Here is a 55,299-nt window from a genome sequence, read left to right on the forward strand (position 1 = left end):
TCTGACATCCCAGCGACAGCTACAGGGTGAGTGGGTCAGGCGAGGGTCTGAGGGCATCCAGAGCCTGTGGTATCGGTAGGGGGAGGTGTTGGGAAGGCTCTGGGGAGGTACGGGAGGCTGGAAGCAGAGGAACCCCAGGGACCCCAGGGAGGAGAAGGTGGGTCAGCATTCCTGCCACACTGGGGTCAGATGGCAGGGGACACCTGGGACAATGGAGCCTGAGAGAGTTTTGGAAGTGGGTTTAACTTTGTGTACGTGCCCCGATTCTGAGAGGCGCTGACTGCAGAGCAAGGGACGGGAGAAACGGTGGGCGGAGAAGGAAGGAGGTGGGCCCTGCACTGGCCGGGGCTTCGCCGAGCCTGGGGTACCAAACCGCTCTTGCCAGGGAAAGCGTCCTTGAGCACTTGGGGGCGCTGCCGGGTTTCTGCTTCTACAGATGCAGCCAGGGGCTGGGGGCGCTGACCTCCAAGGTCCGATGGGCTTATGGGTGTCTGACTAGAGACCCGGGGTGGAGCGTCTCCCCAGCCCCCATCGGTTCCAAGCCGAGTATCAACTAACCCCTCGCCCCCAGCCCCTTTGCTAAGTCCTTTGTTCGCACAAAGTCCCTTCTAAACCCCGGCTCTGGCTCACCTCGAAGTTAGAGGAGATCTAACCGACCCCACTTGGACAGGCACAGAGGGCTGGGGACCCTGATCCTTCTGGCCTCTGACTACCCGCCCCGTGTCTGTCCCCAGCGCCATGGGGGAGTGGGCGTTCCTCGGCTCGCTGCTGGACGCCGTGCAGCTGCAGTCGCCGCTCGTGGGCCGCCTGTGGCTGGTGGTCATGCTGATTTTCCGCATCCTGGTGCTGGCCACGGTGGGCGGCGCCGTGTTCGAGGACGAGCAGGAGGAGTTCGTGTGCAACACGCTGCAGCCAGGCTGTCGCCAGACCTGCTACGACCGCGCCTTCCCCATCTCCCACTACCGCTTCTGGCTCTTCCACATCCTGCTGCTCTCGGCGCCCCCGGTGCTCTTCGTCATCTACTCCATGCACCGGGCCAGCAAGGAGCAGGGAGGCGCGGACAGTGAGCCGGGAACCCCGGGGCGCCCCGGGGGCCGCCGCGCGCGCCGCTGCTACCTGCTGAGCGTGGCGCTGCGCCTCCTGGCCGAGCTGGCCTTCCTGGCGGGCCAGGCGCTGCTCTACGGCTTCCGCGTGGCCCCGCACTTCGCGTGCACCGGCCCCCCGTGCCCGCACACGGTGGATTGCTTCGTGAGCCGGCCCACCGAGAAGACTGTCTTCGTGGTCTTCTACTTCGCGGTGGGGCTGCTCTCGGCGCTGCTCAGCGTGGTCGAGCTCGGGCACCTGCTCTGGAAGGGTCACCCGCGCGCCGGCCGCTTTCGCCAGGCGGCAGAGCGCGACAATCTCTGCAACCGCGCGCATGAGAAGGCTCAGCAGCTGCTCCCGCCGCCGTCGCCCGCCCTGCCCGCCCTGCCGGCCCGGCGCTCGGGCCGGGATCCAGACCCATACCCGCCGCCTGCCTATGCGCACCAGTCGCCGGCCAGCGACAGCGAGAGGGGCAGCGTCCGCAGCGTGGTGTCGCTGGCCACTGTCCGCCAGGACCTAGCCATCTAGAACTGCCTCTGGCAGGGAGTGAGGTCAGAAGCTGGACCCCACCACCCCAGAGCGAGAGGTGACTCTGCATCAACTGTTCGCAGGGCACCCCACTCAAGGCAGATGCCACGTAGGGGGCACACCTGCCAGGCAGCATTCACACTTGCCAGCTGAGGCGGGTGGCACCAAATGAACTAAGGCTGGTCCAGGTAGACAGGAAAGCGGCCAGGGGGCCTGAGAGAAAGAGGACAGGAGGAGGACAGAGCTAGTGGAAGGTGGAGTTTGCCCTGGGGACCCAGTTGTTTACTGGGAATGAAAACACGTGCCATACCAGCTCCCCGAGGCCTCTCCTGGTTCAGACTGAGGCACCGCCTCAGTGCGACCTCTCTGCCTCTGCGCACACACACACACGCACATGTTGACACATGTATCCGTGGTGTAAGCTGTCTGTTCCCCAGGCAGACGTAAAACCTGCGTGAGCTCTGGGTGTGCAAGCATGTGCGTGAGCATGTGTCCATCCCGTGCGTGCTCTCTGTGCATGTGTATGTGCCTACCCTGTGTGAGTGCTATGTGTGTGTATGTGTGCACACATCTGTGTGAGCCCTGTGTGTCTCTGACATGCACTCTGTGGATGGCCAGGGTCCAGGGCCAGCAGCAGCCCCTGTGGCCCCCGCACCTGCAGGGGCCTCATGAGAAGATCTCCGCTCCTGATGGCGCCCTCACAGGAAGTGTGGGGAGGCCACCCTTCAGCCCGGGCAGGTGGGAGGGGGGGGGCTCGGTCTGGTGGGACCCGTGGGCACCATCTACACTCTTGACCTTGCGGTCTGGGCAAGGCTGGGTCAGAGGTCAGGATTTTCTCTTCCGGCTTCGCCCTCCTCACCCTGCTGCTTATCCCAGCCCCCCAAAATCCTCAAAAAAAAAACCCCTCCTCCCCACACGTGCTCCTGGCCCTGCATTTTCCTGCAGCCAGCACCCTCTTTCCCCCTGGGGAATTACAAGGAACTGTCTACACGGCTTGCCTCCCGTCTCTCCTCGGCCTCCATCTGCTTCCTCCTTCAGGGCCCCAGTGGGGCCACTTGCTGTAAGCAAGTGAAAAATCCACGGGCCATCACGTAGTCCCGTGGGCTTCACCAGACCCTTCTAAGCAGCTGCCAGGGCGCCCCTGGGCCAATTTTCTTTGGTGTCCTCGGCCAGTCCCTCTCTGTCCGTTGCTTTACTCCTCTTTCCTCAGCTTGCCTGCTTCCCCGCCTAGACGCCAGACGGCAGCTGGAAGGGTCTTTCCTTTTTCTTTCTTTGCTCTTGGCCACCCCGCGGCCTGTGGAGCTCCCAGGCCAGGGATCAGATCCAACTGCAGCCTCAAACTAAGCCGCAGCAACCCTGGATCCACTGTGCCAGGCCAGGGATCGAACCTGCATCCCAGCATTCCCAAGCCGCTGCCAATCTCATTGCGCCACAGCGGGAACTCCTGGAATCCCCCTACTTATGCCCTCAGGGGTCCCCTGTCCCATATGTAGTAATATATTTTCTTTCACCCAATATATCCAAAATATTATTTCAACACACCATCAGTATAACAAAGCATTGAGGAGTTTTCCTGTGGTGCAGCAGGTTAAGGATCCAGCCTTGTCACTGCCGCAGCTTCGGTCTGTGCTGTGGTGCGGGTTGGATTCCTGACCCAGGAACTTCCACTTGCCTTGGGCAAGGCAAAAAAAAAAAAAAAAAAAGATGGTTAAGCAGATGCTTTGCATTTTTTGGTTTTGTACGAAGTCTTTGAAGTCTGGAGCATGTTCTGTGCTTGGAGCACATCTCAGCTTGGACCAGCCTCCATCCGTGGTGAGTGGCTGCTGGTTTTTGGTTTTTTGTTTTCTTTGGCTGCACTCACGGCATGCGGAAGTTCCCAGGCCAGGGATCCAACCCAAGCCACAGCAGTGATAACGCTGGATCCTTAACCCGCTGAGCCACCAGGGAACTCCAGCATTTCCTACTCTCTCGTCTGCTCTTCTCTACGTCTTCGGCGGCTGCCCAGGGGCAGCTGTCACCGTTGTCCTGGAGTAGTCCTTTCCTCAGCCTCTGCTCCTGCCATTCTAATCTCAATATCTCACCCACAGGCTTAAAATCCTTCACTCCCACCACTCCCTCAGGATCAAGTCCACCTCCTGAATTGGCCTTGACCTGAGCCCATCCCAGCCTCTCCAACCATTTAAACCAACACCCAAAATAGTTAAAACACAGAGTGGGGGTTCCCCTTGTGGTGCAGTGGAAACGAATCCAACTAAGAACCATACGGTTGCGGGTTTGATCCCTGGCCTCGCTCAGTGGGTTAAGGATCTGATGTTGCCACGAGCTGTGGTATAGGTCCCAGTCACAGCTCAGATCCTGTGTTACTGTGGCTGTGGCCTAGGCTGGCAGCCGTAGCTCTGATTCAACCCCTAGCCTGGGAACCTCCATATGCCACAGGTGCAGCCCTAAAAAGCAAAGCAAAACAGAACCAAAAAAAAGAGCAAATGACAGTTTCTGATCACAAGATTTTATCACCTCTGTGTCCCACCTGGCTAACTCTTCCCCTTAGAGATTTAACTGGGAGGGGAGTCACTTCTTCCAGGAAGCCTTCCTAGCCCTGCTCCAGGCCTTGTTAAATGCCTCTGCCCTGTGCTCTCATAGGCAAAGCACAAGTCAGCCCTGGATGACCAGATGCCACAGCAGCGGTTCTCAACTGGGGGGCCATTCCCCCCTACCAGGGAACATTTAGCAATGTCTGCAGGCTGTCACAGCTTGCAGAAAGGTGCAACTAGTGGCTAGAAGCCAGGGATGCTGCTAAACATCCTATAGTGCATGGCATGGTCCCTCACAACAAACCATTCCCAGCCCTTGTCGCTTGTGCCTTGTATGAGAAACTCTACTGTGGAGGACTTCAAATCATCCAGGGCAACCTCAAGCTCCACCAGTCCCCGCAGCAAAGTTACCATCACAAAGGGGTGCTTTGTAAAATGTGAGGGTCACTGGGTGTTCCCATCGTGGCTCAGCGGAAATGAATCTGACTAGAAACCATGAGGTTGCAGGTTCGATCCCTGGCCTCGTTCAGTGGCTTAAAGATACAGTGTTGCTCTGAGCTATGGTGTAGATCTCGGACGCAGCTCCGATCTGGTGGTGTTGTGGCCGGCAGCTGTAGCTCTGATTGGACCCCTAGCCTGGCAACCTCCATATGCCTTGGGTGCAGCCCTAAAAAGAAAAAAACAAAAAAAGTCATCACAATGAAGGGGACTCTGTTGGCATTTGGCGGGCAGGGGCTAGGAATGCCAAGATGTTCCCCCCAAAATAAAGAATTGTCAGGGAGTTCCTGCTGCTGTGCAGCAGGTTATGGATCCAGCATTGTCTCTTCGGCAGCACAGGTTCAAGCCCCGGCTGGGGAAACGTCCATATGCAGGGGGTGTGGCCAAAAAAAAATTGTTGCACATGATTTTAGAATGTCCCACTGACATTTATGTAGTGAACAAGCTCTTTATAATTATCTGAGGCTAAAACCTGACTGTTTTACATATAAAACCTTAAGGGTTTAGTTTGGGGAATCTTCGTATGTGGTTTTATTATTCATGATCAGTTTTTTATTTCAGCACCACTAACACTCTTTAACTCTCCTGGGTTTCTTTTTCTTTTCTTTTCTTTTCTTTTTTTTTTTTTTTGGTCTTTTTGCCTTTTCTAGGGCTGTTCCTGCGGCACATGGAGATTCCCAGGCTAGGGGTCTAATCAGAGCTGTAGCTGCCAGCCTACACCACAGCCACAGCAACGTGGGATTCGAGCCGCATCTGCAACCTACACCACAGCTCACGGCAATGCCGGATCCTTAACCCACTGAGCAAGGCCAGGGATCGAACCCGCAACCTCCTGGTTCCTAGTCAGGTTCATTAACCACTGAGCCACGATGGGAACTCCATCTCCTGGGTTTCCTGGGTTTCTTGTACGGAATAGCTTCTGATCTTCTTCTTCTTTTTTTTTTTTTTTGTCTTTTTGCCATTTTTTGGGCCGCTCCTGGGGCATATGGAGGTTCCCAGGCTAGGGGTCTAATCCGAGCTGTAGCTGCCAGCCTACACCACAGCCACAGCAACGTAGGATTCGAGCCGCATCTGCAACCTACACCACAGCTCACGGCAATGCCGGATCCTTAACCCACAACCTCATGACTCCTAGTCGGATTCGTTAACCACTGCGCAACGACGGGAACTCCTTCTGATCTTCTTAAGTCCAAATATTCACTAAAAATAGAATCAGGAGTTCCCACCATGGTGCAACTGGATCGGTAGCGTCTTGGGAGTGCTGGGATGCAGGTTCGATCCTCGGCCCCCACACAGTGGGTTAAGGATCCAGCATTGCCACAGGTGTGGCTTAGGGTGCAGCTGTGGCTGGGATCTGATCCCTGGCCCAGGGACTCCATATGCTGCTGGGCGGCCAAAAAAAAAGAAGAAGAATCGGGCATAGAGAGGTTGTATCCGCCCAGTGATTTCGCCCAAGCATTGACATATTGAAATTCACAGTACCTTCTCTGCATTTCTCATGTATAATACACCTCCAGAGCATAGTGATTTTTTTTTTTTTTTGCCTTTTCTAGGGCCGCTCCTGCGGCATATGGAGGTTCCCAGGCTAGGGGTCGAATCGGAGCTGTAGCTGCCGGCCTACACCACAGCCACAGCAACTTGGCATCCGAGCCGCGTCTGCGACCTACACCACAGCTCAGGGCAACGCTGGATCCTCAACCCACTGAGCCAGGCCAGGGATCAAACCTGCGTCCTCATGGTTCCTAGTCGGATTTGTTAACCACTGCGCCACGACGGGAGCTCCGGAGAGCCTAGTGATTTTTTAAAGCATGTATGTAGGTATGTTATGAAGTTTCTTTCAGGTTCATAAAGAAAGTGTTAGAAAATATTTGCTAAAGGAAGAGCCAGTCCTCAGCACCCGCTCCAGCCTGGGCCAGACGTGACAGAATCAGGAAGCTGGCGCCACCTGATGGCTGAAGTAGAAATCGCAGGCGGGGACCCTTCCTGCCCAGGAATCTCTTCCTGCCTCGGCGCCCAGCTAACCTTCTCCAAACCTAGCCTCTGCAGCCGCCTCCCAGACCCCACCAGACTTCGGTGCCTGACACTACTCTGGGGGCTTCAGGGGTCCAGGTCTCCCCTGGCTGAGAGGTGGGAGCCCTCAGTATGGCTCCCTGATCTGCCGCTAACTTGCTGTGTGACCCTGAGCAAATGCACTGCTCTCTCTGGGACTTGAGCAGTGTAATGGGGGGTAAAACTGGCTCCTGAGGCACCTCAAGACCTGCCACAGTCCATCGTTTCAATCTGGAGCATCCAGGTTCCCTGTCACCTGTCTGTCCTCTGTGCCTCCTACCCACAGTGACCTTGCGGGTGGACAGGGGAGGGCAGGACAGTTCTTCGTGGAGGCAGAGGGATGACTGGCTGGCCTCCCTAGCGTCCGTCCCCACCCTGAGTTCTTGTTAGATTGCCCCGGACCCAGTGCCAACTGTCACTCCCACCAAGAAGGTCATCTGCAGCCACTCCAAAAACAGAACTCCTCTGCCACTAAGTGGCCCCCAAACCCAGCCTCTGGCTTCCCAAAAGCTGGGGACTCTCTTGAGGGCCAGGGCTGGCTTTCTCCCTCCAACTAGGGTCTCCCCACCCCCATAACTGAGGGTCTTTCACGGGGGCTTCGTAGGGCCCTAGACCAAAGGCTTCCCAAGGGCAGGCCCATCTCCTTCCATAGGGTCTCCAAGGACCCCACAGCCCAGGAGTTCTCCCTGTGGCGCAACAGGATTGGTAGTGTCTCTGGAGCGCTGGGACACAGGTTCAATCCCCGGCCCAGGTAGCTCAGATCTGATGTCTGGGCCCAGGAACTCCATATGCCACAGGGGCATTAAAAGAAAGGGAAAAATAAAATAAAATAAAAAAACCCCAGCCCAGCAAGTCAGGCCCCGAAGGTAGCTTGGCCTCCAGTGCCCATTTCTGACCCCCAGCCCCCTGCCCAGACACCAAGAAAAGGCGGCGAGGCAGCGAGGCTTAAAGGCACGTGTAGAATAAATAGAACTTTATTCTTTATCCAGTAGATCTCAGTGGAAAGTCCAACAGTAACAGGTGCACCAGCGGGCTCTGGGGGGCTGAGACCCCAACCCCGGGCAAGGAGGGCAGGGCAGAGCCAGCTCCCCCAGCCCGGGGGTGCAGGGGTGAAGGGAGGAGACCCCCTGTAGGCCCGTCCTGCGGGGTAAGGAGGGGGTGCTGGTGGAGGGTCGGGGGGACAGGCCAGGGAAATGGAGGAACCCGGGCCACGTGTGTCTGTCAGCCCGTCTGTCCACTGTGTGTGTGTGTATGTGTGTGTGTGTGTGTGTGTCTGGGGGCCCTGCGGGCGGTGCTGGTGGCTGTGAGGCTGGGGGGTGGGGGCGGCTCGGACCCCCTGGCCAGCCCCTTCACAGGGGGCGCTGGAGGGCTTAGATGACGCGGGCCCTGATGGGGAGCAGCTCTGCCAAGGACACAGGGCTGAGAAACACACGCTTGTCTGTTCTGAGGGCCCCCTCGCTTACCCATCTCTTGGGTGAGGTTCCACCTCCCGGGATCCCCCAAAACTGCCCACGCCCAGTGGTTAGGCAGAGAGAGAAGGGGGGGCAGGCCTCGGAGTTAGTACTTCACAGTTTCAAAGAGAAAACTGAGGAGGAAGAGGCTGAGGAGGGGGGCTTAGGGGGCACGGGGACATGGAGAGGGTGGGAGCCCCCTCTGGGCCGTTTCCCCTCCCCCAGGACCCACCCCGCTCCAGCTCTGGATCCAGCTCCCCCCAATACACCGCACAGATTCCTTCGGTATAAATGTGCTTAAAATGAAAATTCTTATTAAAAAAATCAAAACCAAAAAAAAAAAAATTAAAATAAAAACAAAACCAGCGAGAATTAATACCTGGGGGTTGGTATGGCAGAGTATGTACAGGGGGAAGCCCCCACCCCTGGCCCACCCCTCTGTCACCAACCAAGGCAGGGGGGGGTTCCCCAACAGGGGGACAATGGCTTGCGAGTTCTGAGGATGGGGGAGCCAGGTCCTGGCATTTGCTGGTGATGAAGATGTGGCGAGGTGGGCAGAGGGGTGTCTTGATGAACACGAGGCCCCCAGGCCCCATCCGGAGGCCCGGGCCCAGGGGTCCGCACGCAGTTCGTGGCCTTGCCCCTGACGTCAGCCCAGGCTGCAGGAGCGGGCGGGCGGTCCATCGCAGGCCCGGGCCTCTGTCCAAAGAATCATCGCGGCCTCCGCTCTCCCGGCCCCCGGGGAAGGGAGGACGGGTGGGGGGCAGGGCCGGCGGGGGTCGCATGGTTGGTAGAAAGGCAGAGAAAAGCCAGGGCGTGGGGCAAGGGCCGAGTCCACGGGGCGCAGGCAGTCACGGGGAGTGGGTGGCCGGGCTGCTTCTGTTCGAGCTGGGGCTGAGGCTGGGGCTGCAGCTGCCGGGCGGCGGGGCCAGGCCACCCCCGTCCCGCCCCCCGCCCCCCGCTTGTCCGCTCAGAGTGTCCAGGCCCTCTGAGTTCTCCAGCATTTCCTGGATGAGAGGTGGCATGGAGCCCGGGATCTCCATCTTCAGCGTGATCACGCGCTCGGCCCCTGCAGGGAAGGAGGGACAGGGGTCAGGGTGCCCGCCCCACTCCTCCAGCCCCAGGAGGGAGCAGGAAGAGGGTGGCAAGGTCAATACTACCAATATAGGCTCCCGCACTGAACACAGGGCTCAGCCCTTTGGTGGCATAACCAGCTCTCTGAAGCCCCCGCACCTGAAGGGCAGCAGGGCAAAGTGGTTCCAAACTCAGCGCTGGGGTCAGACGGCCCGGGTGTGACGCGGGGCCTTTCCTAAGTGCTGTGTGCCCTGGACTCTCCCACCGACCTCTCAGAACTCTGAAACACCTTGGGGTGGGGCACTGAGGCTCAGAGCTATCTTGAGACCTGCTCAAGGACACACTCCTGCATGGTCGGGCTCCAGAGCCCCGCCCTTAACCACCAGGCAAAGACGACACTGCCACCTTGAGGCTCATAGGTAGGGGGTCACCTGGACCGGGGGGGGGGGGGGGGGGGGGGGTTCCAGGTGAGTGGAGCACCTCATGGGCACAAAGACGTGGGGCCTGGGCCAGGTGCTGGGGCCCAGCCCCAGCAGACACACGGGATGTCCCTCCAGGTGTGGGGACCTTACCCTTAGCACTGATGCTTCGCAGGTCTGTGATCTTCATCAGCATCTTGGGGAACATGTGTGGGCGGCTGGGCCTCCGTTTCCGCACATAGACCTTCAGTGCCTCAAGCAGTGGCTCCTGCAGCATGTCCACCCTGTCTGGCTGCTCCAGGTCCTGCCGGTCTGAGGAAGCAAGAGGCCCGCTGAGCAGCAGCCCTGGCCAAGAGAGGAACACGGCTGCGCTCCCAGCCTTGGCCACCCGGGGGCGCGCCTGCCCAGGCCACGGACTGATGGGCTCTGCTCCCAGGGCCTCCTCACACGGAAAGGTCCTAGGCCCTCTTAAATGTGAGTAGAGGCACTGGGGACTGGGGGTGCCCAAAGTTCATAGCAGTTGGACCTCTGAACACAGGCAGTGCCATCTTTTTTTTTTCTTTTTAGGGCTGCACCCATGGCATATGGAAGTTCCCGGGTTAGGGCTCAAATCAGAGCTATAGCCAGAGCCACAGCAATGCGGGAGCCGAGCTGTGATAGACACCACAGCTCCAGGAAACGCCAGACCCTGAACCCACTGAGGGAGGCCTGGGATCGAACCCACGTCCTCATGGATACTAGTCAGGTTTGTTATCACTGAGCCATGATGGGAACTCCGGTAGTGCCATCTTAAGTAGAGGCAGGTCTCCCAGTCCTGCCCATTATTCTGGACACTCATGTGATATGGCAGAACTCCTAACAATAAAATAATAACAGCATGGAGTTCCCCGGTGACTCAGCAGGTTAAGGATCTCATATTGTCACTGCTGTGGCATGGATTCAATCCCTGGCCCCAGAACTTCTACATGCCACGAGCACGGTCAAAATAATAATAATATCAGGAGTTCCCGTCGTGGCGCAGTGGTTAACGAATCTGACTAGGAACCATGAGGTTGCAGGTTTGGTCCCTGCCCTTGCTCAGTGGGTTAACGATCCGGCGTTGCCGTGAGCTGTGGTGTAGGCCACAGACGCGGCTCGGATCCTGCGCTGCTGTGGCTCTGGCATAGGCCGGTGGCTACAGCTCTGATTCGACCCCTAGCCTGAGAACCTCCATATGCCACAGGAGCGGCCCAAGAAATGGCAAAAAGACAAAAAAAAAATAATAATAATAATAATAATAATATCAATACAGCAGCAGCAGCCAAAACGTACTGGGTCTGACTCCAGGCAACACTGTGTCTTATTTATCTTCTCCTTAATCCCCCCCACCAACTTTATGAGGTGGAACCTTTACTGTCCCGTTTTACAGAGATGGAAGCTTAGGGGAGTTCCCTCTGTGGCTCAGTAGACAAGAACCCGACTAGTTTCCATGAAGATGTGGGTTCGATCTCGCTCAGGGGGTTAAGATCCGGCATTTCTTTGAGCTGCAGCATAGGCTGAGGATGTGGCTTGGATCTGGTGATGCTGTGGCTATGGTGTAGGCCGGCAGCTGCAGCTCCAATTTGATCCCTAGCCTGGGAATTTCCATGTGCCCCACCTGCAGCCCTGAAAAAATAAAAGAGAGAAAGAAAGAAACAGAGGCTTGGGAGTTCCCTGGTGGCTCTGAGTTAAGGATCTGGCATTGTCACTGTTGTGGCTTGGGTTTGATCCCTGGCCCAGGATCTTCTAAAAGCCATGGGTGTGGCAAAAGAAAAGAAAAAAGAAAAGAAATGGAAACTCAGAGAAGTTCAGCAAACTGCTAAAGGTCACATGCTGGCCAGGATTTGAACCTGACTGGTCTGGCCTTCAAGTCCTCACTCTTAAACCCCCTAGAAAGGGCACTGCCTGGCAATGGGGAACCAGGGTTCAGGTCTGCACCGCTCCCTTGTGACCACAGACCAGACCCTGCTCCCCTGGGACTCGGTTTCCTCATGTGACCGTCTGACCGGGGCCAAGATGCCTTTCTGATCTGAGGATCCCCATCCTTCTCCCCAGGAGATGGTCTGGGGGCCGCACCACCACCCAGAGCCTGGGCCCCCGCCCACCTCCACAGATGAGGCAGATGGCACTGAGCAGCCCAGTCTCAGCATCATCCATCTCCAGGGGCAGCAGCTGGTTGGCGAAGGCGAAGACCAGGTCCGTGAGAGGCCCAAAGCCGGCGTTGTGCATCTGGGTCCGGTTCAAGGTCAGTCCGTCTGAGAAGGTCATTGTGTCCTGCTCAGGCGTGTACCGCGTGCAGATCCGCAGGATCTGGGTGCAGAGGAGTCTCGGGTTCAGGAACTCATCCCCCAGCACTTCCCGCACCAGCATCCCCCCAGGACCACCTGGCTGGTATTCAGATCAGTACTGTCTGCTAGAACCTTCTGCAATGATGGACCCATCCCACGTCTGCACTGAGCAACACAGTAGCCACCAGCCACAATGTGGCTGCTGGGTACTTGAAATGTGGTTCGCGCAACTGAGAAACCAAACTGAATTTAATTTGAATTAATTTAAATGTGAATAGCTGCACGTGGCCAGTGGCTACTGTATTAGACAGAGCTCATTCTCGACTGCCTCGCCTGCATGCGGAGAATTAAGAGGGAAGGTACAATTTCCAGCAAGGCGAAGACCCTAGTGGATTTAGGTCTCCAGTTCCCAGGACTGGGTACACACAAGAGCTCAATAAATGTATCTCGTCTTCAAACTGTGTCAAACCCTCATCCTGCTTCACCCCACCTCCCACCCCACCCCTACCAGGAAGAGCAGCCTGGTCACAACCCAGGTTCTCTACCCTGGAGGTGGCCAAGAGGGAACAGGTGGGCTGAGCCCATCAGGGAAGACAAGAGAAGCCAGTCCTGGAGTTCCCATCGTGGCTCAGCCGGTTATGAACCCGACTTGTATTCACGAGGACTTGGGTTCCATCCCTGGCCTCGCTCAGTGGGTTAAGGACCTGTGTTGCCCTGAGCTGTGGTGTAGGTTGCAGACGCGGCTTGGACCCCACGTTGCAGCGGCTGTGGTGTAGGCCGGCAGCTGCAGCTCCAATTCGACCCCTAGCCTGGGAACTTCCAAATGTCGAGGGTGCAGCCCTAAAAAGAAAAAAAAAAGAGAGAGAAAGCAGTCCACTCTCCAGCCTTGGATCTGACCATCCCACCCGGTCCAGCCCGCTTTCGGTCCAGCGCACACTCTGGCCCCGCCAAATGCCCTGCAGTTCCCGGAATCCAGTTGGTCCCACACCAGCAGGCCACCGACATGCCCCTTCCACAGGCCCTAGAGGCTATCTCCTCTGGGGTGTGTTCCCTCAGGCCAAGCAGGGTGGCTCTCTGTCCCGCAGGGAAGAGGACAGCCCTCCGCCATCTCCAGCCAGGACTCATCCCAGTCTTGCAACCTCAGAAGATTTTGAAGAGAGGGGACAGTGGCGTGTTCTCCTGTTCCTGACACCCAGTTCAAGGCCTGCCCACAGAGGGTCCCAGGGGACTCTTTATTAGACTGAATAGACAAGCAGATGGACAGACGGGCGGAGAGTGGATTGACATGTGTACAGGTGCCGAGTGGCTGAGGGCGCAGGTGGACACGCAGGGGAGAGGAAGGGGACAATGTCGGCGGGGGGCATTTGGACAGGTCGATTCCCGAAGGGTGTTTAGGTGGGGGGGCAAGTGGCGTGGCAGGGTGTCCTCCGAGGACGTGGGGACAGGGTGCAGACCCTCACCAGGATGTCCAGGCAGGCAGCCTTGAGGAGGGTGATCTGGTCGGCGATGGTGAGGGTGGTGAAGCCGGGCAGCTGCTTGGCGAACTCCACCGTCTTAATGATGCACTTGGTGGAGAGTTCACTGAACTTGTCCCAGAGGTCAATGTCCAGAGAGACGCGCTGCTCGGAGCTGTTGTTCTAGGAGGACCAGGACGGGGCAGAGTCAGGGCCTGCCCTCCACCCGCCTTCCCTTCCTGGGAGCTCCCATGGGGGGGGGGGAGCGGAGGGGCAGGCCTGCTGGAAGAAGGAGTGCCCCCCCCTCGGCCCCTGCCCCAGGGCCGTACCGTAGTGTATTTGCCCAGCTGGCAGAGGGCGGGGAAGGTCTCCTGATGCGCTTTGCGCACCTTCTCGATGAGCTCCCCCACCTCCGGCGTCAGCGTGTAGCTCTCGGAGCACTCGGGCTTGGGCGCCTCCTTCTTCTTCTTGTTCCGGTCGTTCCTCACGGCTGCGGGGGCCACGCAGTTAGAGGGCAGTGCGGGCAGCGGCCCGGCCCCAGCCCGTCAACCCCAGCCCCGGCTCCTCCTCTCTCTTTCTCACACACACACACACACACACACACACACACACACACACACACACGCACGAGTACACAGACACAGGAGGGACATCAACACACCGCCCACCCCCCCATGCCCATCCAGGCCACCCCCCCAGGCCTGCCCCCAGGACCCAGGACCAGAGCACACAGGCCCTTGGTCAGCGCGGTGCCCGCTCTCCCACGCTTCTCCTCCGGCCCACACGCGGGGTACCAGGGGGTCTGGGTTGAAAGGGCGCGTGCAGTGTCCCACCTCTGTGCTCTGCCTCCCTGCCTCCCGCTCCCTCTGGCCCCGGGAAGGACAGGACAGGCTCCGGCCTCCACCGGCCCAGCCCTCCTGGCAGCAGGGTTCCTGAGACCGGCTCGGAGCTGCTCTCCGGGCAGGGAGGAGAGGAGTAGGGCTCCCCGGCCCGAGAGTGGGGGGCCCGGGTGGGAGAAGCTCGCGGCCCATTAGCCGGGGGAGCTGACAAATCACCGGGGGCGCTGAGCCGCACACACCACTCGGCTTTAAAGAAGCGATGGGGTCGTTACCAGCCGATTATCCCAGACACACAATCACTCACAGGGCCAGTGGTGGTGGCTGCTGATGCTGGAGGAAGAGAGGGTGGGGGGGCCCAGGGAGGGGGCAGCGGGTGGGGGGGGAGCTGGCATAATTTGGAGATCACTCATGTCGATTCTGCAAATTCAATAAAGTGCAAGGGAGAGAAGGGAGAGGGAGAGGGAGAGGGGGGGATAATTTGGGAAGAGAAAATTGCAGCTGTGACAAGACGTTTATCATTCGGAAGCTTTAATTCTATTGAAATGGCAGCTGCTCAGCTCCGGGGCACAGAGCAGCCAGAGAGGAGAAGGAGGGAGGGAAAGGGGGAGTTGGCGGTGGGAGGGAGAGGGGGTCCCCACCCTGGTCCTTCTGCAGTGAAAAGCTCTGGGAGCGGAAGGTGGCAGTGGCAGAGGGAGGAGGAGGTGCTGGGCCCTGCAGGGAATGGTCCCAGGCCTGCAGGTTCCAAGTTGGCACCTGCTCTGCAGCGCCCGCCCGAGCAGCCACTTTCCTGGGCTCCGGCCAACACCGGCCCTGCCTCCAGTGGCAGGAGGTGGCAGGGTGCTGCAAGGTCCCTCTGCTCCTGTCTGGGGCACCTCATGTCCCCCCCACCCCCCGCCACCTCCCCTCCCCACTTCCTTCCTCCACTGCCCTGCCCACAAAGGGCTAGAGGGTCCTGCAGCCCCCTCCCCCACCCCATCCCCCAAGGCTCAGGCTCCATGGCAACGGCCACGCAGACAAGGAGGCGTCTGTCAGCGTCATTTATCTCTGACATCATCAATCACCGGTCACCACGGCAACACCCATGATTCAAAACAAGAGGGGTCTCCCTGTCCAACCCTCCCTCTCCCCCTCCATCAGGCCTCAGCTGAGCCCGTACTGGAAACCCCCGTTCCTCTGGGAGCAGAGAAGCCCCAATTCTCTCATCCAACTCCAGGTCCCAGGCTTCACCAGACAACGGCCCTCCGATCCCTGTGCCTGCAGCACAGCCCCTGCACACACCACTGAGCGGCACCCCTGCCCTGAGATGCACAATCCCAAGGGACTCACGGAGGCCTCTGGGTTCCACCCCAAAGCCACCCAGGGCCCGGAAGCAGACACATGCAGACCCGTGTGGGAGCTCATGCAGCCCGCCAGGGGCCAACGGGAAGGGCTGTCCACACATGGACACACAGAGGGCCAGACAGACAGACAGGTCCTTGGAGCTATACACAAACCAGCCTCAACACGGGCCCGCATACCATGCACGGTCGGGTCCACACACACACACACACACACACACACACACAGCCACACGTCCCCCCTGGCTCCCCTGGCTTTAGGGGCCCAGCCCCCCTCCAGGCACTCACACTCCTTGGACATGCCCACTTCAAAGCACTTCTGCAGCCGGCAGTACTGGCAGCGGTTCCGGGTCACCTTGTTGATGATGCAGTTCTTGTCCCGGTGACACGTGTACACCATGTTCTTCTGGATGCTTCGGCGGAAGAAGCCCTGGGTAGGGAGGGCAGGGAGGCAGGTCAGCCACACCCAGAGCCACACCCACGATTCAAAACACGAGGGGTCTCCCTGTCAGCGCTGGCCTGCAGCCTCCGTCTGAGGGCAGAGGGCCAGCGGGCTGCTGCCCCAAGCCTTTGGCCATCACCTACCTGAGCAGGCCAGATAAGGTGGGGAGAAGGGTCCACCTACAAGGATACTCCCTGAAGAATCCCAGTACCTGCTGCCTCAACACTGTAGCGGGGGTGGGGGGAGAGGGGGGTGCGGGGGCAGGCCTCCCCCAACCTCCACCCACAGACCCAGGTTCCTCCCTCCTGGGGAGACGGACCTCAGGCTGTTGGTGAGTCAGGAAAGGGGGCAGATTGGGTTAGGTGGGACAAAAGCAGAGCCCTGGGCTCAGCACAGAAGAGAAGGCAAGCAGGAAGGGACCACAGAGGGATACACGCAGGCGGCGCAGAGAGGTGGGGACACACTCGCACTCAGGAGCAAGGCAGCAAGACACGTTCGTTAACCAGGTAGATGCACACAGAAGGATCACTGGTCGCAGGCAGACCAGGCTGCTGGGGGCAGGAGGCGGGGGTGGGGGCACACAGGCTAACAGAGGCTGACAGACTAGGGCGGACCAGGAACAACCAGCCAGACAGGACAGGTGGACACACACAGTCCAAGGCTGTGTGCTTTGCCCTCAATCTCCCCCCCACACCTGGAGCTGGCCACTCCACACTGAGGGGCAGCCCCGGGCCCCAGGCCCCAGGGCTGTGCAGCTTCGAAGCCGCGATCTCTGGGGAAGAAACAGGTACAGAGGCTCAAGCCCTGGGGACAGGAAGAGGAGAGGCCATGCCCACACGGGCTGGGAAGGGGACAGCCATGTCTGCACCCCAGAGCCTATCGTGTGCACGGGGACATCCAGCCAGGCGCTGGGGAGCCCACAGCCTGGGCATCTGAAGGAGACGCCAAGGCAAGGCGCCTGCTCCTAACAGCCTCCTGCCAGGCTGTCATGGCGAGGTTCAGGCAGGGCCACTGGAGGCAGGCCTCCTGGGTCCCCAGCCAAGAGCCGGTCGGCAGCCAGCTCACCATGGCAACCTGGGCAGCGGTGGCAGGGCGGGTGTTCGCCCTGCCAGCCGGAGGATGGAGGATGGAGGAAGCGAGCTGAGGCAGGAGCGGAACCTCTGGCTTGGGGGACCCCTGCTCCGCCATGGGGAAGGAGGTTCCGCTGAAGGCTTCCTCTCCTCCAAGACTGCTGCCACCTTCCGCACACAAGCAAGAGTGGCAGCTTCAGGGATACCCGCCTCCCATCAACGTCACAGTCCCAGGACATGGCAATGGGAACATCTCATTTATCGGATCAGGACTGTCCTTCCCCACGACCCCCTCGACTCACCTTGCAGCCCTCACAGGCGCTGACCCCATAGTGGTAGCCTGAGGATTTGTCTTGACAGACAAAGCAAGGCTTGTAGATGCGGGGGAGGGGGGGCGGCGAGGGAGGGCTGGGCACTATCTCTTCGGAACTGCTGCTCTGGGTCTCAATGGCTAGAGAGAGAAGAGGGCAAGGGCGGTTAGAGACCCAGGTCACCATCCTGAATCCGGAGCGCCCACCCGCCTCGGGCTCTCTCCCAGGAGCCCCTGCCAGGCTCCCCACTGAGGCCGCCAGGAGTCCAACTCTGGGGCGGGGAGACGCGGTCTCAGGAAAGCTGGGACTTCCCGGCCAGGCTGGGGGAATGAGGTCGCCAAGGAAGCCTCCAGCCCGCCGGCGGTTCCGCCTGCTTCCCCAGGACCCCCCACCTTCGAAACCAGAAAGAGGAGATAATCAGCCATCAGATTTGTATGTGGATGTGGCTACACCTGATCGGTGGGGACAGGTGTCATCCTGGTTCTACAGCCCCAACCCCACCCCCTGGGCAGCCCGGCCCCCTGTCCCCCAGGTTAGGAAGGAGTTAAGGCTGGTGAGGAGGGAGGAAAGAGGACACAGGCTAGGGGCAGAGGAAACTGGGGTCAACAGGATATTCAAAGCCGGCCACTCCCCCCCGCCCCCCGCTTCCGCCCCCCCCCCCCCCCCCCCCCCGCCAGGAGCCACAGCCCCTCCTCCACCCAAACAATCCCCTGGCCGGGAACCTAAGGCAGGGTGTGCAGAGTCTCAAATGTTGAGGCATGGCAGGCAGGGACTCTTTGAGATGAGCAAGGGGCCCCCTGGAGACAGGGAGAAGAGTCCCTATGGGCCCCGGAAGTCCATGGCTCTGGGTGCCCCGTCTGGGGGGAAAAGCATGACAAAGGGGGTCTGTTCCCATCAATGCGCTGTCTGTCTGGCCTCGATACTATGTCCGGGTTACTATCCCCCTCCCCTCCTGTTCTGCAGCTCCAAGAGGGCGGCCAGGAGGGTGACCCAGCCAGCAGGGGCAGCCCCCACTAGCCAGATCCTCCCCAATGCCTGGCCCCGTGCCCATCACCCCAGGCAGAACAGGGCTGGGCTGCATGGGGGGAGGGTGTCTGTGCCCAAAGCCTGGGCAGCTGGGGGTGTTCTGTGCTGGAAGAGAACTACAACTCAGTCAACCCCAGATTCCCAAGGGGCCGCTCGGCATCTTCCTGAGGCCTTTGCCAAGTTCGCTTGTCCAGGGCTGGGGGGGTGGGTGGCAAGGCTGCCTCTCCTCCCACACCCCAGAATCCTACCTAGTCTCACCCTTGACTCCAGGACACGAGGCCCTGGAATTCAAAGGGGCCCAGAGTTCCTGCCCAAACACCTCCTAGCACCTCATGACTCACAGGGCCCCAAAGTCCAGGCACAGAGAAAAGAAGCACCTGCATGGGGGCGGGGGCGGGGCAGGGCCCGACTAGCTGCATCCCGCTACCCTCCCCCTTTACCTGCAGACACAACCAGGGACTGCCAGGCAGTTGATGACAGGGAGCCAGGCCAACAACCTTGGCAGGACTTTCCTGGCTCTTAGCTGGGCCTGGGCACCGCTTTCCTAGTCAGCCTGGCTGACCAGTACTGCCATGGCCCCATGGCCCTGGCCCTGCCCTGGGACCAGCCTGCAGCAAAGGCACAGTGGATGCCCACACCCTCACAGGTCCACAGACTCTTCGCTGATCTCCCCCACCCTCTGCTCCTCACCCCAAATCGAACGGTCCTGGCCTGGTTTTCCCCCGCCTCACTCTCCCGGAGGCCAGACAAGCAAATCAGACAGGCGAGAGGCCTGAGAACAGCTGCTGGGGGTGGGGGGCGGGGTTGGGGGGCCTGGGTGAGGCCAGGAGGCAGAGGGGTGAGCGACAAAGGAGCCCTTTGTTGTGCTAACTTTTTCCAAGACGTAAAAGGAGTAACAATAGACAATCCAGACTGTTGGGGGGGGGGGTGTCAAGGACAAGGGGGTGTGGGGGGACCATGGCCTAGAATCTCGGTCAGCGTTCCAACAAGCAAGGATGGAGTCGCTGACCTCCCCTTCTCTCCCTCCCCATCCAACCTCCGCCTGGGGCCCACCTCCCCGAAGGCCCCCCACCTTAGAGGTGGACCAGACAGGACCCAGGGAGCTTCAAGGCACAGAGCGGGGCTCAGAGAGGGGAGGGGCCGTGGGGAGACACACGGAGGAGATCTGGCTGAGGGACAGACAGCTCTAAGGCCAGGGACCGACTGAAGGGGCAAAGACCTGCAGAAATTTGGAGCTAAAGGCAAAGTCCAGAGGCTCTTTGTGGAACTGGAAGAATGTGCTTTTTAAACGTGTTTTTTAGCAGGAGGGCGGAGATGACCTGAGGTGAGGGGGACACACTTTGAGTTCAAAGAGCCCTCTCTTGGGCCCACCCCACAGCAGCGGGCTGCCTCTGAGGCAGTGACACGGGCTGCACCCCCACCCCCCAGCACACCCCCACCTGTCACCCAGGTAACAGCTCGGAGGTTTCCCACTGCGCCCTTTGAACCCAGAACCCTGGCCCAGTCCCCACCTTCCCGGCCTCCAGCCAGCAGCCTAGGGGAGCAGGGTCCCCTCACAGCCGCTGCGAGAGTGAGGCTGCTGCCTTAACTCTGCACGCCCGACCCAGGAGAGGAAGGACGGCCGCGGCCGGGCCCCTCCCGGCTCACCTCCCTCCCCAGAGGCCCCGGCCCATGAATCTCTCCTCTTCCTGCAGAAGGACAAGGCGGGAGGAGCGCCACACCTTCTCGGCTCAAAGTTCCAGCGCCCAGCGGAGGGCTGGCACCGGTCCAGGGAGCCAGGCGTGCCCTCCCGCCCGCGCTGCCACCGTGCCCCTCCCCCGCTCGGCTCCGCCGCGGGCGGGCGGGCAGGAGGCGCGGAGCGCTCGGGAGTCCCCGCGCCCCACAGCCGCTCGCAGCCTCGCACAAGGGGCCGGTTTCCTGGAGGAGATCAGCAGGAAATCGGCCGGGCCCCCGGCCAGCGGCTCCCCTCCCAATCCAGCTGGCGCCCGCTCCTCCGCGGCTCCCCTCACGGCCCCCGGGGAGGGCTGGGGACGGGGCGCGGGGCCCTGGGTCCGCCCTTCCTCCACCCCGGAGAAGGGTGGGGGTGGCTCTGGGTGCTGCGCGGGCGGCGGAAGAAGGCCCCTACCCAGCGGCGGCCGATAAGCATCTCCCCCTCCCCCCACTACGGGCATCCACGTGCTTCACATTCTTGGACGTCTGGGAGCGGGCGGAGGCGTGAGCGGCGAGATTGGTGGGGGACAGATGGAGAGCCACATCCTGTGTACCCCGTGTCCTCTGGTGCCCCGAAACGCGGGCTCCCCGGAGGGAGGCATGGTCCCCAGGGCCCTGCAGGATCTGCAAGGCCTCCTCCCACGGCCAACCTACCATCAATTCCGACCTTCGCTGGAGGTGGCAGAAGGAAGTGGGGCACTGAGCGTAAGGGGACTGGAGGGCTCCCTGTCACCGGAGAACCTACGCGTACTACACCGAGGGGTTCAGCAGTGACCCCGTGCACTCCAGATAGTCAGGTCGTCGCCCTACAGGTCCCTCTTGTGCCCTCAGGACAACTCCCACAGCCACCCTCCAGCCTACAGCCTTGGGAGCTGAGCCCCCGGCTACACACCTACACCAGGAGCCTGGGAACAGGGAAGGCCAGGCCTTCAGCTCCACCCCAACAGGCCTCCACTTCCCCAAGGCCAGCTGGACTCCAGCCTCCTCACACACACCCCACTCCCCCAGTGTGGAGCCAGGAAGAGCTGAACAGCCCCCAGAGGCTAGAGCCCAAGGTCTCAGATCCCAGCTGCCCCGCCCCAGGCCTCTGGCCAAGGCGGCCAAGGCTGTGGAGGAAGTGACCCTGGCAGCCAGGCCCCAATGATCCCGCTTAGCAGGGGACACCCTCCTCGAGTTCCGAGAGGATGTGAAGGAGGATCCCGGCATGGGTCACACCTCTCACCTGTGCCTTTCTGCTTTTACAAAAGCCCACCCACGTTCACGCCTCCCTCTCTCTCCCTCCGTCCCCAGCCTGCAGCCTCCCAGCCAATCTGCCCCAGGGGCAAAGGTCAGGGGGCAGGACAATAGAAAGGCTGTGGGGTGAGGTGGCTCTGAAAGGGGCCAAGGTGGGTGTCTTGCCACCTCAGGTGTCTCCTCCTAGAGCAAAGAGATTAGGGGTTGCCCTTCAACCTTCTGCAAGCCGCCAGGCCCCCAGAGACCCCCTCTGCCCCTCCTCCCTGGCAGACAGGAGGGAGGCAGCCGGGCCAGGGAGGGCGGGAGAGGCCCCAGGGAAGAGCTGAGCCCCCAAGCAGAGTAGAGCAGGGGAGGGGACGAAACCAGAGCCAAGTAACAATAACCCCCTAAGCGCCGCTCTCCCCCACCCAGGTACACTACTCACAGCAGGGTACAAACACGCCCAGGTGTGCACCCCAGGCGCTCACAGCTCCCGCCAGGGCCCAGGGCCCCTCCCTTCCAGGGGAGCCTGAACCCAGACAGGGGACGGCACTGGCGGCGGCGGCGGCGGCGAGGAGGGGAGCAGGCTGCCAGAACTCCAGGGTTCTCAGCCAGGGACAGCCCAGCGCCGAACCCGATCCCCAAGTGAAAACAGGGTAACAAAAGGACACGGCTGGCTTGGGAGGGGACGTGTTCCTCATTTCCAGAGTAGCCCCAGACCCACAGAAGAATCACACTCTTCCCCCAGAGAACAAACCGTATTAGGATTACAGGGAGGGGGGTCCTTCCCACCAGAGTAGCTTCTCCCCTCCGTTCCTGGGACAGACACCTCAGAGGTGCCAGCCAAGGGTCTAGGGCCAGGACCCCTGGACAGGTGCCCTTCCCCAAGGCGTAAGGGTGGGCTAGGAGGGCCGATGGGTATCTGATGGAGGGGCCCCTTCCTGCCACACCCCACTGCCAACACCCAAGACATTGAGCGCTCCCCCGACACCCACTCTAACGACACAAGGGCAAGGACTGGGGGGCAGCAGCTGTCGCCCAGGAGGGGCTCTCCCCGAGGCTTTGGCAGGGGTGGGATCTGGGGAGGAGGCCCCTCCTCCTCGAAGCCGACAAGCCCATAGATAGGACCTTTACCCCACCCGCCAAGGTGGGGGGAGAAAGGACCACTCAGCTACCGAGCGATGGGCTTCCAGGCAAGAAGATGTGAACTGGAGGCCAGGGGCTGCACTTCCCCTACAAGTGGAAGGAGAGATGAACAAATGTTTCCTGAAAGGAGGAACCCCCAAAGTTCCTCGGCCCGAATACAACAGAAAGAGCGCGCCCAGGGTTACTCGGGGGAATTCAATTGTCCAACAAGGGCACCCGAGACTTTCGGCAAGAGAGACCAGGGAAAGTGAGGGGAAGAGACAAGACCCCCCACCACCACCACGCCTCCAGGTCCGCACCCCCTGGTAGGAGCGAAAGCCCCGCAGCCCACCTCCACCCCCTGCTCCCACAATAGGAAGGGGAGGCCGGTACCTACAGTGGTTTGAGCCATTCCAAAGCGGAGTCCGGAGCGGGGTGGAGTAGGGGCCGGGGGCGGGGAGCCCCTTCTCCGGGAGCAAACAGGCCCGGTTCTGGTTATAAAAATCCACCACCAGGAAGGGACTGGGGGTGGGGGTGAGTCCCCCCACGTCCACACTCTCGTACATCTTCCCCGCGAAGACAAGAGGTCCGGGCGGGGACGTCCTGCGCGCCGGCCTCCCTCACTCAGCCGGCGGCGCCATCCGAGAGCTGTTGGGGGCGAGGGGCACGTCCCCCCGCCCCGACTGGCGGCCCTGGCCGGGGGCCGCCCTCTGCCCAAAGTCCCGCGTCCAAGTCGGCCGGCCGCTCGGCGAGTCCCAGGTGAAAAGCGGGGAAGTTGTGTGTAGCGGAGGCGGCGGGACCCCTCGGCTGCCCCCGGGAACGCCCGGCCCAGGCCCGGGAACTCAGCGGCTTCACCTCGAGGGGGCTCCCGTCGCGAATCTCATGGTGTCCGAGGCAGCGTCCCGCGGCTCCCCGAGTGCGCCGGCCGGGGGCGGGATCCGCGCAGGGCGGGGGGTCGCCGAGCACTTCCTCCTCCCCGCCGGGGCTCCCGGGCTTCTCCCGGGCGAGGATTCCGGGGGAGGGGTGGGGACAGCGCGGCTCCGCCTCCGCCTCCGCCAGGCCGGGGGCGGCCGCCCGGCGCTCGATCTCCGGTGGTGCGCGCCCCGGCCCCCCCACCCCGGCCTGCGCGCCCCCTCCCCTGCAGTCCCACCCCCTTTCCTCCGCCCCGTCCCGTCCAGGCACCGCCCCTGCCTTAACCCTTTCGCGGCGGGTCCAGCTGCCGCGGACACCAAGCCAGGAACAGAGAGGCAGAGGCCGGTCGCGGAAGGCGAGTGGGGGGAGCCCGGGAAGGGGGAGGAGAGAAGAGGGAAGGGAAGGGGGAAAAGGCTCCAGAGGAGGAGTGCGCGGAGTACAGACGGAGGCTGGGTACTGGGAGAGGAGGGGGCTGCGCCAGGACGGAAGAGGGGCGGGCGTCTCCCCCATCCCAGTTCCGGCTCCCAGCCTCCCCCGTGGTTTGGTCAGTCCCCGGCCCCGCGATGCCACGGCGGGGGAGATGGTGGGCGGGAGGCGGGGGGTGGTCCCGGTGTCCTTCCCTAACACACCCCCCACCCAGCCCCGGCCTCATTTGCCTAATGCAATGCGGCTGAACTCTCTCTGAACTCGCCTGGCGGCGCCTCACCTCCGGGTGACCCACCCACCGCTGCCCGTGACATCACTCGCTCGCCCGCCCGCCCGCGGGGCTCGCCCGCCGGACCCCTGCCCGGTCGGACCCGCTCCCCCATAGACGCGGAGAGCGGCCGCATGAGGCTAAGGGCCAGCGTGCGTGTGGCCCAGTGTTAGCGCCACGAACGCGGCGTGCCGGCTGTCCCGGGTGTGACATTGTGCAGCTCGGGCGCCTTGTCGGAATGAGACACCCGGCTTGTGTCATTGTCTGTGACATCATGTGTGACTCCCGCCGCCCGCCCGCCGGAACCGACGCGGCAGCTCGGGCGCATTGGCACAAATGCGTGCAGAGGGGGCTCTCCCCCTCATGCGCTGCCAGCTTCCTTGGAGCAAAGCCCCGCCCAGGGTGTCTCCCATCGGCGGAGCCAGCATGGGGGCAGTTCCCCACCGCACTGTCCAGCCCGGGAGAGAGAAAAGGAGAGGCTGGTGCCTGCCAGCTGACCGCTTCCTCCCGGAAGCCCGCAGGATGCCTGTTTCTCTGGAAGAAAGGCCTAGGTTGGTAGGTCAGGGAAGGGAGGGATGCTCCAGGAAAAGAGGCTGTCTTATTACTCTCTCTGACCCTTCAGTGCCGGCTCCCTCCTTCTAAACAGGGTAGAAATTGGTATGCTTCCCAAGGATGTTCTTCTAGGAGCCAGGTTCCTAATATATGTTGTCATTTAACCTTTATAACAACTTTGAGACATAAATGGATCGAATTCCTATTTTACAAATAAAGAAACTAAAGTCTCAGCAAAGCTAGGTGGGTTGTCTAAGATCATACTGCTAATAAAAGTATTTGAACTTTCTGCCTTCAAAGCCCATATTCCCTACCATGCCAGGCTGATTCAAGGAAAACTATTTTCGAAGCCTCCCATGTAGATACCCTGGTGAGCCTCCCTTCCGGATCTTATGGTGCAAGAGCCATTTAGCAAATAAACACAAATATATCTATTTATGTTTATCATTGCATATATGTATAAATTATTGCAAACTGAGATCACTGGTATTACGACACAGGTAATGACATAATACTTTGAAGAAGAATTAATGTAGGTACCTGACTTAGGTTGGAGGGTCAAAGCAGAGACCTAAAGAAAGAGTAGTCATGTAGAGGTCAAGTCAGGCCAAGAGTAGGAAGGAGCAGAGTCCCAGTAAAAGAAAGAGCCTGTGCAAGGGTCCTGGGGTTACAGAAGTTGATAAGTTCATTCAAGGAACTGACAGAGGACTAGGGTAGATTGCACATAAAATTCAAGAGGAAAAGGAGCACACGATCAGGCCGGAGGGGTGAACTGAGGCCAGAGCAGGTGGGCTTGTTGGCCTCAATAAGACTCTCATTTCACATGCTGCGAGAAACCACAGAAAGTTTCCAAGTAGCGGAGAGGCCAGATCTGGTTTAGTGTTATAAATCAGATTTAACTGTGCGAAGACTGAATTGTAGCAGGGCAAGAGAGACCAATTAGAAGCTGCTGCACCCATCCAGGCAGCACACAAGATAGCACAGCCTAGGAACCTGGCTGTGAGGAAGGTGGTCAGTGCGGGAGAGGAGGGGGAAAGGAGAGAGCAAGGAGGACTGTGGTGTGAGGCTTGTGCTCCAGCAGAGTTCCAGAGACCATGATGTAGAAACGTCTACTGGGCTGGTGGACCGGGGGGTGTGGGGCTCCAGAGTCAGAGATCTGGGCTGCAGATGGAACCCGGGGACCCAGGGCGCAGACGCCAGGCAGACTGCTTCCACCGCCCTTGACAGCTTTCCTCCCAAATGATGCCACTCTGGCACCGGTTCTATGCTGGGCTTTGGGTTCGCAGCTTCGCTTCAAGGTACTAAGGGATCTGAGACAGTCCCTGACATCAAAGACCCAGTGATCTTCACAAAGATTTCAGCTCACAGCAGGTACTACGGGGAGAGAAGTCACTTCATGGTAGAGAGTGTTATAAGAGTAAAAATAAGGACCCGCAGGCATTTGAAGGAGGGCGGGTGAGCAAGCAAAGAAGGCCGAACATCTGTGAAGGTTTCTGGGAAGAGGCGGTATTCAAGATGTTCCTTGAAGGATGGCGAGGATTTCCAGAGCTGGAGAAGGGGAGCAGTCGAGGTGAGATGCCTGTTCTGGGCATGAGCAAGGTCACGGGGCAGGTCAGAGCAGAACACAGGGTCCTGGGGCAGTGGGAAAAGAGGGGGGAAGGAAGGCTCTGGTGGGCTGGGGGGCGGGTGGCAGGGAGTAGGGGGTGAGGAGGACCACGAGGCCTGCCTGGGAGCCCATCCTTCTCTCTCTGCCACATCCCCCACAACTCCTCCAGGGCTGTGTGCTTCACAGGCCCTCAGCAGGTGTGGGCTGAACTGAAGTGGCCCCCACTTGTACCAGGCCAGGCTCCCTCCTGCCCACAGCCCATCTGGAGGGGATATAACAAACAGGAAACCACGAGGCCCGGAGCCAGATGGACATCGGGTCCCAGTACGGGGTGGCCACCCCCAAGACAATGCCCGGCTGCACCCGCCCCTCGTCATCGTCGCTCTAGCGGGGTACTTGAAGCTCGCCCAGGTCCTCACCAGCAAGCAGGTCACTATGACTTCGCAGCAACTCGCCTAACCAGGGACAGATTAGGAGTCTTGCTTTAAAGAGGAGGAAACAAACTGAAAGGGGTCGAGAGACCTGCCCAAGGCTGCACAGGAAGAGCTGTCCTTTAAGACTTCTTCTGCCAGGAGTTCCTGTTGTGGCTCAGCAGGTTAAGAACCCAGCTAGTATCCATGAGGATGAGGGTTTGATACCTGGCTTCGCTCAGTGGGTTAAGGATTCCGTGTTGCTGCAAGTTGTGGCTGTGATGTAAGCCAGCAGCTGCAGCTTCAATTCGACCCATAGCTTGGGAACTTCCATGTGCTGCCTGTGCAGCCGTCAAAAGGAAAAAACAAAAAACAAAAAAACAAAAAAACCACTACAAAGACTTCTGCCAAGGGGGCCTTGGTCCATGTGCTGGGTGAGGTTCCCAGCAACTCAGAAGTCAAAATGGGGAGGGGAGGACCTCAGTTTCTATTTTTTCTTTTCTTCCTTTTTTTTTTTTTTGGTCTTTTTAGCATCACACCCTCCCCAATCGCATATGGAGGTTCCCAGGCTAGGGGTCCAATTGGAGCTATAGCTGCTGGCCTATGCCACCGCCACAGCAACACCAGATCCAAGTCACATCTGCGACCTACACCACAATTCACGGCAATGCCGGCTCTTTAACCCCACCGAGCGAGGCCAGGGATTGAACCTGTGTCCTCATGGATGCTAGTCATATTTGTTTCCACTCAGCCACGACGGGAACGCCAGGACCTCCATTTCTGACCTGGCCAGGGCTTAGGGCCCGGAAGACCCAGCTCCACAGGCTGTGCCCCAACTTCCCCAGGGGAGAGGAGGAGGAAGGCATTGTGGGCACCGCCCCAAAGTGATCTGGAAAAGGGAAACACTTCCTCTTTCCACAGGCGCTACCCCTCAAAGAGTAGTCAGGGCCTGCCCTGGCACAGCCCCACGGGCGCAGGGCCCTTGGCATGGGGCAGACACAATGTCTCAGGTCTTGGCCAGCCTATGAGGACAGGCTTCCTTCCTGAGTCCCCTCCCCCAGCCATGCTGGGATCCTGCCCTGAAGGGGCCTGTGCACCACCAAGGCTTCCAGATAAAAAGTGAGGGAAGGGGCCCCATTTTCATCCTACAGTCTTTTGGCTGACTCTGCATTTGGGACCCCAGGAAAGGCACTGCTGGCAGTCCCTCCCTGCCCTGGGCTGTCCCTCCTATTGTCCAGGGACAGAGTGGGCAGGAGGCTGGGAGAGAGGGTACAAACTGAAAAGGGGAGGGAGTGGCTGAGGAGGGGAAGCGGAGAGGGGAACACCCCCTCCTGCCTCTCCAGGCTCCCCCAGACCCTACAGCCACTCCTGAGTTTCTAGGCACACACAGCCTAAATGCGTGGATGGAAAAGAAAAGTCCGGAGCTCGCCCTTCGGGAGCTCCCATCCCCAGCTCGTCTACTGATTGCTTCCAATTTCTCTGCCCCCACTCCACAAATGGAAACAAAATAAGAATAAGGACTGTGGCTTTTACGGGCTGTTCCTACATTCCTCCAGTGTCTGTCTGGAGATGGGGGGAGGGTGCCCGCTGAGCTCTGCAAACTCCCGGGGCTGCACTGGGCTGATTCGGGGGCGGGGATGGGTGTGAACAGATTGTATCCGCCGCTTCCAGGACAGGATGGAGATCTGGCCCAGGCCTCTTATCGCTCTTTCCCTCCTGCCTCCAGGATCAAAAACAGAAGAGGGGGCGTGGCTGCGGGAGGTGGGGGAGGCTTCGCTACGCCCCCTACCGGGTAAAGGCGGAAGGTCCTGAGGCAGAAGCGGGGCTCCAACCGTGAGAGAGGTGGTTTCAACGGCACTGATCACCTGCAAGGTTCCTCGCACCCAGGAGGACCCCCCCACATTACCGGCCTGCAGCTGCCTCTCTGGATGGTAGCAAACAGCCCAGCTTTAAGGTCACTTAGCTCAGCACCTAACCACCAGCACGACTGCTTCCCGTGCAAATGGGGATAATGTCCCTCTCCAAGGACTACGATTTGTAAAACTGAAGTTCTCTTGTGGCGCCGCAGGTTAAGGATTCGGCATTGTCAGTGCGGCGGCCTGGGTCGCTGCTGTGGCAAGGGTTCGATCCCTGGCTTGGGAACTTCCATGTGCCATAGGCACAGCCAAAAAAAAAAAAAAACTAAAACAGAGATAAATTCCCAGACACACAGGCGCTCCACACTCCAGCCCCCACCTAGAAAGAGCCTGGGTCCCTTTGCAGTGTTGTAACCCAGGGTATGAGACATGGGGTTGTAACGATCACACGCGAGGTGACAAGCTCGGAGCATTACGTTGGGGAACTTGCCTCATCTCAGCCCTCTGAGGGAGGTTCTGGTCAGCTCCCTGCTTCACAGAGGAGGAAACACGCTCAGAGAGGTTATGGCACGTAGCAAGTGAGTAAGCCAGAACGCAGGCTACACTGCCTGCTCCACAGCACCCCCCAGCCTGTGGAATTCCCAGGGCAAGCAACAGAAAAGGCAAGTTCGTTTCCTTTCCAGCTTAAGTTAGCCAGGATAAGAAGGAGAGACCCTTCCCTCCCTAACACACCATCACAGACCCCTCCCCTTACACACCCTATGCCCTAAGTCACCACCCCCTCCGACCCGCAAACAAATTGACACCCCTCCCCGGCCCTAGAGCTGATGCTCCTCAAACACACTCTGACCCTCTCACCCAATACACAGAAGCCACTGACCTTCTTCCCAACACACACCCGACCTTGACCTCCCACCCCCCAGGACACACCCCCAGCCTGACCTCCCTCCCACAATATGCATAACCTTGCGCCCCACCACACACGCAAGGTGCACAGAATCCCAACCCTCCACAGTAAATACCAGTCCTCAGAGCCCCAAGCCCCAGGGGCTGGGGGGTGTTTTGGGTTTGTTTCTTTGTATTTTTAGGACCGCACCTGCAGCATATGTAAGCTCCCAGGCTAGGGATTGAACTGGAGCTGAAGATGCCAGCCTACACCACAGCTACGGCAACACCGGATCTTTAACCGACTGAGCGAGGCCAGGGATCGAACCCACATCCTCATGGATACCAGTCGGGTTCTGAGCCACAAGGGGAACCCTCATGGATACTCCTTGTCGGATTCTTAACCCTCTGAGCCACAATGGGGAACTCCAGCCAGGGGCTGGTTTGGAGGGGGGATCCTTGTACCGTCTCTGGCACTTCCCACTCTGGCTCCCTGGGAGAATACAGCAGGACACATGTACCCACCCCTCCCCATGGTGACCTGGAAGAAAGTTCTGTCCTTCCACAGGCCACTGGGTCTTTGAAGGGTACACCCAAGGGTACACTCCCGACGGGGGGAGAGGGATGAGAGGTGGACGGGTGTGGAGGAGGCGGACTACACAAACGTCTTTGTTGGTGGGAAGTGAGAGGAGGGAGCCTCACGTTCAGGGTTTCCTAGAGAAAGGGCGGCTGAGGGCCAGAGCATAAATTGCTCCTGGCTGGAATGGGGGTCACAAATGTCCACCTCTCCTGGGGACTGGCTGACGAGTGCACCAGCCCTCAGGTGAGGAGAGCAGGGGAGAGTGGCTGCCTCCATCTCCAATCTGTCAGGCTTCGTACCCAGAGAGCCTGGCTCACCAGGCTCCCCAGCCCCGCAGGAGAAGGAGCGAGGTGCCAGAGAAGGGGAAGGTCAGGGAGGAGGCTCAGAAGCTGGGGGTCTGGGTAGCAAGAGAAGCTGTTATTGTTTACCAGGAAGGGGCAGGGAAACCCATAGGCTCACATGGTGGGGGGGGCAGGAAGGGGCATTGCCTAACCCGAAATGTGGGCACTCCACCCTGGGGGGAGAAGGTTACCAGGGTGGGAAGTGGGGGACCCGGAAACCCTCCCCACCCACCTCTAAGAAAGAGGAAGAAGCTTGCAACATTCAAAGGATGCAAAACATTCGCTTGTCCAGGCCCAGGACAGAGGTCAGGCCCAGCCCCAACCAACCTTCCGTGAGCCCAGGCCCCAGGTGGACAGTGTCTGGGGCTCTGTTTCCATCACCTGGGGGAAAGCAAGTTGTCCACTGGCACCAGGTTGAGGACCCTCGATTTCTCCCTCCCTTTAAAAATTCCACCCTGGCAGGAAGCAGATGCTCTGGTTACTAGAGCTGGGATATTATTTTTTTACTCCTTTTTTTTTTTTTTTTTGCTTTTTAGGGCCGCACCCAGGGCATATGAAACTCCCAGGCTAGGGGTTGCGAATCGGAGCTATAGCCTGCAGCCTACAGCCGGCAGGATCTGAGCCACATCTGCAACCTACACCACAGCCCATGGAAACGCCAGATCCTTAACCCACTGAGCAAGGCCAGGGATCAAGCCTGCATGCCCACAGATACCAATCGGGTTCATTTCCGCTGCACCACAACGGGAACTCCAGGAGCTAGGATGTTAATCCTAGGCCCCTGGACACAGCAACTACCCCACACAGATCCCAGGAACCACAGACACACCCACACACTCCTCCGAAGCTCTGAGCCCAGAGGCTGGCCTCCCCCACCATGCAGCACAGACCGAACACCCGGTCGGAAGCAGGGTTCCCTGACTCCTGGGTCAAACTGCCACCCTCCCGAGGGAGGAGACGGAGGCCCAGTAGGCAGTATCCACCTGCCCCCCCAGCCCAGGGCATAGACGGTGGGCCCGTAAAGGAGCACAGACTTAGAGCCCCTGCTCCCAGCTGGTGGGACCTGGGAGGGAGGGGCTGCCGTGCAGCCAGAGGAGGTGACCCAGGAAGCAGTGGTGGCGGTGGGCAGCTGGCCAGTGAGGGCAGCGAGGCGCCCAGCCAGGGCCTGCCCCAGGGACAAAGAGACTCCCTGGCTCCAGGGAGAGGGCACTGCCCCCACACTGAGAAGGGGGCACTGACCCAGCCCAGCCGGGCGCGCAGGGCAGCGGGGGCCAGGCAGCTTGCCAGTGGCCGTGGGAGGGGCGGTGGGTGCCCAGGGCAGGGTGTTCAGGGCCGGCCCGCCAGGAGAGGTGGGACACGTTTCCCAGGTCAGCAGCTGACCAGCCAGCCTGCCGTCCATGGCCCCCTCTGCTGCTTCCACCCCCTCCCGCCCCAGGCCAGGCCCCGGCTCCCTCCTCCCCTAAGCCCTGGCCTGGCGCCCAGCTGGGCCCTGGGGGCCAGAGTTACTGTAAGCGGCCTGGCAGGCCCGAGGCCCGGACTCTGCCAGCTGGCCAGAGCCGCCGCCACCTCCCACTACCTGGCTCGGCCGGCCGGGGAAGGGTACAGAGACCCCGGCCCAGCCAACAGGCAACCCCCGGGGCAGAGGGCTGGGGCAGCGAGAAAACACAGACCCTGCCAAGAGCAGGCTGGTGCCCACAGCAGGGGTCCAGGCCGAGCACCCCGTCCTGGGACACTCACCCCATCCACCAGGCTGCCTGGGGGCCCTCCCTCTCACCCACCCCACAAAGGGAAGCGCCACCTAGGCTGGCTGGAGCTGGCAGGGCCCAGGGAGGGGCTTCTACTCCTTCAAGCCCCTTCCCTCCGAGGCCCTGGATGGGGTGGGGCTCTGGGCAGAGCGGCCATTTCCACCCAATGTTGAGAGGTTTGTTTACCCGCCTCCGGCCTCCGTGGCCGGTCCTTGGAGCTATTTATAAGGCCCTCAACGCGGAGCACAGGAGGGGGGCGTAAGGGGCCCTGCGGGTCAGCCTTGTTTCATCTCTCCCTCTGCCACCCCCAACGCCAAACACAAGCACCGTGATGGGCCCCAAGCCTTTCATCCTCGATGCTACCTCCCCAACGACTGTCCCCCTTGTCTGGAGATCTCACCACGGCGGAACAGATGCGCTCAGAGGCCCAGCCTCAGGCCCACTACCCTCCACGGCCCCCCTCCCGCCGTGCCCACCACCCCACTTACTGGCTGGGGACGGTGTGCTGTAGCCGCTAACTGGAAGCGGGTGCTGGAGAGTGGTCAGAGCGCCTGGCGGGGAGAGCCCCCCCAGCATGGGGGGGAAGAAGAAGGCATAGGGGGGCACCGGGTACCCATTGAGGTGCCCTCCCCCGGGTGTTGGGCAGGAGCTGCTGTTGCTGGCCATGCCAAGCAGCCACAGTCACAAGAGCAGGCAGACAGTCTGGCGGGAGGCTCTGGCGGGCTTCAGGCCGCCTCTCCTCGGGGCATGGGGCCGGGGCCCAGAGGGGGTTTGGGTGGTCAGCCCACCCCCCCTTCTTGTCCTGGAGCTGCTCGGTCCAAGGCTCGCAGGCTAACTGCAGCCTCCCGGAGCCCCCGCTCGGGCTGGGGGCCAGGTGGGCTGGGGAACGTCCCAGGAGCTGGTCCTCTGGTCAAGCGGTTGTATGAGCTGGCACTTTCCTGGGAAGGTCCAGAGCCGGTCGGAAGGATGCTGAAAAGGATGCCTCTCCTAGACGGGCCCTGGCAAGGCGGCTGGAGGGGCCATGTCCTGCGATGCTGCAGAGAGAAGAAAGGCAGGTGAGTGGGCACCAAGGAGCGGGCATTCCCCGCGGAGCTCCCCAACCTGGGCGGCCGGAGATTTTCCCGTGGCACCCGGCTGAGCAGACAGCTGGCACCATGCCTGGCTGGCAGAGACAGCCTGGGAGCAGGGCCCAGACACTGCTGGGGGTGGCAGGACCGCACAGCCAGGCTGGGGAGACGACAGGGGACAGAGCCCAGAGCCCAGGAGGGCCTCTCACCCACGATCCTGAGAGGAAAGGGGCCACCGTGCCATGCCACCCCTGAGGATTCCTGCAGCTGAGGAAGGCAGCTGGCCCTCCTTCCCTCAAAGCAGGTTACCTGAGGTCAAGATGTGGAGACGTGCGCTGGATGGGAGGGGGGAGGGGGAGGAAAAGCCGCTTCCCTAAAGCATTGGCACTTCTCAGAAAAATGACTCCTAAACCAGGGGGCCCCTCTTACACCACTTCCCCCCCAAATCCAAGCCCGAGCACCCCAGATGGGTTTGTCCCACAGGCGCAGGGAGGAGGCCTGCGTGCTTACATACAAACAGGGAAACGGGAACTGAGGCCCCCTGGGCATCACCTCCAGTGCTTAAGAGCATGATGGGCCGGGAGTGGGCAGCGTGCCAGGAGGGCAGGGACTGCCCAGGGTGGAAGCCCCCTCCTCCCAAGCAATGAAAGAGCCAAGGAGACTGGTCTCAGAGTCCATCCCCACACTCGGTCTGCAGAAGCAACGTCCCGGGAGGGAGGGAGGTGGGCAGAAGATGAAAGGCCAAAAGCACCCCCCTCAACTGGTGTGCAGGCAGATCCACACCCTGTTTGAACAGCTGGGACCAGAAGACACGCACAGATAGCACCCTGGGTAGCAAGAGACAGAGATGAACCCCGAAATTCCATGACACAGTGAGACAGGCGGCGACAAAGCAAAGAAAGAGGTGGAGAAAGAGAAGCATCCACAAGACGATGCTTCAAATCCACCTGGGGTGTAGGAGGATATACATAAACAATGTAAGTCAAAGGCATGTGTTTATATGTACACACACACACACACACACACACACACACACACACGACACACAGGAAAGGCAAAAGAAACCTGGCCAATCAAAACCACGAGATATCACTTCACATCTACTCAGACGGCTATCATCAAAAAGACTGATGATAACAGGAGTTCCTGTTGTGGCACAGCGGAAATGAATCTGACCGGGAACCATGAGGTTGCAGGTTCAATCCCTGGCCTTGCTCAGTGAATTAAGGATCCAGCGTTGCCGAGAGCTGTGGTGTAGGCCGGCAGCTGTAGCTCCGATTAAACCCCTAGCCTGGGAACCTCCATATGCCACAGGTGTGGCCCTAAAAACCAAAAAAAAAAAAAAAAAGACTGATAATAACAGGTGTGTGAGCACATGGAGACAGCAAAATCCTCATACGTTGCTGGTGGGAATGGAAACCGGTGCCGCTGCTTTGCAGAACAGTGCGGCAGTTCCTTTAAAGGTTAAACACAGGGTTGTATGATCCAGCAATTCCACTCCTAGGTTTTGACCCAGGAGAAATTAAAACATAAATCCACACAAAAACTGGCACCCGGATGTGGATGCTCATACCAGCACTCCTAACAGCCCCACAGTAGAAGCAACCCAAATGTCCATCAACAGATGAATGGGTAAATAAAATGTTGGTCATCCATGCGATGGAATATTATTCTGCCATCAAAAGGAACGAGGTGCTGAAATACATGACAATACGCGTAAAGCTTGAAAAGATTATGCTCGTTGTAAAAGACCCCATATTGTACAATTCCATTTATGTGACATGTCCCAAACAGGCACATCTCTAAAGGCAGAAAGCAGATTGTGGTTACCAGGTCTGGGGCGTGGATCTAAAGGAAAAGGGAAGTGGCTGCTGATGAGTATGGGGGCTCTTTCTAGAGGGATGAAAATTTTCTGAAAGTGATTGTGGTAACTGTTGCACAACTCTAAACCCGTGAATTGTACACTTTTTCTTTGTCTTTTTAGGGCCGCACCCACAGCATATGGAGGTTCCCAGGCTAGGGGTCCAATGGGAGCTGTAGCCGCCAGCCTACACCACAGCCACGGCAACACGGGATCCGAGCTGTGTCCTCGACCCACACCACTGCTCATAGCAACGCCAGATTCTTAACCCACTGAGCAAGGCCAGGGATCAAACCTCCATCCTCATGGATACTAGTCGGGTTTGTTAAACCACTGAGCCACAACAGGAACTCCGAATTGTACGCTTTTCTTTTTTCTTTCTTTCTTTTTTTTTTTTTGCTTTTTAGGACGGCACTAGCAGCATATGTAGGTTCCCAGGCTAGGGGTCTAATCAGGGCCACAGTTGTCGGCCTGCACCAGAGCTCAGGGCAACGCCAGATCCTTAACCCATTGAGGGAGGCCAGGGATCGAACCGTCAACCTCATGGTTCCTAGTCGGATTCGTTTCCACTGTGCCACAACGGGAACTCCCAAATGGTACACTTTAATGGGCGAATTTTATATTTTATGGTATGGGAATTATATCTTCCATAAAGTTGTTAAAAAGAAGAAAGAAAAGAGAGGAAGGAAAGAAGAGACAAGAAAAGGAAAGAAAAGAAAAAAGAAAAGGGGAAACAGAGCCACGGAGACCCAAAATAAGGACTGCCTTCCTTTCCAACCCCTTCCTTCCCAAGCTCAGGCCACGCGAGGTTCCAAGCTCCAGGCTCCAGGCTCAGACCTGGAGTCCAGGGGACACACACATGGCCAGCATTTGGCCGAGGACCATGCCTGGGAGGAGGGACTTCTGCCAAGGCCACTGTGGACGAGGCCAGGACTTCTGGGCCCAGCTTGGCCGGCCAGCCAGCCTGCGCCTGTGCGGGGCTGCGGAGGGGTGGGGGGGCGCGGGGACAGGTACTTGCCAGGGAGGGGGCAGCTCCCTCAGGAGTGAAATCTGGACCGTGTTAATGACCATGATATTTTTACTGTTACTAATTATGACAACCACGGGGCCTCTCTGCTCCCTTCTGAATGAGCTGCCCCCTTCCCTCCCCAGGCCCCTGCTGATTCCCTCCCAGGCTGAGAGGCTGACGTCAGAGGAACAGGGGCCCCACCCATTGGGCCAGCTGCCGCCCGGCCCCCCCACACCCCTGAGGGGCCCCACACAACGGGAACCCACGCCAGCAAGGGAAGGAGGGGTTGGCTGAGTCTCATTGGCGTTGACAGTCAGACCCTCACACACTCACTCACACACACACACACACACACACATGCAGGAACTCACACACGCAGGTCTAGGGAAAGCGTCAGTGGGCAAGAGCACACTTGCACACCCAGCCTGTGTGCGTGCGGACATGCACGTGGCACTTGAGGAGGGGGAACCTGGAGGGCCGATGGCTCCACACCCGGGGTCTACACGCCCTGAAGCCGGCTCAGAGCCTGTGTGCCCGGCCCCGGACACAGCTCCCCATAGACACACAACCACAGCCCCGTGGTATTCCAAACTGCGCACTCCCTGGCCCTCGCCCAGCCAGGCTGGCCTCTGCACCTGCCTCCCTGCGGGCCCCGGCCACCCCCAACACCGTCAGGGTCCACAAACACTCAGGTGAGTTGCAGGGCCATTTGGGGGCCAGCCACCTTGAGGGGAGGCCCAGGAAGCTGAGGCCCAGGAAGCTATTCGCTCCAGACCCCAGGCACCCTGACCCAGCTTTGGGGGTGGGGGAGGGTAGAGTCAGTCTGGACCCTCTGGAACCCACCCTTGAGCCCAGAGGAGAGATGCACCACAGCCACCTCAGGGCCTCAACTCTGCCTCTGAGGAGTTTGAAACTGGACCATACTTCAAACCTCGCCCACAGATACACACCCCAGGGAGAGGCTGGAGGGCCTCCCCCACCCCCATCAGAGCCTCACTAAAGGAGCCCAGCCTGCAAACTCTAGTGCAAAGTTACTCACTTCCCTGGGGGAGGCCTTGAGCTGAGAGAGGGGGCAAAGGTCAGAGAAGTGGGCCAAGGGCCAGGCTGGCCCGGGAACCAGGGTGGGCAAGGGCTGGGGTGATGGGGGAGGGGCAGGGAGCACAGGCCCTGCCGCAGAAGGTCCCCCGGGAACCGCAGAGATGCCCAGGCCCTGGCCCCCTGCACCCAGCGGTGCAGAAGACACGATCAGAGAATGGAAACGAGCACAGAAGAAAGGGAAAACAAATTACCCCCATCCAACCTCCACCCTCGCCTGCCACCTCCGCTGCCCACGGGCACCCTCCCTCGAGGGAGAGAAAAACCACAGGCCTGCACCTCCGATCCTCCAATGACACACTGAGCCCGGCCCCGGCACAGCAGAAATGGGGGGGTGATGGCAGGCCGGCCACCACCCAGGCACCTCTGCCCGCTGGGGCCTCCCTTACCCCCGAAAGGTGCCAGGATGCCTTCCATAGTGCCAGGCGTCCTCAGCCACCCATTCCTCATGTCCCCAGAGCCACATACCTAGAGAAAAAGGCAAAAGGCCGCTGTGAAGACAGGAGAAAAGAACCAGAGGTTTGAAGGGTCAAATCTCAGCTCTGCCACTCTGGGTGACCTTAGGCAAGTCACCTCACCTCTCTAAGCATCTATTTACTCGCCTGTGAACTGCCTCCCTCAACAACCGGCTGGGTGATTGAAGAGATAAAAGTCCTGGAAAGCACCTAGCACGGCGCCTGGCACACGGGAGGTGCTGGGTAACGGGGTCCCCTCCCTCTCCCACGCCTGCCTGCCAGCACCACCTCCCTGCCTCCCTCCGGGTGGTGTTTGCCCTCCCTCCCCTCTCCCCAGCCAGGGCCAGCATCTGCTGACGGGGCAGCAGAATAACCCATTTTCCAGGGTCTGCTTCCCCCAGACCGAGGAGAGGAATGTGGGGAGAGGAATATTCTCGGGGTGTGGGTGGAGGCCTGACCACAATCCTTTCCCTTAATTCCCTTCTTCCATTTCCACAAACCAAAAAAGGGAAACCTTTGGATTTGGGGAGGGGGAGCGGGAGGGGGAGCGGACAAGACTATTTCCTCCTCTGCCCTCAGGGGTCCCCAGATCCAGTTGGCCCAGCTCCCCCTTCTTCATCCTCTCCCTCCTCTCTGCTCCCCAGCCTCCCCCACAACGAGAGGCTCCCAAGGAACAGAAGCCAGGGAGTCCCAGAGGGGCTGCAAGGAGGGGGACAAGGATTGGGGAGCTTAAGAGAAGGGGTGACGGGGGTTTCCTCAGTATTCTAGACAGTCAATGAATCATATGCAAATGACACCCGACCTGCTCCCGCTCCACCTGGGGGTGGGGGACAGGAACTCCAGCCCTGGCACAAGCAAAGACCCGGCCCCTGTGGACCACCCCCACCCTGCCAGGAGCTGGCAGAACAGGGCAGGGCGGGACAGGGCAGATTTCAAACCAGAACAGTGGGCTGGAACTATTTATAAACTTCCTAGGAAAACACACACACACACACACACACACACACACACGAAGCCATGACCTCTCCCCTCCCCACTGCTCCTCAGATCAGCAGAGTGATGCACGTTACTCCCTTTCCCCCCTTTTTTCCAGGGCCCCTGTCTCCTCCCCGGCCACTCTGGTCCTCTGTTTACCTTTTGCCCACCAGGCTCTGGGCTGCAGGAAGCCAGCAGGGCCAGCCTCCTCCTGAAAGAAACCACCCCCCCTGCACCCCCTGCCAGGGCTCCAGAAGGACCCGCTGGGTGAGGCAGGGACAGGTGGAGGGTACCAGCCCTCAGAGGGCTCGGGCCTGCCTCGCTGGAGCTGGGACCTGTTACAAATTCTGTCCCACGCATGCGCAGGCCCCGAGCACAACCCAGGGGACAGGCAGGTTGGGCTGAAGTTGGCATCTTGCCTCGGGGCGCTGTCATGGCCCCCACTGCCTCAGGACGCAGCACCCAGTCCCAGAAGGGTGGGTCTGATGCCTCCCCAGCTTGGACAGGGCTGCCTGGCCTCCACGTGCCACATTCCAGCAGTGACTGAATGCCAGGCAGCAAGGGCAACTGGACAACCCAAGTCCAGGCCAGGCCAGGATCTGGGAGGAGGAAGTGGTGGTGGGGTGTCTCTGCTGGTCAGGGCAGTGTCCCAACTCCTGCACCCCAACCCCCCCGACCCCCCTCCCAGGAGACACGCTCAGGGCCTCCGAGGCCCAGGGTGGCTGAGGGGCCCACCTGGCACCAGAGCTGAAGCTTCCCTCCCAACACAGGCATCTCTCAGAGCCTAGCAGGTGAAAGGGCAGAGGGCAGCCCAGGCCTCAGGGAGAGGGAGCGACCCACGAGGAAGGAAGAAAACAGGAAGAGGAAGAGATGAGGCTGCTGAGGCCAAAGCCAGACCACAGGCGAGTGTGGACCACACAAAGGCAGCCCTGTGCTGGGTGGGGGACCAAAGGGGCACAGACAAACGGGGACCCCCCAGCTTGGAAACCACCGTCCTTACAACCAGCCTGGCACGGGGCTTTCCCCACCCCCACCTTGGCAGCTGCCCCCTCACCCCATCTCCCTTCTCCACTGTGCAGGAAGCCCAACGCACACAATGGCGAGGCTGGCGGCGGCGGCGGCGGGTGTGTGTGTGTGTGTGTGTGTGTGTGTCTGGATCACACGGAGCAGCAGCTTCGTGCGTGTATGTCTACGTGGGGGTGTGGGGTGCAAGGCTACAGCAAGTCACCCCCAACCCCTCAGACCTGCCCGGAGACTGCCAACTGTCAGCAGGACAAAGTGCTACCAGCTCCCTCCCAGCAGCCCTCCCTAGGGACCCAGGCTGCAGGGAAGCCGGGAACGCCCCCCCCAACTCCTGCCTCAGGATATCCTTTTGGCTCTGACCCCAGACCAGGCCTGAGTCAGACTGTGCCCCGCCCCAACCCCCCCCATCCATCGACCCCCTAGGAACTTCCTACTCCACGCCCGCCTACTCCCTACTCTGTTGGGGCCAGAACTAGGGGAATCTCTTTCCCTCTCCATCCCTAGCAGAACAGGGAAGCCCACCAGGGGGTGGGGAGAAGGGTCACCGAGTCCCAGAGGCAGGCTGCGTGTGGAGGGGAGCACAGGCTCTGCAGATCACCACCTCCCCACCCCCAAAACACGCACAACCAGGGGTCCTGCCCAGGGCCCCTCCCTACTCCAGCCTGGACCCCAAGAAGTCACAGAAACTCCCGGGGCGGGGAGGCGGGGGAAGAGGTAGTGTCCCTGGGAACACAGGATGGGACGAGGCTCCAAGGTGAGGACAGGGAGCAGAGGTTCTCGGGACTTTCGGGGCTTTCGGAGGCAGCGGGACCCAGGCTGGAGGGGACCAGGTCTGCACAATCAGTCAGACTCACAGTCAGTCACAGCCAAGCACAGCCAGACGTGGTCACAGTCGCCCCAACACTCAGTCTGAGTAGGTGGCTGCAACTCCTTCCCACAGACAGAAGTCTGGGGGGCCCTGGGGGATCTGGGGCATCAGAGACCACACACACTCAGCCTGAAACAGCCCCCTGGGCAGCCCCCCCCCCCCCCCCCCGCCTCCTCCCAACTGTGGGTCTAGGGGAGGGGCAGCTCCCTCCCCACAAGAACCTGGGTAGTGCCCAAGGCGGCCATCTCCATGGCAACCAACAACAAACATCCCGGGAACCACAGTGGGACAGGAAGTGGCGGCCACGTGACAGGAAGACATTTTTTTTCAGTGTGTGCTGGGGGGGGCGATGAAAATTGTTAGCAACCCCTGGGGAATCAGCTGTTCCCTAAGTTTCCCCCACTTGAAATTGGAGGGAAGAGGGGCCGCTGGGAAGGTGGCCTTCCCCGCCTCCCCTCCACAGTGTGCAGGGTTGGTCGCAGGGCTGACGGGCCCTCCATTCTCGCCTGCCACTCACGGTCCCCCCCCTTGGTCCCCCTCCCTTCCACTTCCTGCCGTGACTGGAGATCAGAGAACTCCCCACCGCAGCTTCCCCTTCTCAAGTCTCGATTCCTGGGCTGAAGGTTTCACTGTGGGGCGAGGGACACAAGGAAGGAGGGCTGGGGACCTGCGGTAGGACCCAGGGGACAGATGCTCCCGGGGAGGGGCCAGGAGGGAGCTACTCCAAGGTAGGTGTGGTGTGTATACACAGGCACACAGAGAGTGGGTCACAGTGACACACCACCGGGCGCAGTGACACAGAGACTGCCTGACCTCAGGCAGCTCTGGGAGGGGGGGGACCAGAGCCACTGGATCCAGCCCTGGCACGTCCCACTCCAGCCGGGTCCTGAGCCTCCGGGTTCATCTCAGGCAGGCGAGGTCCCAACCGTGCCCAGCCCCCACTGCCTCTCCTGGGCCTTTTGTGCTGAGGAATCCCCCTCCCTACTCCAAGGTGCCCGCCCAGACGAGGGCACCTTGGCCGGAGGTGGGGGGAATGGAACCTCCCTCCACCCCCTCCCCTTCTCTGCAGATGTCCCAGACTATATTTAGCTCAAACCGGGCGGCCAGCCAGACCCAGACTCCCCACTGGCCCGGAGCTGAGCTCCCAGTTTTTATGCAATTAAAACATTAACAGAGAACCGCCCCCATCCACACATCCCCACGCCCCCCATCCCCGCAGCAGAGCTCAGGAAACTTGAACAGGGGCAGCCCAGTTCTGCAGTCAGTGATGGAGGTGGGGGGGGTGTCGCTCTAGGCAAATAGCAGTAAACTCGTCCCCTTGCCCATCTCCCAGGCCCTGCCCCCACAGTCAGGATAGGGACATCATCCGGGAGATCAGGTTGACACTTGGGGGGGGGGGCAGGCTTTCCTTGTTCCGGGGCGGAAGGGAAAGGCATATCCAGTGGGTGGGGGGTTGCCTGGTTGCAGAAATTCCACCTGTCATTTTGCAGCCCCCCTCCCTGGCCAGCTCCAGTTACAGGGCTGGGGGTTGGCAACAGGTGCTGGCCAGGCTGGCAGCAGTCTAATCCCCCACCGGCTCCCCAGGCTGACACTGGTGCCTGGAGGTCCCGGCAAGGGGCCCTGGGGGGCAGGATGCTGGCGGGGGTGGGGTGGAAGGTGGGTAGCCCAGGCCCCTTCTGTAAGACCTGGGCCTGTGGACTCTGCGATGTGTGTTGGAGGGTCTGGGGAAGGCAAAACCTTAGTTCCAAGGCACCTATTTCATTTCCCCACGATGCCAGGCAGGCGGGCTAGAGTGTGGGAGGTCTGTCTGCCTGCCTCTTCCTCCTCCTCCTCTCCAAATTCCAGGAACAGGCCAGGGAGGCTCCAGTTGCGGAGAGAGAACTCAAGCAGGCGGGCCCAGCTGGGGGGGTGGGGGCGGGGACTGGAGCGGGAGGCCAGATCCAGACGGAGCCAGAGACACCCACACCCAAGCCAGACGGGACAGACACACCGACACTGACACATTCTCACACTCTGGGCCTGGTCCCCCCGTGCCAACCACACTGCAAGGACACCCAGACTCCCTCTGCCAATCCAGCCAATCCCCAGAACACTCCCTGGACACACAAGGAGATCTGGGCCCTTACCCCCACCCCACATCCCCCCAACAAGCCCTGTGGGCTCCACACAGCAGCCAGAGGGTGGAGAGGGGAACAGAGGGAGGAAAGACAGCAGGCGGCCGAGAGGACGGGTAGCCAAAGCCCTGGGAACCAGGGTATCATTGGCCACGCTCTTTTCCCAAAAACCCAGTAAGTCAAGACAATCCTGGCTGTCTTGCCAGGGGCCCTGCCAACTTCCCACACTCCCCAAACCACCACCACCAGCAAGGGCGTGGGGTGCTGGGCGAGTGCTGCTTGCTCCATTTACTCCTCACAGGGACAGCACGACCTTCCCCAGTCCCCAACAGTGCTCCTAAATGGACCCGGCAGAGTCCCAAACACACCCACCCATGCAGCACCGTCTAGGTCCTGCCTTGCTCAGGCCACGCAGAGGACAGGGAACTGGACACTGAGGTTTTACCTGTGGGCAGTCCCCAGCCTGTCACAGAGTTCTGAGGACCACGCCACCTAAGACCCTCAGATCTGAGCAAGAAGTTGCGGGGGAAGGGGTCCAGCTTCCAAGACCAAAGGATTTAGGGGAAGGGGAGCTAGGTAACTGGGGTCTGGGTCAATGCCCTCAAAACAGACCGGAAGGGCCATGCAGACAAGGCCCTTTCCCCCACAATAGACAGGGTGGCAGGAACCACGTCATGGCACATGTGGGTGACTGTGCCCGGCGGGGGAGGCATGGGGGTGATCAGGATGGTGCTGCCCACAGCTAGCTTCCTGCCAGGCTGCCACATGGCTGCAAGTAGGAGGGGGTCCAGAGAGGTTTCCCAGATGGAGGCAGGGGCATTTAGGGTCAACAAGAAGGATGGGGATTTAGGGGCTATAAGAGGAGGTGGCCAGGATTAAGCCGTTCCAAGCCCAGGTTCTTCTCAGCACTGCCACTGCATCTGTCTCACCCTCACCAGTCTGGCAGGGAATTTCCTGAGGTGACCACCTCATGGGCATTTATTCATGCCCTCAAAGTCCCTCCAAATCCAAGATCTCGAGCTCCCAAGGCCTACGAAATTCTGACCCCAGTGACGGTGACTGCTCTGTCTCAGAACCAACATGGCCCAGACACTCAGGAAGAACTCAGGTCCTCACCGTCCCTCCCAGTGCACCAACATCTTTCAAAGCCACAAACTCCCTGACTCCACAACCACCACCCTCCTGCTCCCTCCTGCTCCAAATACTCTTTCTCTGGTTCCCTCCCCCAGACTCATCTCCACCCCTCCCAGGGGAAGCCCCAATGCTCCAAGCCACCCCCACTGCCACCTGGGGCTTCCCCGGCCCAGCCTCCCCATCAAGCACAAGGCCTTGGAGGAGAATCTGGGGCTTGAGCCCATTTCCTAGCAAGACTTGGTGTCCTTCCTGAACCACTTCCCCCCAAACACCCCGGCCTATGACCACGGCAGGCAGCCAGGGAAGCGGACAAGAGACTTCACTGAGTCGCCTAACCAGGAAACTGGAGGAGGACGGCGGTCAGGAGCAGAAGGGAGGGTTGGGGGGAAGAAGCAGGGGGTGGGGGTGGGGTGGGGGAGTGTTTTCAGGAACAAGGCCCTCTGAGAACATACACGGTACACAGGCACACATGTGCACACGTCTCCCAGGCAGAAGACAATCTGGTTACAGAAGAGGGAGCTGGCAGTTGGTGGAGGCCCAGGGTACCTCTCCACGCCAGCACAAAGGCATGCTATCCAAGGTAGGCTGGACAGTGGACAAGTGTCTCCAAGACTGGGGGCTTTTCTTGTCTGATTTCCACATGAGCTGGTTCCCATCTCCAGCCTAGTGCACAGGCCCCCTTCCCCCAGAGCAATCCGACAACAGGGCCATGCCCGGAGAGGAGAAAGGGCACTGCCAAGCAGATTTTCCAGCTTCCCCCTCCCACATACACATCTGGCTAGCAGCTTCTCCACCTCGTGGGTGGCACCAGGTCCCAGACACCCTGGGCAGAACCAAGACAACCAATCTATTCCATCCTCCTCATACCCCCACAAGCTTCCACAACCCCATGGTGCCTACAAACCCAGAGACATCCCTCCCCTGGCTGCACTGGCTCCCCGTACCCAATTCTGACGGCTCCCCGCACTCCATGGGGGACACCAGCTGAATGGGCCCCGCCTCCCAACTGGCTGCCTCAGATGGGGGTGGGCCCCCGGGCTGATTCTCCCCAAACCACAGGGCGGCTCAGATAACAGCAGGGAAAGAAGGAGGGGGCTAGTCCGTTGGGCATCTGATCTCTCCCCAAACAGGTTTGAAAATCTTTTTGTTTTGTTTGTTTGTGAAGAGAAAAAGCGAGAGAGAGCAGGAGTTCCCAGCGGCGGTTCTGCCACAGCTCGGACGCCTGAGACACGCGCGGCAGACGGCCCCAGACGCCTCAAGGCTGCGCGCGAAGACACGGGCGCAGACAGACTCACAGACGGGGCTCCCCCACCCCGAGCACGGCGGCGGCGGGTTGGGAAGCCCAGGAAACCCCAGGTGGCCGTCCGAACCCGCCCGGCACTGGGTCTCTTCCACCCCGCGGGTCCTATCAGCAGCAGACCGAGGGGCGACGATGCCTGCGAGGGCCCGGGGCTCTCCAAAATCCCCGGGGGAGAGAGGTTACCTCGCAGTGGGGGGGGACGCAATCCGTCCCGGTCGCCCGCGGGCACAGCGTCTGCCCTGACCCTGCGCCTTGGAGCCGCTCCGCGTCAGGGGTTGCGGGGTCCAGGGAGACGACCAGTTGGGGGGGGCCGCGGCTCAGGGGCGCGGGGCGAAAGCAGCGGCCATGGCGAGTCACGTGCGGAGGCTGAAACTTTACCCGGAGCCCCAGACTGGGGGGGCGGAGGGTACCGAGCCGCGGGGAGGCCCTCAACCTCCGGTCCGCCCCCGTCCACCCACAGGCCAATCACCATCCAGGGGCGGGCCCACAAGATCACGCCCCCCTTTCTCCCTAATAGACCCAGGGAAAGGGTGAGTCTTAAAGGAGCCGCGCCTAGCAGAAGCTGGACCGTGGGAATCTGGGAGAATCCCTCCCTCTGCCCCCAAAGGAGAGACTCAGGGCGAGGAGGCGAAGAAGTTCTGCGCGAAGAACGGAAAGAAGGCTCAGTGGAGAAGGGACGGCAATGTGTGGTATCACACTCCCTTCCCTCCGACCACACACACCCACACTCACAGGGGCAAGTATCTCACACACACACACCTCTTGCACCTAAGCCGGGGTTACACAGACACACACACACCACACACACACACAACCTCTTGCACCTAAGTCGGGGTTACACAGACACACACACACACACACACACACACCCCGATGGCACCTAAGCCGGGGTTAGAGAGGCGGCAACGTAATATGGAAGTGAATACAGTGACTCCGCCCCTAGCTGTCAAGCCCCTAGACTCCCATAATTATAATCTTCCTCGAGGAACCCCTTGGAACGGAGAGCTGTGTGACCTTGAACAAGTCTCTTTTCTCTGAATCTTAATTTTCTTACCGGCAAAAAAAAAGAGTGCCAGAGCAGGTAGACGGCCCTCAGGCACACCTCCTCGCCTCTCCCGCCAAATAACCTCTCCAGCTCGAGTGGGTCAGAGGACCTTCGGCCCAACCGTACCCCTCAGCGATCCCTAGTTCCCTTACCCCCAATGGACAGCGGCTCGTGGATCTTTCAAGAGCCGAGTAGGGGGCGCCCAGGAGCACTCGTACATGCAAAGGACTCAGTCTCCAGCTTCTTTTTCCTGGCCCAGGCTGAGGAGCCAGGAAAGCTCGCGTTCTTGTTCTAGCGGGGCAGGATCTGAATCATTCTCTCTGCGGAGACCTCAACCCCCAGCAGAGCCACAAGCCCCCTCCCAGCCTGTGGCTCCATTTGGAAGGACCATCTCCCCATCTACTGGGGCGGGGGGCGGGGAGGAGGAAGAGGAATCAGTAGGGAACACCCCTCCCCTTTCCTGGTCGGAGAAATGGCCACAAGTGCCCCCCACAGGACTTCCCACTGGAAGGGGAAGTGCCACACTCTCAGGCGTCCACCCCAGTGAGGAGGCTCTCAGCCTGACCCGATTGGCAGAGCTCTCAAACCCATCGGCCCGACGGCCCCTGCTTTACAGACAAGGAACCCGAGGCTGGGAGTGGACACGGGTGTAGCCCACGATCGCACCGGCACCGGCTGCACGGCCCTGCCTAGGATTGAGGTATCTGACTGTCTCTCTCCAGCTTTAGGCCCTCGGCCTTGGTTAGGTAGGACAAGCAGTGTCGGCGAGACGCTCTGCCCTGAGGTCCCGGCGCAGAAGAGCGCCCCAGGGCGGCGCTTCCCCAGGCCTCTTCCCGCCTGCTGGGCCCGGCCGTCTCCCGCTCCCGTCTGGATTTCCATCCGCCGGTGCGAACCGCCCGCCCAGCCCCGCCCGCCCTGTCCCGTCCAGATCCATCCGCAAACATGCGCTCAGCGGGCAGGAATGCGCCAATGGCTCCCAGATGTGGACGCCGATGCTTAACCCCTTCCCCCCCAACACCCCCCTCCCCCGGCCTTCTAGCTTGAGTCCAGCCAGCAGCAGGGGGCGCCAGCCAGATGAGGGACCAGCCTGGGAGGGGACTCAGTGTCAGCTCCCGCCCCCCCAACCCCACCCCGCACAGGCTCCTCCTGGCCTAGATTCTACCTGTCTTCTTTCCAGCGGAGGCTAGAGGGAAAGGATCACCACGGCCACAAAAATGCAAGTGTGCATAAACACGTCTACTGCCTCGCACGAAGGGTGGCCTTCACATACACCTGCCACACGGGGTCAGGTACACTCGTGCACACGGAGACGCAGGTGTACACATGCACTCCCAGGACACCCAGCTGTGCTGGGCCCACTACAGAGTCCCCACCCCCCACCCTCCAGAGACCCTCATGCAGGAGGGGAGAAGAGTGCAGGAGGCAGCCTCCTGCCTGGCAGAGGGAGAAAAGCCACTCACTCTTTGGAAAAGACACTCCTTCTTGGGGCCTCCAGCAGGCAGAAGGAGATGGGCCGGGGGAGAAGCCTGAGCTGCTGGTTTCCCAAGGCAGGGATCCCTCTCCAAACTAGAGGAAATCTGAGAAAGCCCTGATAGGTGCAGAGCGAGGACAGCCCCCTGCAGACAAAGAAGATACAAAATAGCTGTGACACACATACACACACACACACACACACACACCCCAGGAGGGCCCACACTTCCAGCAAAACAAGGCCTCCCTTTCACAGCCCGTGGGGAACTCCTGCAGAATAGCATCTTGGTAACCAGTACAGAGGATGACAAACTTTGCCCCTCTGCGACCACCTGCACGCAGGCGGGGTGTGGAGATGTCTGCCGGAACCTGAACCAAACCCAGCTGACTCCTCTCCTCCTCTCCAGCGGCCCAGCTCATCCCCAAAGGAGCTCCTCCCATAAGCCCCCTGATGGCCCCACTCATCTGATTCTCACAGTCCTGAAGGGTTATCCGGGGCAGTGCTCCTGCTTCCCTTGTACAAATGAGGAAACTGAGGCTCCAAAACTGAGGCTTGCTCAAGGTCATACAATCTTGTTGATGGCAGAGCTAAGATTCGAACCCACAATCCTGGGAGTTCCCTGGTGGTCTAGGCAGGTTAAGGATCTGGTGTTGTCACGGCTGTGGCTTGGGTCACTGGTCTGGCTCAGGTTCAGTCCCTGGCCCAGGAACTTCTGCCTGCCAGGGGCGGGGCCAAAAACAAAAACAAACCCAAACCACAATCCCCGCCCTCCTCACCCCTCCCCAGTTACTCTAAACCAAATGTATTTCCATGCAGCACCCTGCTCCCTCATCCTTTCCCCTCTCAACAGAGCATATGGAAGAAACACCAGCCTTGCCCAGTTCCGCAGAGTTGTAGGCGGTGGGTGCCAGGACATGCCAGAGAGAGATCAGAGAAGAGACACTGGGGGCTACACACAGAGCCCCCTAACCCCACCCCTAAGCACGGTGCCCACCTGCCCAACAGGCACAGCCAGTGACTCAGCTGCATCCGGGGGAGATGCCAGGGCAGTGACTCACCTACCGAGAAGAGCTGAGCCTGGCACCTTGCCAGCCCCAGGACAGAAGTGACTTAGTCACCGAGACTGTGATACCCAGCAGGCACAGCCCAGGGACTGGGGACAGGGGCAGGCTGTGTCCTCCATGATTCTAGGCATCCAGGCCAAGAACAGGCATCCTGGGGCAAGCCGTTGGTGTACCCACCCCCGCCCCCTCCCCCCTGCCCACCCCCACCTGGCTGGTCCCTGCTCCAGAGCAGACAAGTTCAGCGAGAGACCCCTGGGCTGCCCTGCCCCCACCCCCACAGCCTGCCCCTTGCCGATCATTCACCACCCACTCTCCCACCGGCCCCACCTCCTGCTGCCACCCAAGTTGTACCCAGGCTGAGTCTCCTCTAACATGTCTTGGCAGCACCTCCTGCCCCCACAGCCCCTCTCACCATCCCCCACAGACACACAGGCACTCATACACACTTCTGCCAGCCCTGCTTCTGCCAGCAGCTGCTGAAGTTGTTGAGCAGGAGGGGGATTGGGAGGGTGGGGTACTGGGATTGAGTTACCAGAGGCTGATGGGGTGGGCTGTCACCCAATCCCTTCCTCAGCCAGTGCCCCTGGGGCGGGGGAGACAACCTCCCTCACCCACCTGCTCCACTCCCACCTCGGGCTGGCAGCGCACTGCCCTTTAAACCCCTCCACCCCCACTCCACCCAAGCTAGAAAATGAACGTCCTCGGCTATTTGTCAGGCTAAGACCAGCCCAGTATATGAGAGAGAGAGACTGAGAGAAAAGACAAGAGACAGACAGGAAGAATCATTCCCTGTGCCCAGGTGACAACCACTAGGTGTGTACGTCTCTGTTGAGTAACTTCCCAAGTCCTCGGAGAGTTGATGGGGCTCAAAGTGAGCCGCCAGGCTGAACGACCTCAATCCATTTGCACTATTGATTTCTCATACACTGCAGCCGGCCCGATGGGGGGGTAATAAATCAGCCCCCCAGAGACAGAACAACTGAGTGCAGAGAGGGGGAGGGGCCCCATGCCACAAATTGTGGCACTGAGACGGGCTGGGTGCGGGGGGTGGGAGGTGGGCAGGCAGCAGAGCAATAGGAGGCGCTGAGTGGCAGAGGCAGGGTGGTAGGGAGCCGGGGCTGGAGTAAAGCCTGTCTGGGACCCCTCCTTCCAGCTGGATCTGAAACTGATCCGAAGAAAGAAGGTGGTGGACAGAAGCGCCATGTTTGGCTACACAGGCAGGGCCCTGAACAACTCCCGGGGATGCCATTCACAGCCCGGTCTATGGAGTGGCACCCACTGTGGCTGTGCCACATGGTGGCCTTGGGGATGAGGCTGGATTCTGAGGGACCACATTTCTCCACTGAGCCTTCTCCCCCCCATATCTCAACCAGCTGCCCCTGCTTCCAGGCCTCAGAAAGGCTCTCTGCTGTGATCAGAAGCCAAAGGTGGAGCTCCCGTTATGGCTCAGCAGTAACGAACCTGACTAGTATCCATGAGGACACAAGTTTGATCCCTGGTCTCGCTCAGTGGGTTAAGGGTCAGGTGTTGCCACAAGCTGTGGCTCAGATCCGGTGTTGCTGTGGCTATGGTGTAGGCCGGCAGCTGTAGCTCCAATTTGACCCCTAGCCTGGGAACATCCATATGCTGCGGGTGCAACCCTAAAAAGACCAAAAAAAAAAAAAAAAGAAGCCAGAGGTAATCTCCCAGCTCCTCTGCCCTCTCCCCTTCCTTTGTTGAGGGGGGTTGGCACATAACCACCATGACCTTGGCATGCCAGGCCAGGGGCTTGGAGTGGGCTCTGGAGAGTCAGGACACCTGCCTCCTAGTCCTGGGTCTGTCCCTCACTTCTCCTGGGGCTGCAGGCACATCCCTGGCCCCCTCTGTGTCTCTGAAATGGAGTTAGACTGGATGCCCCTTCTGGAAGCAGTCTCCAAGCACCTCGCTCGCCAGCCTGGGACACAGTTGGAACCTGCCCAGCACCTCGATTCACACCAGTGGCCACAGGCCACCTAAACAAACCCCAACCCTGACCTCCTTCCAGGCGGAACACAGACTCTCTCCACATGGTGGAGACTCGTAAACAAACCAAGCTGGGGTTTACCGGAGACCCAGCGCAAACAAGCCTCGAGGGAAACAGAGCAGGAGCCCGGGTCCTTCTTGCTGCTGGAGGGGAGGGGCACAACCAGGTCGGGGAAGGAGGTGATGAGAGAAAAAATGGTGCCAGGGCCTGGGCTGAGCACCCTCAATGACTGAGGGTCCTAGGGCAAGTCGCATGCTCGGTCGCCCCCTCTGTAAGGGAGAGGGACTGTCCAGCTGCCTGTCAAGCCCCCTCTGGTTCTGAGTCTCGTTGGACAGAGAGAGCCTCAAGGGGTCCCGAGGATGCCCCCTGCCGAGCCCAGGCATCTACCTGGCCCAGGACCCTCTCGGCAAGGCCGGCCCCCTGCCCACCACACCTCTGCCTCCTTGGTCTGTCTGCGGCCCCTCTGGCTCCTGCTCACACCCCCGCTGGCCTGCTTACCCTCACCTTGGCCAGCCCCTCTGCCTGCCCCGTGCTTTTCTGCACGTCCCTCCTGCCAGGGGACAGACCAACTAAAAATAGTCCCTGCAGCCTTTCTCGCCCACAGCTGCCCAAAGAGCAGGAAATGAGGGGGGCAGGGAGGCCCACGGCCTGCTCTCCCCCCAGACTCCCAGCTCCAAGCCATGTCCAGCACTCCAGCCCGGGGTCCGTGCCAACTTGGCCACCTCAGGGGCATCCCACACCCCTTCCCTTAGGTGAAGGCCTTGCCCATAAGCGCCTACAATCAGAGAGCTGTCCTTACCCCACGGGACGAGGAGAGAGGAGGCAAGCGGTCTAGAGGGAAACCTTCCCAATTTCTGACAAATCAGTGCCAACCACACTGTGGGCACCGAAGGGCAGGGCCTGGCTCTGCTGACTGGTCTTTTGAGGGCAGAGGGAATTGGTGTGGGGAAGTCTGCGCTGGTTTTCTTCATCCTGGCCCCACTGGAGGGAAGGCGAAATAGTGCCCTAGCCTCGAGGATGCTAATTCCCCTCCCTGCTCCCCAAAATGTGTGGGTGCAGACAGAGGGGTTTCGGGAGCCACTCCCCAGATACCCTGGGCGGGGGGGAGCTGAAGAGGATAGGAGATCTCGGCTCCGGTGTTCCCGTCATGGTGCAGTGGAAATGTATCTGACTAGGAACCATGAGGTTGTGGGTTCGATCCCTGGCCTTGCTCAGTGGGTTAAGGATCTGGCGTTGCCATGAGCTGTGGTGTAGATCGCAGACATGGCTCAGATCTGGTGTGGCTGTGGCTGTGGCTGTGGTGTAGGCCGGCAGCTGGAGCTCCAATTGGACCCTTAGCCTGCCTGGGAATCTCCATATGCCTCGGGTGCGGCCCTAAAAAGCAAAAAAAAAAAAAAAAAGATCTCGGCTCCCACATGGAAAGACAGAAACCTGGAGGCAAGAACAACGGGCCATGCCTGCCAGGCTGGGCATATGTCCCCCTAATCTGAGTCAGAGGCTGGGAGGGAGGAGCTGGGGTGCTGGGGTGTCAGGGCTAGGGTGCCCCCACCCCTCTCCCACCTGGGATTCCTGACCCCTCCCAGCCCTGGGAGCAGGAGGCAGGAAACCAGCTTAGCGACTCTCTCACTCTCGACTCTCCTGGAGGCCTGCAGGGCGGCCCAGCACCACGAGGCAGGCGGGAAACCCAGGCGTCCTGGCGCCCGGCCCAGAGAGTGAATGAGAGAAATACTTTGGAGGGAAGGCCATGGCCCAGAGTGAGGCAGACACGGGGTGCCCCCAGCAGCTCCCAGATGTGACCCTTCTGGAGGAACTGGCCAGAGGGGCTGGACAGGGAAAAATGAACCTGTTTCTGAACAAGAAGAGAGCTGTGGAGCCCTGGATGGGGAGGGGGCTGGCCAGCCTGGCCCTCACCTGCCATCCTGGCCTCCCTCCCAGGCAGAGTCGGAAATGCTGAAGGGAAGGGCACACGACGACGACGACGACGTATGAAGGGGGTCCTGGGGTTCCCCCCTCCCTTCTCTCCAGACCCCAGCCTGTTCGTTCCGGAGCTTTCCTCTGGCACCCCTTCCCTGGGGCTGAGCCAAGCCAGGAGTCAGCAGGCCCAAGGTGGTGCCTGGGAGGCCTGAGCCGTGCCAGGGGCAGCCCTCATACCATCCTCCCACTGGCTTCCCGCCCGCCTGCTCTCAGCCGCCGCACATATCTCAGCTGTCGAATCCGATTAGGGCTCCAGTCCAGTGAGCCGGACAAGGAGGCCACTGGGCAGGGGAGAGACAGGGACAAGGACGCTGAGCAGGAATGGCAGGAGGAGGGTGGAGACAGGGCTCAGGGGAGAAGGTGTGGAGCCCCAGAGGAAGAAAAGCCTGGTGGCCCGCTCTCTGGCAATAGTTCCACCCCGGCATTAGGGGAATTCTGCAGCCCCTGGGGCAAAAGCCCTGCTTGGTTCTTCCATCCCTCAGATGGGCAAGGATGGGGGAAGGAAACCAAAGGCGGAGCGATGACCTAGATTAGAAAGAGAATCCCATCCCAGAACCTCCCCCCCACCCCCGCCATTACTCCTGTTTGCACTGGGCTGCAGGATACAGGGTCCCATGGCTGCATGCCTAGCAGGCAAGCGGGGCTTCTTTCTGAGAGTCGTTTTTATAAATGAGGAACCTGGAGACCCGGATAAATGCGCAGAGTTAAGTGACCGAGCTGAATCTCAGATTAAGGCCTCTGCTTCTCAGTCCACCATTCACACTCAGGATTCACTCCCTCCCCTGGGTCCAGAGCAAAGTCTGCAGTCATTCCACTATCCACCCTCTCCTCCAAAACCAACCCTTAGGGGATCTGGGGCGTCATGGGGACATACAGAGCACACCCCACACCTAGCCAGAGTTACCGGATGGGGACATGCCACCCAGCCACCACACAGAGGGTTAGAGGGGTTCCCTTAAAGCGGGACCTCTGTCTTCCATCATGCTCCTCCTCTACTACGCCCAGAGGCAACACACACACGCACACACGGGGTTACTCAGACAAGTCATACCCCCCTCCTGCACACCCACCAGACCAGAACGAGATGCCTTAGATCTTCAGAGAACAGGGCGCCCGTCAGCCCCCAACTAGAGGGACAAACAAGTCCCTGTAAACAAGGTTGTAGGTACCATGCAACCCCCTCCCCCTGAGAGAGCCTGCAGGAGGGCAGACGCTTGGGGTAACACCAGGAGCCCGAGGCTCTGAAAGCCAAGGAGCCCAGGGAGCTGGCACGGCTGGCGGTCTCCCTGATCTGGTCCACACCCCCTTCCCCAGCCATCTGGACTGAGTCTGTTCTGGCCTGGGCCACACTCTGCAATCACCCCGCTTCAACCTACACAGCCACCTCTACCCTAAGCTTATAGATCATACAACTATATGGTGTACACACACACACACACACACACACACACACGGTGAATATGGGGAGCTGCTTTTCAGTAGGTATTGAGGTGTTGGCAGGGATGGGGGCTCTAACTCAAAGAACTTTCCCCAGAGGAAAAGGTCACCAAAAAACCACAACCTCTACTCCCCTCCCGCAAAGCCTTTGGCCCCTCAAATGTGCCATGAGCCTGGAAGGGGACTCTGGTTCCACAAGGTGAGTGGGAGTGGGGGGCAAAGTCCTGAGCGCTTAGGCTGCGGGGGGCGGTGCAGAGAGGAAGCAAGAGAGAAACCCCCCAGGGAGTCTCGGGTGCCGGCCGGCTCCCTCCGCTCTCTGTCACCCCAGCGCTGCCAGTTCTCCCTTCGAGGTGAGGTGGGGGAAGGGGCAGCAGGCAATACTGCAAAGGAGGGTGCAGGGGCCGGGGCCTGGGCAGACCCCCCACCCCCGCCACTTTCCATTCTTAGCCAGAGAATGGGGGGTGCCTCGAGGGGAGGGCAGCAGGGGCGCCGGAGGCTCTAAGCTTTCAGACACCCCACTGTTCCCAGGCTCCCACCTCCCAAGACTACGGCGAGCGGTGGGGGAGGAGGGATGGGGAAAGCCTGAACTGCCGGGAGGGAACCGACCAGATCAGAAGCGGGGAAGCCGGGCAGAAGGCAGCCGAGGGAGAATCGGGCAGGGGTGTTTGTGGTCCTACCTGCTCAGGTGCTTGCCGGCGGGGGGCGATGGGGTTCCCAGGAGAACCGGGGAAGCCCTCTCAGCTCGATTCAGGATTCCCCCCTGCTTCTGGGTTAGGCTGCTGCAAGAGGCACGGGTTCCCGTTGGGTCCTAAAGCCCACTCTCCAAACAGTAGGCTCTCCCCACCCTCTTCCACCAGCCCTTGACTGGGTCAGCGGGTGCAGAGCTGAACTGATGGGGCAGAAAGAACTTACTGGAAGAAAGACAGGGTCTGAGTCATGGGATGGGGACAGCACGGGTCCCCAGGTTCAAATACACAGCACATGGATGATTTTAGCTGATGATATTATGGGGGGCGGGGAGAGAGAGACATTTCTTCTGCCTGCCCTGAACAGATGATTTGGGCTTTGGTACTGAAGGTGGGTTTAAGATCACTTTTCTTTCTTTCTTTTTTTTTTTAGGGCTGTACCCAGGCTAGGGGTCAAATTTGAGCTGCAGCTGCTGGCCTACACCACAGGCACAGCAACACCAGATCTGAGCTGAGTCTGTGACCTACACCACAGCTCATGGCAACACAGGATCCTTAACCCACTGAGCAGAGCCAGGGATCAAACCTGTATCCTCAAGGATACTAGTTGGGTCTGTTACTCCTGAGCCACAATGGGAACTCCCACATTGCTTTCCTAACCACTCCTAAGTAG

At 60.0% G+C, this 55,299-nt stretch overlaps 2 protein-coding genes across 7 annotated transcripts; one reads left to right on the forward strand and one right to left on the reverse strand.

Moving 5' to 3' along the window:
* The first annotated feature begins 738 nt into the window (after nucleotides 1-738).
* Nucleotides 739-1,611, forward strand: GJD3 (gap junction protein delta 3). The gene has a single exon (XM_047757290.1). The coding sequence runs from the start codon at nucleotides 739-741 to the stop codon at nucleotides 1,609-1,611; it is 873 nt and encodes a 290-aa protein (XP_047613246.1).
* A 6,036-nt stretch (nucleotides 1,612-7,647) lies between these two features.
* On the reverse strand, nucleotides 7,648-54,707 carry RARA (retinoic acid receptor alpha). 6 transcript variants are annotated; one of them, XM_047756843.1, is made up of 9 exons: nucleotides 54,618-54,707; nucleotides 32,535-33,080; nucleotides 17,384-17,532; nucleotides 15,858-15,999; nucleotides 13,723-13,883; nucleotides 13,400-13,576; nucleotides 11,757-11,961; nucleotides 9,787-9,945; nucleotides 7,648-9,209 (listed from the first exon to the last, which is right to left on the reverse strand). In XM_047756843.1, exons 2-9 carry the CDS (start codon nucleotides 32,710-32,712, stop codon nucleotides 8,992-8,994), a joined length of 1,389 nt encoding a protein of 462 aa, XP_047612799.1. In that variant the 5' UTR covers nucleotides 32,713-33,080; nucleotides 54,618-54,707; the 3' UTR covers nucleotides 7,648-8,991. The 6 variants fall into 6 exon arrangements, with proteins under 6 accessions (XP_047612799.1, XP_047612801.1, XP_047612798.1 ...); XM_047756845.1 differs by lacking the exon at nucleotides 54,618-54,707 and adding an exon at nucleotides 47,453-47,585; XM_047756842.1 differs by lacking the exon at nucleotides 54,618-54,707 and adding an exon at nucleotides 45,131-45,270.
* Nucleotides 54,708-55,299: the final 592 nt, after the last annotated feature.

The sequence above is a fragment of the Phacochoerus africanus genome, chromosome 14 (assembly GCF_016906955.1).
Source record: "Phacochoerus africanus isolate WHEZ1 chromosome 14, ROS_Pafr_v1, whole genome shotgun sequence".
Lineage (NCBI taxonomy): Eukaryota > Metazoa > Chordata > Mammalia > Artiodactyla > Suidae > Phacochoerus > Phacochoerus africanus.

Coding starts and splice junctions, on each gene's coding strand:
- GJD3 (XM_047757290.1), top strand. CDS start 739: ATGGGGGAGTGGGCGTTCCTCGGCTCGCTGCTGGACGCCGTGCAGCTG.
- RARA (XM_047756843.1), bottom strand. CDS start 32,712: ATGGCCAGCAACAGCAGCTCCTGCCCAACACCCGGGGGAGGGCACCTC. Junction 16,000..17,383: donor GCGCCTGTGAGGGCTGCAAG/GTGAGTCGAGGG, acceptor CTCCCTACCCAG/GGCTTCTTCCGCCGAAGCAT. Junction 9,946..11,756: donor CATCTGCCTCATCTGTGGAG/GTGGGCGGGGGC, acceptor TTGCTTCCTCAG/ACCGGCAGGACCTGGAGCAG.